The 72089-nt window shown below is 32.6% G+C and overlaps 5 protein-coding genes, 1 long non-coding RNA gene and 1 pseudogene across 6 annotated transcripts in view; 5 read left to right on the forward strand and 2 right to left on the reverse strand.

Annotated features, from left to right (window-relative positions):
• The first annotated feature begins 750 nt into the window (after positions 1 to 750).
• LOC18991774 lies at positions 751 to 1577 on the forward strand. The gene has a single exon (XM_006415097.2). It carries the CDS (start codon positions 800 to 802, stop codon positions 1409 to 1411), a length of 612 nt encoding a protein of 203 aa, XP_006415160.1. The 5' UTR covers positions 751 to 799; the 3' UTR covers positions 1412 to 1577.
• An 8392-nt stretch (positions 1578 to 9969) lies between these two features.
• LOC18991775 lies at positions 9970 to 14142 on the forward strand (annotated as a pseudogene).
• Positions 14143 to 26381: 12239 nt separating this feature from the next.
• Positions 26382 to 27967, reverse strand: LOC18991777. Its single transcript, XR_002898076.1, has 3 exons — positions 27780 to 27967; positions 27435 to 27604; positions 26382 to 26923 (listed from the first exon to the last, which is right to left on the reverse strand). It is a non-coding gene; the product is annotated as an uncharacterized LOC18991777 (long non-coding RNA).
• Positions 27968 to 29769: 1802 nt separating this feature from the next.
• LOC112083923 (uncharacterized mitochondrial protein AtMg00120-like) lies at positions 29770 to 30192 on the forward strand. The gene has a single exon (XM_024152145.1). It carries the CDS (start codon positions 29770 to 29772, stop codon positions 30190 to 30192), a length of 423 nt encoding a protein of 140 aa, XP_024007913.1.
• Positions 30193 to 42921: 12729 nt separating this feature from the next.
• Positions 42922 to 44756, forward strand: LOC18991779 (galactinol synthase 7). The gene is made up of 4 exons (XM_006415102.2): positions 42922 to 43336; positions 43725 to 44045; positions 44133 to 44267; positions 44350 to 44756. The coding sequence occupies exons 1-4, from the start codon at positions 43016 to 43018 to the stop codon at positions 44569 to 44571; spliced, it is 999 nt and encodes a 332-aa protein (XP_006415165.1). The 5' UTR covers positions 42922 to 43015; the 3' UTR covers positions 44572 to 44756.
• An 8420-nt stretch (positions 44757 to 53176) lies between these two features.
• Positions 53177 to 54474, reverse strand: LOC112083924. Its single transcript, XM_024152146.1, has 3 exons — positions 54090 to 54474; positions 53772 to 54014; positions 53177 to 53235 (listed from the first exon to the last, which is right to left on the reverse strand). Exons 1-3 carry the CDS (start codon positions 54472 to 54474, stop codon positions 53177 to 53179), a joined length of 687 nt encoding a protein of 228 aa, XP_024007914.1.
• A 16826-nt stretch (positions 54475 to 71300) lies between these two features.
• The window catches only part of LOC18991780 (transcription factor MYC2), a 2281-nt gene continuing 1492 nt past the window's right edge, over positions 71301 to 72089 (forward strand). Inside the window, exon 1 of the mRNA XM_006415103.2 lies at positions 71301 to 72089. This exon is cut by the window's right edge and continues 1492 nt beyond it. Within this exon, the coding sequence (XP_006415166.1) occupies positions 71428 to 72089 (662 nt within the window). The 5' untranslated portion in view covers positions 71301 to 71427.

Genomic DNA, 72089 nt, shown 5'->3' on the forward strand with positions numbered 1-72089 from the left:
TGATTCGTGCACTTGTAGAATTCATTTTGATATTTTAAAAATAATTCAATCTACATCATTTCTTTTTTGAAATTTAAAATTTAAAGATGGCTATTCAATTCTCTATTAAATTCAACAGACCCAAAAAAAACCTGTATAGAATTTTTCGTTTTCATCGACTTGAAACACACTTTATTTTCGGCAGGAACAAATTTCATGTCGCTATGCTCTGCGATTAGCTCTATTATGAAAGAAATAACTATAAATATCAACACTAGAATTTATTCGAATCGTATGACTTAGAAGTCAAAAACAATTTCACATTGTTAAGTCTCATCTCTTTTGCAACATGATCTGTACGACTAATGGTACTTTCTGGCATATAAATCGAACCAAATTGAGTTTGAACCGGAATTTGAAATACGAATCTGAATTGAAATTTCGTTATAGTTTGAAATATAAACAAATTTCAATTCGTTTCATTTAATAATGCAAAGTTGTTTTTGAGTCCAAAGTCGTGCCACACGTGAATGAACTGAATGGTTCCAATGACGATGGCATAAACGTAAATAAACATCAAACGTCGGAGTTATCTCAGTAAGCTAATGAAACGCACCGTTTAGTCAATTAAAGTCATAATTATCCTACGCTTCGAAGTTAAACCATACGGTTAGTGTAATTATTTACCAAACGCTATAATAATTTAACCGTAGTTAAAACGCAGAATAAAGGCTTTATAAATCTCTCTCTCCTTGTGCTCTCTCACTTCTTCAAAAACTCCGAGAAAGTGAAGAGAAAACGCGAGAAAATTTCTGCTAAAATGGACGAAGATGGTTATTCGCAATGTCCCAAACACTTTTCGAAACGCGGTTTTGTTTGCGGCGGAGGCGTTTGCCCTTATTGTCTCCACGAACGACTCTCTTCCCTTTGCCCTGACTGTGCTCACGATCTTCCCTGCTCGTGTAGCTCACGCGCCGCCGTGTATTTTTCTCCGTCGTCTTCTTCGTCTTCCTCATCGTTCTCCCTGTTCTCCGGAGATATTAATTTCAACTTCTCCGGGATCGGATCGGTAGGGCGAGTCGCGAGTTTGATCGAATGCGAACCGGCGTTTCGGCGATCGAAATCGATGGCGGTTCCGATTAAACCGGATGCGGTTATTGATTCCGGGTCGGGTCTAGAGTCGGATCATGGTAGGGGCAGGAAAACGTCATCGTTTTGGAGGATGTTTATGAGAAACAGAGGAGGAGATACGAAGCCGGCGATCATGAGGAAGTCGAGATCCGTTGCGGTCGCCGGAGAATCGAGATTTTCGCCGGTTCCGGCGACGGTAAAAGGAAAAGGGTGGAATTTTCCGAGCCCGATTAAGGTTTTCCGGCAATCGAGAGTCTCGAAGATGATATTTCAACAAAGGTCTCCATTGTACAGAGGTTGAGATTTTCTGTTATTTTCTTTTGGCATAATTTTTTGTTTTGTTTGAAGTAATTGTTAAGAAGCTCTCTTTTTTTTTTATTACAGTTTATTAGTTTGATCATTTTCTTGTTTCTTAAGCTCTTGTATTTAGAAAGGCAGGGAAATATTAAATTCTTTTTAATTGTCAATGGCTATGATTTGTTGGTGTTAGATATACATAGTATGTGATTCGGAAAAGTTTTATCGAATGATATTTTTCTGTATAGCCGTTCTGTGATTTAGCATAAAAAAGAAGAATTGATCCAAGTTTTTGAGCTAACCAAAAATGTTTGCTTAATAGTTCTGTAATTGCGTAATATGTAATAGTTCTGTAATTGCGTAATACATCATTTTGTTCATTTATTTTAATTTTTCATGTTAGTAATAATTATCGAAACCACTGTTTTTGTTTTTGTGGAGACCTGCTCAGAAAGAAATTAATACAACAATTTTCGTTTGCTTTGACCTTGAAAATATTATACTTTTCGTTTAAAAATACTTTCGGCAGATCTTCAGGAATTAAGGAGGATGTTTGGGATCTTTGTTTATTTTTTAAAAAGTATTTGAATTAAAATATTAATTGAAGGATTATGGAAATATACATGGTGATTGGAGGGAGATTTTGACAGATGATTGATGTATAAACCTTGGTAGCTGGCCAATTTTAGTTGTTAAAATTGGGTTAAAAGGAGATTTTCATTTGAGAAAAAAGTGATTTGGCCAGCTAAAATTCTAATGTCTGTATGATTGACTATAATTAATGAAGTTAATTTACTTAACTCAGAATCTATCCAAGTGTTTTGACCTTTTCTTGCTTCAAATCCTCCATGTAACATAGACTCGCTCAATATGTGCTATCATATCACTATTTAATTTGTAAATAAACGAATCTATAATATGTGAATTTTGAAAATTTTAAACATCTTATACAAATATCATACATATGTGACCAAAATGGGAAAAAGGTATTTAAACCCATCATTTACCGGGAACACTATTCACCAAAATTCTGTAATGTATTTAAGTCATTTTGAATTCATTAAAGACATATGATATATAATTTTAAAATTTCTAAATATGTGTATGAAATGTTCAAAATTCCGCCACTGTAGTTGTTATTTTCACAAATGTGAAGCAGTATATTGTAATTAAAATACTACTTATCCACGCATTGAGCGGAATTTTAATTATTAAACAGTTAATTTACTATATTTGTTTTATTATTGTTTTTGATTTTATTAGACTCATTTTTTATTTTCATATTATCATAGTTTGTTATATTTTTTGTCTTTTTTTCATCTTCAACATTTTTGTCCTAATATTTTCTGATATTCCTCTTCATCAGTTTTGTCTTCTTCTTTTTCTTCTTTATATTTCTTTTTCTTCATTGTTCTTTTCATCTTCTTCGACTTCTATTTCTTCTATTTTTTTTTCTTTCGGTTTTTCTTTATTTTTTTCTATTTTTGTTTCGTCTCTTATTTTTACTTATCTTGTGAATGTATTATTTTTTTTTATCTTCATCTATGTATTTTCCTTTATATTTTTTTTTCGTCTTTCTTCTTTTATTTTTCGTGTATGTATTCTTTTTCATCGTCTATTATTTTCATTTTCATCATCGTTTTTTTCTTTAACTAAGTATTTATTATTTTTTCCAACTTCTACTCTTCTTCTTCTTAATAAAAAAATAATTACAAACAATATGTGGATTAATTAAGTCATTAAATTTAGTATTAGTGTTTTTTTTATTATAAATGAAAATAATACTATTTTAAAATGTGTAAATTAATTAAATCATTAATTTTAGTTTTTTTCTATGCTGATGTGGACACCCTAGATGGAGAGAAAACTCTCCCATTATATAATAGATTGCCATCTACTAATGTTTGATCATGCAAATGATGATCAAAATAAGTGTTTTCACTTCAGAGTGTTATGGAGTAATGGAGAAAATGCTTTGCATACATTCTGATTTCCGAGCCTTCATAATAAGTTTTTCTACGTCGTCTTAAAAAAATATTTTTGTTTCCTACTTAGAGCCATGCATTGATATGACATTGATGCCAGTATAGTTGGAGTATATCTGTTTTCTTTCAAACTCTGTTCCGTAACCTTGTGAACTTATACTAGAACTTCTCTCTGTAATTGTAAGTTGTAACGGGGTATTTGCCTCGATTACCGTTCATAAATTGTTTTTTTATCACTATAAACTTTTTAAATATACCAAATGATTAATGGAAAATTGTAGTTCCGACGAGGCTCAGACAAACATATAGTTATCTAGTATATAACTAAAGACTTATTCATAAGTTAGTTATATAACAAAAAAAGCATATGATGATTGATGGAAGAAGATGATGTCCTAATTAGAGATATCAAGAATTCGTATGTTATCCTCGAAGCTACAGAACAAAACAAACATGGGACTTTTTGTTGTATGCATTCATTTTCCATTATGTTAGATAAAAAATAAAGACCGCGTCCTCATAAAAATTATGGTATGCTATACATTGCATGTACATCATACGACGAGAGGTGCGTCGGTTCACCAACCACCAATCGGATGGGTATTGGCCTATTCTCAAATTGTATAAAATACAATCTTTTGCTTCATTATTTCTTGGTAACACAAGGTATACTTGTATGACTTTGAATTTAACTATTTAATCATAACACACACTATTGGTCGAAACGCATCACGTAAGATGGTTAGTGTTTTTAAATTTAAATCGAACTCCGAAATTAAAAACAATTTGACAAATTATACGAGTTCGAACTGCTAAAAAAATAGAAAATGTAAACATCGTGTAGTAGAATGTAGATTAAGTTATGTTATGTCGTTATATAAATTACATAGTAATTTTATTGACTAGGTGAACTAACTCTGTTATTTTAAGTCTAATTGTGTTATACATATGAACATATAATCAATTACTTCGGAAATCTCTAGATAATACAAGTTCAAAATGAAGTCTTTTTGAAATCTGTCTCGAAATAGCTGTGGATCATTAATGTGGAAACAACAGTTGAAACTCAAACACCTAGCGAAGGACTTCTTCATGTCTTGTGAAACTAGAAATGGTAAGATTCAGTGCTCTTTTTGGTATAACTTATAGACTCCTTTCAGATAGTTAAACAATTTCTTAGAAGCAAAAGCGCATCGGTTACTTGACCTTCCCTTGATTCGAAAAATAGCTCAAACTAGAACAAATGATGGCTCATTTGTTTTTTTTTTGTTTGGGTTTATATCTGCGTTTTTGTGATGATACCTCTAATACAGTATGATTTTTTTTTTATGAATTATCTATGATAAATTGGACTATTGTTTGACAACAAACAATGCTATGTATATAAAAATGCCATTTCAGAAATGAACTTAATTGATTAACTAAATGCGCCGATTTTTTACTACTATAACCCTGTTGATTAACTGAATGCGCCGATTGATCTGTCAGATTCGTTGAACCTCATTATTCATAGGCTGTAATTAAATACTAACATATATAAACATATAGTATAAACTTTCCTTAATGAATCTACCCCGAGATTCTAAATATCTTGATCACAATACTTTAACTGGAAATACAAGAGTGAGGGATATATTTTAAAATTGAATGTGGGGGTTATTAATTATATAACGTAATTTATTCGAATTTCTTGGTAGCATCTTTAAAAAAAAAACATTTTCGTGATTGATATCTTATGTGAGCAGTATGAGAGATATTGGTTCACATGGAAAATAAAACGACAGCTGATTAAGCTCACATCCCATTAAAAAAAGAAGAAGAATATGTCACATAATTATCAACTATACATAACAATTGATATTAGAACATCTACTAGTAAGATTTTCTGTTTTTCTAATAAAACTATGGGATCCCATAAAACTATTCATAACAATTCTTTTCAGTTCGCGGAAAATTATTCTACTTTTTGAAAGGCTCTGCGTCCGGTCATAATAGCTTCTTCCGAACTTGGGATTATTGTATTAGGAAATAACCAATTTTTTTTTCCTGTGAGTTGGACAAATAGATTAAAAATAATATGTAAAAAACGTCTCACTAGTTTTTTTTTTGTTTTTATGTAGAAAAAGTTATGTATATCTTTTAGTACAACCATATCAATAGCCGCATCACATGTGCATGGAAGATCATCGCAACTCGCAAATGAAAACCCAAAACCCAAAATATTTTAGCAACAACGAATAAGTTTAATTATTAATAAGTAGACCGTTAGTTTTGATTGGTAATCCCTCACTATTTTATTTTGTTACAATAACGAATAGTTGTCTACCATTGGCTGATAACTTTGACTCGTAGACTCAAAAGACCCAACATGCACAAAACGCCAATCGAATGCTGAATCTGACAATCATATGCTCTTTCGTTTACGATTTGTGTTCCTTAAGTTATATTTAGTTGTGTCAATGTGGGCGAATTCCTTTGTTACGTTAATTGAAGTTGTTAAGCAGAATCGCAAAAAGTTCTTACCGCTTTATATCACCGATGAAAGTCAAAACATATATCACAATATCGAAATCATTTTCAAAGGGAGGTTATCTATAAATACACTATATCCCATAAGTTTTTTTTTGGATAAGTATTTGAAATTCATTTAAAATGAAAATGTTTGTAAATATTACAAATAGTTAGAACTAAAAGGCTATTTCTTGCCAAAAAAAGATGAAAAAAAAAGAATGAGCCTATACTATTTGGAAGAAGGTCAATATACTTTAATTACTCATAAGTAAGCCAGAATTGCATAAGATCAACAAAGTTCTTATGTTTTTTTTTTTTGCCAAGATTACATCTCGTATTAGTGGATCAATTGCCTTGAAGATAGTTTCTGGAGAGTTCGATATGTGGTTGTGAAATCTAGTGTTTCTTTCAAACCAGAGCTTGTAAATTTTTGCATATTACAAATGGGTTAGAACTAAGAGGCTATTTCTTGCTAAAAAAGGATAAAAAAACAAGAAGGAGCCTATACTATTTAAAAGAAGGTCAACATACTTTAATTAGTCATAAGAAAGCTATGTTTGCATAAGATCAACAAATTTCTTACGCTTCTTTTTTGACAAGATTGCATTTCGTATTAGTCCATCAATTGCCTTGAAAATAGTTTCCGGAGAGGTCGATATGTGGTTGTGAAATCTGGTGTTCCTTTCAAACCAGAGTTTGTAAATTGTTGCATATTACAAATGGTTTGAACTAAGAGGCTATTTCTTGCCAAAAAAAGATAAAAAACAAGGATACTATTTGGAAGAAGGTCAACATACGTTAATTACTCATAAGTAAGCCAGATTTGCATAAGATCAACAAAGTTTTTATGCTTCTTTTTTGCCAAGATTGCATCTCATATTAGTCGATCAATTGCCTTGAAGATAGTTTCCGGAGAAGTCGATATGTGGTTGTGAAATCTAGTGTTCTTTTCAAACCAAAGCGTAAATTGTAGCATGGGCAACAAGTCTGTATCTTTCACACTTAGCCAATCGCTGAAAGCCGTTCAAGTATGAAAAAGAAATGATCTATACTCGAGCCGACGGATCACTATTTCCCATTAATTGTTCATAAAAAAAAAAAGACAATCCCATTAACAATTTAACACCCAAAAGACTATACTCCTAAGTGAATCCTAGTCTGACACGTGCTACACCCCGGACGGTTTGAGAGTATAGCAAAGGATCACGGAAACGCATGCATTATCCCAATTGTACATACTCCTATTAAATAATTCAGAAATTATAATATGTAGATATTTTTCTTCGTAACATATGAATAATTATTAATTAGGTACTGACTACTGACAAAACCCCCAATAATTCTCGTTTAAAGCAATATAAAAATTAACAGATACAATGTGTAATTACAAACAATTAAATCTATATATTCGAAAATTATTTTGTAAGGAAACGGACTAATTATTTCGAGCAAAAAGAAAATGTTAGATTCGTGGTGATTGGAACAAACACATCTTTGTTCGAGTCAGGGACCATAGTTTTCGAACTAATAAACTCAATTTAAATATTAAAAAACAGCAAGAAAATTAAGGAGACATTCTAAATTTTTAATAAAATACTAAATATATAGAGAACGTGTGTTCTAAAAAGGAAAAAAAACTTTATTTCATGAATCGTCAAATCTTATAAAAAGATTTAAAACCAGCAAACTTATATTTTAAAATAGGAATTATGTTTAGTGTTTTCTACTAATTTCTTTTTGTTTTTTGTTAAAATTTTTTTAAAGTAATTTCTCTCGTTAAGATATATTAAAACTCAATAATTGAGAAAAAGAATCATAATATGATTTGCTTTTGATATAAGAATAAATAAGCCGACAGAAAAAGAAAAAACAAAATCGAAGGGGGAGGCAACAGCATGTGCATAGAAAGCCCTACAGAACAAGTGATCGCCCTCGTCTTCCTCTTTGGTCTTCACTTTATAAAGATCAACTTTATCTTATTTGTCTTTTTCCTAAAGTTGAATCTTGATAAATTTATTTTTTATCGATTTTCGTCTATAGCTTATGGTAAATATTTTTGACGTTAGGAGTACAACGTTGAAAGTTGGTTTACTTTGGTTTAAATCAAATGACCGACTTTTTAGTTTCATTTTTCTCGACTTTGTAGTTTTTTTGCAAGTTGAAAGTGTAGGCCTCTCTCCAATAGGTTCCAAGGGGACAGAATCCTTCATTGGCAAAAATAATTTAAGTTTTAAATTGGTTTTAAAAATAGTTCAAGTATTTTAAATCTGTATTCGTTAAATTGGTATATGGGTTTCCTATAACAGATTTTATTAATATAAAATGGAAATAGTAAATCAGCATCGGTAAAATGTGATGCAACCATCATATCGAAATGAAACCACTTGTGTATAAAATTCTCTAAGTTGCCAAGATGGGTGTTTCTCACTGCACTACTGCATCATAATATACGAATAAAAAACCCTATCTAAAACAAAATTATAAAAAGAAAAAAAAGAGAGGCGACAAAGAGTGGCACACGGATGGCCTTTACTTTTCCTTATCAACATTCTTGAAACTTCTGTTTCCTCCAAAAGGAACCCATCACGATAATTTTGTCATTTTTAAGTCGTATATCATTTATACAGGCTATTAAACAATACATAGTGGAAGCTCTTTTAGTTCACTGGTTGAGCAGTTTATTAATGGTTTTATATCAAATTTCACATCAAAAGAATGCGAAATTATGTAGATTATTAGAAACAAGCTTACTGGAGATTTCTAATGTGGTATAGGAAATGTTGGTCGTGATCTTGTATGTTCAAGGTATTGTTATACCTCTTAAGCATGGTGTAAGTATAATTGTCTATCATGAATTTTGTGATACAAGTAGAACTGTTCATTTTGTCCTTGAGAAAGATATTCATCGTGCCTAATGCAGAAGGAATTTAGATTCACTCATCTTGATTGATACCATCTTTTGTAATAAGATATTAAATATTACTATTTCAGACAACAAGAAAAAAACAAAATCATATAGTCAAGTTGTATGTACAGTGTCGTTCTATCAACATTTACATATAAACACACATATTGAATGTTCTTGACAATTTTGGTTTTTTTTGTTTGTTTATTTGTAGTATTATCTATTTACAGAGTATGTTATAGTTCATGTTCAAAATTGCGATAAGCACTAATCGGGCATTTGGGTTGGGTCTAATGTCTAAAAAAAATCAGAGATTAATTAAAGATTAGTTTTTAACAATTTTAAAAGATATTTATGTATATTTATATATATATATACATATATTATAATATACATATCAAATATATGATGATATATATTTGTGTTTGACTCAATTGTTTGTGTTTTTGTTATTTTTTTGGTCTTTTACTCCACAACATGTTACTTTGCTGGGTTAATTACTGGGTTTTGGCCATAAAACACTATAGCTGGGCTGGACTTCTAACATTTTTTTATCATCAATCCATATCACCAAAAATAAATGTTACATTTGATAAAAGTCCCACATCGGCTGGCCACAAGGAGGAAGATAAGTTAAATAACTATAAATACTCACACTTGCTTTGGACGACGTCAGTTAGAGGGCTTCCCAAAAGCGAAAATATTGGTTTAACAACATAATATTCGGTTAAGGCGGCTTGTAAATTGATAACCGATTTGTTCAACCGATTTGGTCCAACTTGCGGCGGAGTCTCATTGGGCACTAGGCGTCCGCGTTATCGGACACGGGGCTTCTACAGTGTTTATATCCGAATACGGGGTTTCTACAGTGTTCATATCATGTGTTCAACTTAATCTCTCGTCGTCGAAATCAATTTTATTTCCAACAAAATTAAAAACACTTTTAAAATCTCTCGTCGTCGAAATCAATTTTATTTCCAACAAAATTGAAAACACTCCTAAAACTGACAACAACTGATTTGCACAAAAATGGAGAAGAGGCTCCGGTCTTTTCTCAAGACATCCGCAGACAGAGGAATTTCTCTCAAGACATCCGCAGAGGAATTTCTCTCAAGACATCTGCAGAGAAATTTCTCTCATCTGCCGTGAATTTTACCTTAACCATCACTGAAAACCATTATTAACGCCATGAAATCCTTGTCAGACCTCTCATTTTCTCTCCCACTCGCTCTTCACAATTCCATACTTTACCATACAGAATCTTTTCAGAAACTTGCCAGAGATGATAATCTACATCTTCCCTCTCCCTCTAATTCTCCTCCATCAAAACGCCAATGTAGTAACAAATTCGGATCCGGATCCTTACCCGACTCGGATTTGGATCAGCGGAGACAGAAGATCAATGGTTCTCTCCAGGTCCTTTCTCATGTACTTCATCTATGTGTTTTATCTTCAAAAAAAGCGTTTTCTACTTCTGATTTACTCTCCGCTGCTCAAGTTTTTCATAATAATCTTATATTGTTTGAGTCGGATACGGTACTGTGCTTTGAGATTGTCGGAATTTGTGAGTCTTGGTGGAAAGAAGGTCTTACCGGAAGAGAAGCTTTGATCTCTCAGTCGCTACCGTTTTTGCTGTCGAGGTCACTGACATTGAAGAAGAAAGTAGACGTGCATCGAGTCTATATGTTGAGGGAAGCATTCACATTGTTTGATTTCGAGGATGAGAGCATTGAAAATCTGAGGATGCTTTTGATGCGGTGTGTGGTTTCACCGTTGTATGTGAAGACAGAAGACGGTCAGAGATTTGTCTCTTTTGATTTTGGGCTTAGCAGACAGTTGATGAAGTCTGGTCTTGCTGTTGTCAAAGCTCAGATTCCTTTTGGGAGGAAATCGGTGCTTGAAGGGTTTGGCGGGATTCTCTTTAGGGCTTGGAAAGAAGTAAATCAAGATTTGAAAGGTGAGATTAAAGATGGGTTTTTGCAAGGGATAATTGAGAGTGCTATTCACGCCGGTTCATGCGCTTTTGCTGCCTCTATTAGAAGGGTTTTGGGAGGGTTTATCACGCAGCGGACAACTCAAGGCGTTGAGAAGGTCCTCTTTGGCCTTGCCGAGCCCATGATATTTCGCTCTTTGCAGGTTTGTTTCTTAAGCTTTCCAGTTTTTTTCTCAAAGTAAAACCGTAGGGGTGATTAGCTAACTATAGCGTATGCAACTTAGCCATTACCTAGAACTTTACTAGGCATCTTCCGTGGATATTTTAGTCTGTCATTGTTTGAATATTCGGTAAGAAGTGATTTTTCGCTGCTCTAATAATCTTTCAGGTTGCTAATTCAAGTGTTCGTTTAAATGCTTTACATTTACTTCTGGATCTTTTCCCGATGGAGGATCCGGATGCAACAAAAGAAAAAAAAACACGCTGCTTGACAAACAGTTCTACTTGTTGGAAAAATTGATGAATGATGAATGCCCAAATGTGAGATCTGTTGCTGTGGAAGGTCTTTGTCGAGTTTTCTATCTTTTCTGGGAAGTGATCCCATCCCCAACAATTACCAAGACCATCACAAGACTTTTCGATGATATGTCACATGAATTGTGCAGTTAGGTTAGACTTTCAACAGTTAATGGTATAACTTATCTTCTTACAAATCCACAATCCCATGGTATTCTTAAAGTGGTTTTGCCAAGACTAGAGCATTTGATGCTAGATAATGTTACTTCAGTACGAGTTGCCATGGTAGATCTGCTCCTTCTCGTAAGAGATGTTCAGACTTTCCTGTTTAACACGGTAGGAAGAGGCCTTCCATTTATGCTTTCAGATTCCTTTTGTTAGTTTTGTTGAGTCACTGATATAATAGTTGCCTTATTATATTCAGGTGGTGAGCTTGGATGTGTTATTATCTGTGCTTGCTTCTGATCAAGCTCATATTGCTAAGGGAATCACGCGACTTCTAATGCCATCATATTTTCCATCAAGAAAGAGAGCTGAGGAGGCGTGCACGCGATGTAGGACACTCATAAACAGAAACCCAATGGCTGGTGCAAGGTTTTGCGAATTTTTAGTATCTGTTGGAGCAACCTTTCAATCTGTACTGCAGCTTGTTAAGTTCTTCTTGAATATAGTCTTGTCAGGTGACAAGATAGAGGAAAACCAGATTGAAGGCTTGCTTCTTGCTGAACATTATCTCTGTAAAGATCTCGTTGCTGATTTTGGGTGTCTGGCCTCCCTTAAAGAGATGTTACTTGGAGAGAAATTGAAAAGCTTGCTAGCTTTTGCACCCACTGCACAGGCTCAGTCAGCCGTCTTTGATATTTTTACTATGGTATCTCCTGATGTCATCTCCGACGTCCTAGAAGATTGCATGACTGTAGTTCTTAATTGTGGTGGTTCGCATGGGGATGTAGGACGACAGATCGAGATAAGGTCTGTACACAAGTTACTCCTCTCTTCTAATGGCTTACCTGACCTCGTTGGAACTTTTACCAGTATCCTGCAGAAGACTGCGTACCGTTGTCATATCAATTTCGGCAATGAAATAGAAAGAAAGAATGTGTATTCCATGTTGAGGAAGAAATCAAATTCCGCTGGAAAATCTTTGGCACGGTGGAAACATGTTAGTGGAAAAAACGCAATCAGTTTCGAGGAAGATTATTCAGTTTCTGTAGGAATAGCATGGCAAATAAATGATTTACTAATTATCGATGATGCTCGTAAAGCTATATTGGAGTCTGATATTGAGGAGTTATTATTTGCTTTAAAAATTATCTCCCAGACTAGTGTTTTGCAAGGCTCTTCTTGTGAATTCATGGACGTGTACCCTGTATTGGCATATACCTCTCTTGCTTTGCATATGACTCTTCAGAATAGTAATACGAATACTCAGAAGAATGATACAAGAATTGCTAAGGCAAGAAATTTTTGCTTTTGCTCTTGATTTTTTGCTTTTCATACCACGAGTTTACTAATTACCAGGATTCTCAATTTTCTAACAGGATATTCTGGACCAAACAATGGATCACATTCTAGGCTGCACAGATGAATTATTTCAGGCAGGTGATAGTAGAACGCAAGAGACTGTATCTCTAGAGGATAACCTTAGAAAGAAACCCAAAACAAGATTTTCAAATGCCCGTGATGATGGTAAGTGGAGAGTTTTGAGTTTTATTACACATGTTACCCAATATAATGAAATCTTCTTATGTATCAGTTCTCTTTGAAGATTTTTGACATTGTTTCATGTTTCATGCAGCTTCTGAGGGATCCAAGGAAGGAGGTGTATTAAACAAGGTCAAGATGCTAACTGCGATTCTCAAGTTTATTGTTGAGTCTACAGAGATGGGTCTAGCTTCCCACTTCCAAACAAGGATGTTGAAGTTCACATCCGCATGTCTAAAGTATGCCATCTCCCTTTTCAATCACCATTCAACCGGTAAGTTACAATTTGAAGATGCAGATTTAAAGGACATGATTCTGTGTACAAAGAGCTCTGCCAGTTATGCCGGAAAGTTCATCAACCTAGTGATGAGTCATTCAAGCGAAGCTTTATGCCCTTTGTTTAAAGCTTTTGACCTTGCAAATGACCTGCTTGATCTATTCACCATGGTTGAGATATCTTTAGGCTCAGCTTATGCATCAAGACTTGTGACAGCTTTAAACCCTTGGATACCAGATTTGGTTCTTGCAATAAGACCTTGTTTCATCAACAACAATAACATGGAAGAAGAAAGTTCATACACCAGCTCATTCAACCACATCAACCTCCGCTTTCCGCAATGGCTTCTCACTTTTGCGAAGATCGAACTACAAGAGATCGATGAGACCTCAGATTCCCATCTTCCATTCTCGGCATTCAAAAGACTGAGAGACACCATAATTTCATTAGTGAAAGGTAACTCCAAGGTGGTTGATGGAATCGGTTATGTTCTTTTGATATGTTCAGCAGTGTGTATAGAGAAGAAAGATTGCAGTACAACTCTAGGATTGTTGCATTTTCTATGTGTGAAGTTGGGAAGTAGAGAAGATAGAGAGTGGAAAGAGCTTGACACAATGTTGGTCTCACTTCCGAGAATCTACCTGATTATAGAGCGAGAGATTGGTGAAGAAAGAGATAAAGATGAAGTGAAGCAGCTTGAGGCTGCAAGAGAATTGCTTCAACCTGTGTGGATGCACCATGTGTATGAAACCGGAAGGTTCTGCATGATGGAGGAAGAAGAATAGATAGGAAATAAAAACGTTGTTGGTTTAGACTTTTGCTGCTTTATAACATATATATTCTAGACGAGGCTCAATTTGATTCTCGTCGTAAAGACAATATGATTAAAGCTTTTAGTTATAAATATGAGTTCAAATACGCGTATCAGGCTCATTTGTATAAATTGATGGCTTTAGAGTTATATATAAAAAAAGGTATGTAATTTGGTATATGAAAGATCCAAGATAGTAAGTAAAATTGGTAGTGAAGAACAAGGGAAACAAATAAAACAAGCAAAACAATTGTTGTTTCAGAAGAACAAGTTATGTAAAATAGAACAAAAATAGAGTGGTGACCGTAATAAATGCGGTGCGAGTGTAATATTTATCAAACTTTGAGAATTACTTTGCCTAAAGACAAGATTGTTTAAAAATATTTCACTAAATATTTATCATACAAATGTTTTAAGATGTTTCTAATTGTTTTTAAGGGTTTAATGCAAATAAACTCAAAACCTTTATTTTTTTCAAGATAACCCATGAGTTCGCAAAAATACAAATTAATCTCTCCACTCACGAAGTCACCCGGTAAACAGCCTCTCCATGAAGTCGTTGTTATATCGATGACAGTTTTGAAAACACAGCATTTTAATTATAAATGACGGAACAAATCGTGCTGTTTTCAATACAAGACGAAACATGTGTCGCAAAACAGAGAGGATAAGATTTTTGTTCCTTTTTGAATATAAGTTGTGTCTTATGTTGGGGAACAAATCAATTTAGGGGAAAAAATTAGGGTTTATCGCTTGAAAAAGAGATGAAGACGAATCAAAACATTTTGACCACAACTGCTTATGCGGTAAGAATTCCGATCAATATAATGGCTTTGAGATTTATATTTAGGGTTCAGTTGTCTATATTTTGGGTTATGAGTTTAAAATCGGGTGTGAGCTTTATTTGTCATTATTGGTTCGCGACTGAGTATACTAGGGAATTAGGTTAATGTATATAGTTACAGGGGTTTCTGGGTTGGGATTAGGTAAATGTATGTTTTTTCTTATGACTTAGTTTAAGTATTCATTGCAAGGATGATGTCAATCGGTCGCATCGCTGCATCGAGTTCGTATGTAGAGTCATTGCGATGTTGTGGACACCATGAAATTCCAGACAAGTGTTTCTGTGGTAGTTGTACCGAGACTGTGACTTCTCACACCATCACATCACTAATCCAGGAAGGCGTTTTTACACCTGCAAGAACAAATATGTGAGTGGTCATTTTAACTTTGAACACAAGTGAATTGATTATTTTTGTCTAAGTAGTTGAAATAACTTTCCGAATAGGATGGAAGATGCCATGTTTGGAAGTGGTGAGATAATGCAATAATAGAGGATTTTTGGGCATTGAAGGATAATTTTGTGAAGCTCCAGGAAGATATTGTTTATCTTCAGTGTTTGCTGAGAGAAGATGACCTGCTGGAGATATTGAAGGAGTTCTCTGCCTATAAGGAAAAGGCACGTAAGGACCTAAAGATTGTAGTGGCAGTGGGTATTGCAGCGATTTCATTTGGTTTGTTTGTTTGGTTAGTTAAGTAGTTGGTATGTACTCTATGTGTATGCCTAAGAACATATCAGCTAAACCCTTTAATCTTTGTGTAAGGATTAATTTTTCTTAAGTGATTTGTAATTTTATGTAAGACAATATTTTTTTTTGTGTTTAGTCAATCTATGACTTGTGTTAAGATTTACATATTGTGTTATGAAATTTTGTTCACTTATATGTGTTATGAGGAGTTTTTCACTTATAGGTGTGTATTGTGCCATAAATTTATGAAAACTCATAACTTACCATAAAAACATTAACATTAATTGTGAATCAACTAAAGGCCAACATAAGGCCAACAAAAGACAAACAAGAACATTATGAGTCAACAAAAGACAACAATAACATTAGTTTTTATACTAGGATAACCATAACATAAGATAATACTAGGATTTTTTGTATAACTGGGAACAAGTAGTATTAATGAGTTAAGTTGATATGCAGTGTTTATGTTTTTATTTCAGAACACTATGATAACAAACATACTCTTTGATTATGGAGGACATGATTCAAGTACCGAGGATAAATGAATTTCTAGAGAAGGTTCCATGTATTGCATAATATTTAAGACATCAATCTTAGAGGAGATAAACTATTCTGATTTAGTGGGCAGGATATGTAGGAAGGTTGAGATAGGGGAATTATCGACAAAGTTGAAACTGAGTAATATTATGGTAGTAGTGCAAACAAAGAAATAATTTTATATTTTTGATGACGATGATCTCGGTGTCTATTTGACGTCGTTCAATAAAGAGGGACGCAAAAGTGTCTTGCATATAGAGGTCATCAATGTAGTTGGAGTATCTGAGGTGGCCGAGCAAGTTTCACCTGTAGAGAGGGTAAGTCTAGTTGATGTGAATATCAGGGAGTTGAGCACAGCTAATGATTTAGCGAGTGATGGAGTAATTGCCAACCGCAATGCTAATTTAATGATGGTGTTCTTGTTATTTACACATGAAACAGTTCAGGAGAACAACATCATGAGTCAGTGATGGAGAATGACGATGGTGTGAAGTTATCTCGTGAGAATGAGGATAACGGTAGAGATGAAGATAACATAAGTCAAATATATCGAATGCTTTATATTGTTGAATCTCCAACATGTGTAGAAGAACAACGTTTTGAACGTGAATGAGAAGATGGTATGATACTGAGAGTAGAGGAAGAGTTTAGCTGTATGCAGGATCTAATAGATTTAGTTTACAGAGCTTCTCATAAGCATTGTTTTGGCATCATTGTACACAAGTCTGATAAGATTCCATACTATGTGAAATGCGGTCTAAGCTGAAACTGGATGTAACTGGTATATAAATGTCGCTAAGACAGTGAATTCAAATATTTTTACGGTTAGAGTATATAGGAAAATGCATTCTTGCTCTAGGGCTTCTACATGTACAAGTAGCACACGAAAGAAGCACACCAGGATTTGTTGCAGCAGTTTCTAGTAAAAAATACCTAGGTCAATTAAAACCACCAACTCCTAAAAGTCTCATGCTTTTGGTTCAAACAAAAGGTCGTGTGGATGTGTCATACTCTACGACATGGAGAAGCAGACATAAAGCTATAAGTTATGTTCGTGGTACTCCATAAGAGTGTTACGAGCATCTGCATTCGTATTTGTACATGCTAGAGCAGTTGAATCCGGGTACAAAATCAAGTGTAAAAGTAGATGAATTTGGAAGATTCAAGTACTTATTCGTCGCTCTGGGTACTACCATTGAAGAGTTTGTGGCAATGAGGAAAGTGATCATTGTTGATGCAATTTTTTTGAAGAATGAGTTTGGTGGATGCCTTGTAATTGCAACAACTCAGGATCCAAATCATCACCATTATCCTCTTTCTTTTGGGGTAGTTGATGGAGAAAAGAATGATAGTTGGAAGTGGTTCTTCAGTAACCTTAAAACCGTGATACCTTACAGTTCTGAATTGGTGTTTATTTCAGATAGGAATTGAGGCTTATGGGAAACTTAGAGAAAGGTATTTAGATGCAACTAAGTATTTGTATGATAGTTTGCATTAGAAAAAATGGGCTAGGTGCTATTTTCTGGGATAAAAGGTACAACATCGACACAATTAACTGTATGGAGTCTATGAACAGTGTATTTGATGATGCGAGGAAGTATGCTTTATTACCTATAATGGATGCCATCGTAACAAAGGTATCTGAGTAGTGTAACAAACATAGGAAGGAGTGTGGAACAACACCTGAAGCACATAAACTGGTTCCATTTGTCGAAAAGGTATTACATGGGACTGTTGAAGTTGCGGTGACCCTTAATGTGACTGAGCTGAACTCGTTTCTGCTTAAATACGCTGTTGTCGGTAGAGTTGGGAAGACTTATTTGGTAAACTTGAGAAGCAAATTTTGCTCATGCAAGCGTTTTTATATAGATAAGTATCCTTGCGTCCATGCAGCTGCCGCAGTGAGGATTTTTATGGCCAGAGAAGATAGAAGTGAGGACATACAGACGCATGATTTGTGCTCGAAGTGTTATACTACTGAATTGTGGACACTTTCATATTTATAACCTGTTCCTCATCGTTTACAATGGGTAATTCCAGATGATATTAAAAAGATGACTGCCCCAAAACCATCTGCGTACGAGAAAAAGAAGGGAAGAAGGCAATAGAGAAGATTTGCTTCGGTTGGAGAGCATGGCCCATGGACAAGTAATAAGCGTAAGAAAAGTCCGGGTAATACTCAGGGTGGAGGCTGGGCTCCCTATTTTATTGCCAGTAATCTTGAGGAGAATGCGCAGGGTAATATTCAAGAGAATGAACAGTCTTAATCTGTTATTGTATGAATAACTTGGTACAACTATGTTAAGATATGAGTTTAGAGTTTCCTTGTTCTTTTGCGGTAAAATAAAGAAATTGATATGTGTCCAATGTTTTGTAACAATTCTAGGAAACGAGGGAGAATTTTCTATTTCATTTTATCGGAAAAGGAGCTTCTTTAAAAAATAGATCTGGCTCAGTTACTTTTTACTTTTTCAGAATATATATGTTGGCCGACATAATAAGACAAAATAAGAGGAGATACATTTTTCAGACATAAGTCATTTAATATATATATTACATTTCTTTTGGTTATCTGTATCGGTATTTATCAGTTTGGTAAATCAATTTAAAATTACAAAAGGCATGAAAATGTTGAATTATACAATAGTTTCAGCAATCAATGAGATTCTCGTAGATTATATGCATAGTTATGTTATGATTAATATTTAAACTAGATAAAATATGCAAATTTTCAATATTTGAACTTCAAACAAACTTTTATCATAAAACACATCATATTTTTATGAAGACTTCACGATGAGTAACCATATAAGGCATCGAACAATATGTAAAAATTGAAACACGAAATCTGGTTACATGAAAATGTTGGAGTAGTAAATTAATTGCTATTAGTGAAAAGTACAACTACAAAATTACATATCTAATAAATGTATTACTAATTTTTTGCTTATAATCGCAAAGTACAACTACTTGAGAGTTTGTATAACTGACATACTAGGTACAAAAACGTATCAAACCTCCTAAGAAAAATTGACATGTGTCCACATGTTATTGGACATTAGCTTTTGACGGCGGCACGTAAGATGGACCCGTATTCTGCGTAATAGTTAAATAATATTATATATATTTCAGAAAATTTGGTTTTTGTATTTTCCCCCAATTCTTCAATTTCAGAAAAATTTGAACTTCCTCCCATTTTTTCTTTTTCAAAAGGTTATCCCCTTTCTATTCATATTTCTAGTATTTCTCTATCTCTTCCAAAATTTGTTCTTTCTTTTCTGAATCTTTATCACGACGACTATGGATTTGAGCTACAGTGACGAGAAGAGAAACAAAAAACTAATCGATGGACTTTACCACATAGCCGATGGTGACTTTGGGATTCCGCGGGAATGTCCATGTGGTGGACGAATCATCCATGACATCTCTGAAGATCCAGGAAAGTGATACTACACCTGCAAAGTGTTTAGGGTATTAATTGTTCTAATTTTCTGGGTTTATTTATAGAATTACAAAAATTATGGGTTGAAATTGTTTTAATACTCTTTGGACAATTCTAGGGTCCACCCCAAGGGGTGAACCTCTATATTCACCCCCTCATTTTTCATCTAATCAAATGAAGACATCTAGTAAATAGGGTCCACAAATTCAAAATTTGCAGTAATAAAAAAAAAAATTTCTTCATTCCTTTTCCCTTTTTTGTCCATCGATTGATTTTAGTTTTTTTTTTATCTTTTTCTAATATTTTTCATTTTATCTTCCTTGCTGTTTTTTTTTTTTTTATGATGAACCACCATAACTTTTCTCAAATTCCTATAAAATATAAAACTTTATATTATATAACTCAAATATAAATAGTAAAAATAATAACGATAAAAATATAAACTCAGATTTTCTTGACACCCAACTCTTCTACTCATCATTTCAACGGTTCCTTTTGCTGAAATTCCTGACATCTCGGCATCATCAGCATGTTGCTTTTGAGCAAAAGAAACTGTCTGATTGCCTTTCAACAATGCTTCATTGGTGTCTTCACTAAATCATGGTTATGATTCTGATCAAAAGACACAATTTTATATCTTCCGGTCCTCTGAAGGTATGAAGTCATATGAGCTTTACAACCACAGTGTGTGATTGGTTGTGAATACGATTTTTTGACCGTAGGTTCCTTTCTATATCCCTCTTTTGAGCAAACATAAAGAAGCCTTACAACCGTAGCATTTTTTGTCTTCCTCCGTTGTTTCCTAACGTCGAAACTATGTTTGCCTCCATATTTTTGATAAGAAAAATATGCAGTCTCATCAAAACTAAATTCCATTCCAATACACAGTTCATCTTCAGTTTGAACATAAACCCCTTTCTCGTCTATGTCTTCTTCTTCTTCGAATTCACTGATTGAAGCTTCGTCTTCACTTATTGAGTCATATTTTTTCTCTTTTAACAAAGCAATCGAATTTTGATTTAACAAACCAGATTCATGTGAGACTTGCAAACTGGATCCATACTGATCATCAACAACAATTTCATGACCACTTAAATGATTGTTCTTCATTGCAATCTACAAGTCAAAGTATAAGAAAAAAACAATAACAATAATATAAATGTTGTTAATAAGTTATCAAGAGAAAAAGTAAAATAGTGCATATTATAAAATCGTGCAGATTTAAGCATCAATAACGATGACTATTCTTTTTAATAAATATGATCTGAGAAGACAAAGTCTACTATGTGATCATAATCGTGGAGACATAGCCTTCCATAACGATTAACTCGGGAAAAGTATAACTTATCATCCCAGAATAAAAAAACTTTAGACTTATACTAAATCTCACTTTTTCGATTTAGGAAAAAATCCCTAGACCATCGTACTGATAATGTGTTATGTTTATATAGTATTATAAAAACTTAGTTATGCCCATATTTTACCAGTGTGGGACTCTTAACTCTAAAAGGTTAGGGTTTTTAGTGACTAAATTATTTTTTTTTTAAAAAATTTATAATTAAAAATCTAGTCTGCATCTTCACGTAAAAGAGAAAAAAAATGGAAGGAAGAAAAAAAACTAATAAAATCTAGGCGGTATCGTGAAGGAGAAAAAAAGGAAGAAAATTTTGTTTTTTTTTTCTAATTACTGCAAATTTTGATTTGTGGGTCCCATTTGTTTTTTTATATTAATTTTTATTTTAATTAAATAAACTAGATGTCTTCATTTGATTGGATGAAAAATGAAGGGGTGAATATAGAGGTTCACCCCTAGGGGTGAATATAGAGGTTCCAAGAATTGTCCATATTTTTAGGTTCACTTTTAAGATTGCGAATTAGATGTCTAAATTCCTGAGCTCACTTTTAAGATTGTGAATTAGATGTCTAAATTTATGGGTTCAAGAGTTAGGGTTTAGAATTAGATGTCTAAATTTCTGGGTTCAGGGGTTAAGATTACGATTTACTTGTTTTGATTTTTTGAATTTATGTGTAGAATGATGGCTACAACATTCGGAAAAAATGGGATCACGCTGTCGATAAAGAGATTTTTAAGTTAAGAAATGAGATTCATGAGCATTGCGCGAGGATTGCAAAGATGTCACACCATGAATTTCATATCAAGCAAATGTGTATGGAGCTGAACAACAATGCTGAAGAGATTGCAAAGCTGAATGGAGTATTGGTGGGTTTAGGGTTTAAGGTTTAGAAATCTTTCACGTCTTTAGCTGGGATGAATTATCGTATTTCTCTAAGAACTTATCTTATGCAAAATATCTGGAAATTTCATTTAAACTGAGTTGTTACTAAGTAGACCAATTTTTACCAAGTTTGACCAATTATTATAGTTTATCATATTTTCGAGTAGTTGGGCTGAATTATACCAATTTGTAGCAATTATTGTAATTTGATAAATTTCCACATATTTGGGCCGAAATGTACTATTTATTGTAGTTTGACAAACTTGCACGTAGTTGGGCCGAATTATACCAATTTGTAGCATTTATTGTAGTTTGACAAATTTACATGTAGTGGGACCGTATACCTATTTATACCAATTATACCAATTCTACATTTTAGAGTTTCTTCACTTTTTAGGAATTCAAATTCGTAATAAATTTGGGTTTACACGACGTTTGCTATTAATTTTCATTTATAACAAATAAGTGATAATTACTAAAAAGTACATATAACAGAAAAAAGTTCAAAATACTAAAAATAAAAAAGATAAAATAAGACTCCTCTCTCAGACATAGGAGTGGATGATTTCTAAGATGGTGGAGGAAGTGGTAGACGAAGAAGATGAGCAATTTAGGAGTTTGGTAGATGGGTTTCTTCTCCCCACTCTTTCCTCAGGCTCCTAAACTGCTAATCCTATCGTCCACCACAAATAAGACTCTTGTTTCTATAGAGAGATTGAAAATTATAATTTCGGTCAAAAAGAGAAGGAAGGAGTGGTTTGAAGAAATAAAAAAGAGAGTGGGCTATTTAAGGATAAGCGAGACGGTGCTTGATGACATCTTTACGCGTGATCGTTTTAAACGGGGTAAGTAAATGCATCCACTCACGATTAAAATGAATCGATTCTCGATGTAAGACTGGTACAACTACCAAGTCTGGTAAAATATATCAATTGTTATTTTTATTTATAAAAAATAAATAAAATTTTTCATTTATTGAATACGACGTTGGCGATAAATTTTCATTTATTGAATACGACGTTTGCGATAAATTTTCATTTATACCAAAATAAATGAATATTACTAACTGAAAAAGGTTCCAAAAAGGTTCAAAATACTAAAAATAAAAAGATAAAATGAAAAAAACATGCAAAATAAGTTTTTTTTTTATTCATTATTACGACATGATATGCAATTGGGTCCAACTCCAAACATGTTCATTGAAGCAGATCCTTTCACAGTGAAACATATCCGCATCATCCTCCTCACAGATCCTTCTCTAGATCCGCGGATGAAGTGATGGGAGCTACATAGTTCAGGTGGTAATACTTCAGCGGAGCTAACCATGCATCCAGATTTCGGTTCTCAAATCTCAGTCTCTTTTTGCGAAGCTAATGGACCAAGTGGACTGTCCATATAGACTTTTATAAAGAAAAAAAAATTTCGACTAGGTAGGTTGTCATTATAATCATATTAATATTTTTTTCTCAAATCATTAGATCAATTTTTTACAATACCATAATGTTCATCTTCCTTGTATTCAATATTGAAATCCATAACCCACTAACCATTTGGGCGTTGTCATCATAAGATATTGGGCCTTAAATAACTGAATTTATATTTATTACCTTTTGAATGTATATAAGTTGTGACAATGTAGTTGGATCGATCATATGTATCTGATCTAGATATAAAGGATAAACTACTATTAGTGAACTTGTCCAAGAAATTTTCCTTTTTATTGTTTGAGAATCTAACAGTAGTTTAAAGTCATTTGTTTTTTCTTATTTTTTATTATTAAGTATATTTGTTTATTAGATTTCCTTCTATTTTAATGTTTGAAGACATGGTCGTAAAAACAGTATAGAAGAATATAGATAAAAACATATTAGTATCCAAATAATTTAGTTTAATTAGTTTAAAATCTTTTGATCATTGTTCTATATATTTAAGACATAGTTTTTTGAAGTACCATACAAACTCATTTGAAGAAGAAGAAAGAATTAAACAATTTAGAAAAGGTGTGAGAGAATTAGAAAGAAATCATGTACATATTTCTTCTAAAATATTTGAAGTCGAATACACTAATCTAGACATCACAAATACCATAATTCCATTAGACATTCTATTTATTGATTTTTATTTTTTTGTTAAATTTTTACTAAATTTTGTTTCTATAAAATTTGTGAAACAGTTTGATTTGACAGCGAAATAAAACATTAAACCACAATAATTTAGAACGGTTTGTTTTAAGTTATTTTTAACACATCATCAAATAAAAACCAATAAAAAAATAACACATAATCGGTAAATGATGTAAATTTTTTTTTTTGCAGCCGAAACTCATTCTGAAGCTGAGACGTAAACGAAACACTGTGAAAATTGCTGTGAGCGCGACATGTAAGCAAATCACTACACAAATAAGTATATAGATATCGATCAAACCGGCTCAAATTAAATTAATATACTTTCAAGTTATTTCAAACCATAACTAACGAGGAATATGCATTTTAAGCTACAAAGGTTTAATGAAAAAACTTGTCAAAAAAAGGTTTAATGAAAGAACCATGAAAGTAGGTAAATGAGCGATACTATAAATATGTAAACTTTTTTACTTTTTAGTTTTGCATGCACTCAAATTGTTCAACTTATATTTTTGTCATACATATACATTTTACACATTTATAATACAAAATACATATAAGAAAATGGATAATCTAAAAATATATATAAGAAAATGGATATTTAATTTTTTTTTTAATTTTAAACTTTTAGTTTTAAAATATGTAATTCATATACTTTATTTTATTTTTGTTAACAAATAATTATTTGAAAAAGATTGGAAATGAAATGAGACATTCGAAATGGATATAGGCAGATATGGAAAAATCATCCAAAAATGGACAGATCTGTCCCTTAATCAGAGGCAGCTAGTAAAGAGATAGGAGGGTCACATGACCCCAATAAATGTTTCCAATTTTTTTTATTAATATGGTAAAAACATTACTTTGACCCCACTAAAAATTATAATTAGATGTTCTATGACCCTGTTACATCATAAATTTTGCTTATTTTTTTTTTTTTCATTTTAAAACCTCAAATCAGAACTTCTTCATCTTAATTCTAAGCATTTGTATCCAAATTCTCTAAAACTTTTTTTTTATTTTTATTGTTAAGCGATTATATATTTTCACTTGTTTCAAAGTTTAGATTATTTTTGTAATATTAATATTATATTATTATAAATCCAATAATTTTTTTTCTAGTTCCGGCACTGCCCTAAATCCTAATAATCTCTTACCCAGAAGCATAGTCCGATTTCAATATATTGAGATGTTGACTTCTAGTACAGAAATCAAATTTTTGGATTTTGATGTTTGTATCATTCCAACATAGAACGTAATGGGCTTGGGCCTAATAAAATGAATAGATTTCTGTGTTTCATGAGGCGCAATAAGCATCTCTTTGTTGATAAGATTGGCAGGGAAAGAACATGCAAAGCCTTGTAACTTCAAGCTAATAGATAGGTTCTCAAGGTTTATCTTCTTCTGTCTTTCGTTTGGCTGAGCCAATAAAGTTTCAATATTCTTTAAAAAATTCTTATTTTTTGTTTTAAAAATTAATAAACAAATCAACAGAACAATCAACAAGATGTTCTTTAAAAATGATTTTCAGCGAAGTCATGAATTTTGTAATTTGCTGTTCCCTACCAGAGTTAAAATAATTTCAGTAACTTATTAGTCTACAGTCTACATAAATACTCACATACACATTTTGTCTTAAATATTTTTGTTTAATAGATATAAAGATATATTATTGTTCAGAAAGTGAACATTTTTAAACTCAACATAAGAAATCAAATATACATGTACAACCCAAAAACACTATATAAACACAAATCTTTGGTGTTATATAAGTTGTTTTGCACAGAATATATAAAGATCACACGTAAATATGACCAATCTCGTTGGCACAACCATATGTGGACGACAATTTTGTCACGTGCACTAATAATTTTCCCAAATATTGTTTAAAAATATCAATTAAATCCACGAAGTTAATAGCACTGTTAGGACATTATCATAATAATGCTAGCGAAATGGTGGGTATAAGACCATGTCCATTAATGAATCTCTCTTAATTTATAATATTAATTTTTTTTTAATTTGAAGTTTAGGAAAGAATCTGTACCATTTTTCGAGTTTCATTAGTGAACCCTATTTTGGAATTCATCCCGAATAATTTTTTTTTTATAATTAGAAATTTTAATTTTGATGATAAATTTAAACACACATTTATTATAAAACAAAATTACAGTTCATTACAAAAAATTTAAAAACATACAATATATAGAATTTAGAAATTAGAAAACATTTAGTTCTATTATTGAAAAGTACCAATTTTTTTTAAAAAAAATTCAAAAATTTAGTTTTACTAATAAATTTAAACACACATTTATTATAAAACAAGATTACAATTCATTACATGAAATTAAAAAAAAATACAATATATAGAATTTAGAAATTATAAATGCAAGTTAATTTAAAGATAGAAGTTTTTTTAGTCATTACCTTAAAAATACTTAGTTTTCAGAAAGCAATCTTATTAAAAATAGCATACAAATAGTAGAAGTGCATTATTCTCAAATACAAGCCATCGAAGTAAGCTATACATTTGGATATATAAATATATATATGTTATAAAAACCAGCGTAACCAACAAAGAATAAAAAGAATCTGAAGTCCTGTGGCTTAATAATTCCCTTCTTTACAAGTACTGCAGCTTCATCCAATGTGTTTCGAGCACCAAAGTTAAGGCCAGGCATGACTTCTTCAGACCCGGGTATCTTGGTTTTATATATCGCGGGTCTTAAGCAGGAACATGCTTGCTTCAAGAGGTCCACCATAGTACAAGGGACATTCTGAAAACGTGGTAGCGAGCTTGGTTTTAGTTGGTTTCATGTGCTTCTTGGTTCAGATTCATGATGTGTTGTGGCTGGTTTGAGACCTTCAGCTTCTGCCTTTTCTTCCTGTGACATCGTTGTAAAACCTATTGACTTATATATATATATAGGTTTTGTCTGGACCATAGAAGTGAGGAAAGCTATTCACATCATCCACAGCTTCATAGGTCAATCCATCTCCAAGCTGCAATTACACATGACCAAACCATGTCAATCTCTTTTGTTTCAGGCGATTCCATGGTCTTAAAGAGTCTATATATACTATTAACTCATTGTCTTCTCAGCCATTAGATCTGCTTAAGCACATACAAAGCTTGTACATATGAATGACGGCAAAACATCATCAAAGCATAAATTTGCTTCCAACAAAAATTATAAGAAATTTACAACAGTGTTCCTTAAGATCATGGTTCTTTTACTTGGATTGTGTTAGTCCCTAATGCAGCTTGTAAAGAAATAGGTTTCAAACTCATTTTTGTGTGTATAGCTTTCAAAGTCCACCCACAAAATAGCACACATAACCAACTCTGGAATCAATCAACATCATAGAGTACACTCACAGGATGACTAGGCAGCCTTAAGAAGTTTCTTGCTTTGATTTCATATTCCATTTTGTTAACTTCTCAAATCCTTGAAAAGGTGGAGTTATATTATAACCACATCAGATACTAACGTTTTCTAGATCAAGCACTCACCAAACTAGACCGATCCTTATTAATACCAAATGATCATATTGAATCCACATTAATGTTCCCATATCGAAGGATAGAGTCAATATCAGTGAACAACCCTTCTTAGGGTCGATTTGAAGAAGATAAAGATCCTCCTTAGCATTCAAGAAAAAGTTTTGCAATATCATTGGTACCTGAAATTCGAAGAAGCAAATATCATCAAAAGGCAGCAAACATCTACATAAAAAAGTATTGATTTTTTGTCACAAGATAACAATCAAATTGGTCAAAATTTCGGGACTTAGTGAAAACCCAGATGGAAAAGTCAGAGATTTTTACTAAGGAAATCGTAGAAAGATGAAGAGAGACCTGATCGAGTTTGCTGAGATGATAACAATCGACGGATGCAACAGTTGATCTGCCTGGTCTTTTTTAGGGGTTTCGAGGAGATCATTTCGACGGATGCAGCAGGTGATCAACAATCGTCGGAGAAGACGAAGAAGAGAGAAAGAAGGAGTCGGGGAAAGAGAAAATAATTTTTTTCCCCTCAAAATTTTTTTTCCCCACAAAATTATTTTTCTTTCTCGTTCAATCCGCTTTTGCCACGTGGTTCGGATACGAGGTCTTCAGAGTCGACCGGATGAACCAATCCTTCAATATTGGACTTTTTTTTTTTTTTTTTTTAACCCAAAAATCCTCAAAATCTGTGCTTAAAACTTTGGATGAACCCCCAATGAACCTGCTCTAACAGCATGATTATCGATAAAACTGAAATGAGTCTCTTAAACAATTAATTATTATTATTTTGGGTTAAGAGAGTTTGATAAGAAACCTTAAATTTTAATCTGTCCAAACTCATATTTCTAGAACAATACTATACACAAATAAAAATTGTTCAAGCTCGTCCGGGAATTATTCGATGTTTCTAGAACTGAATCAACCAAAGAAAATTGAAATTCACAAGATCAATGTCTTGTTGACTCATCACTTCTGATCAGATTTCAAACTCAAAACTTTTTCAGATGATGAGACAATTCCAATTCAAACTTCCTTGTGATAAAAATGCAAATCAACCTACAAAATTTCACTTATTGATGCGTACTTCTCCTTCGTATACAACCAAATTGACGCCTTTTAGTATCTCCTGCCTCAATTCAACAATCACAGCTCTCAAATCCTTAACCTCAAGCAAATGGATCCTGCCCACGTCATCCCAATCTCCCACCAACGAATCAACAGATGGAAGAAGTAGCAACAGTAGCTGAACGGCGAGTTGTTCGCAGGGTTGCAGTGGTGGCGGAAGTAGCTCGGAGATTACAGAAGATAGCACGAGAGGGTGAAATCCCGAGCCGAGCTCGCTGAGGAGGAGGAGAAGGAGAAGAAATGGTTGGAACAAATTGAGCAACCGAGTGTGCATGACACCGGCCATGGAGACACAAAATTGCAGCGGAAGACGACGGAGGTTACCCGGTGAGAAATGGAGTAAACAAAGATGATCCCAAGCTCTGATGCAAAGAACCCAGAAGCAATCGGACAAACCAAAGATGATTGGGGAACAAAAAATTTATCAGGCAAAAAAAGAGAGAAATATCATTTTCTTTCCAAAAGTTTTTGGCCACTTATAAAACTACACGTGGCACAAAAACCTTTTTTATTGGTGCCAAATAAGAAACGTTTCTAATGTATATGAGCTGAATTAGATTATATTTAATATTAAATATTGATAAGAAACGGGATAAAGAATCTAAGATTGCGTGGTTACCATTTAAACGAGTCTCTTATCTTTACCAAAAATTGGAACCAACATTTGCATCATAGTTCTGTAAATTGGTAGGTAGCTTAAAACCTTTTTTTATGTCGGCATGTGTATCAGAGAGAAACGATACATCTTACATAAAAGAAAACATAGTACCAAGTGTGAATATTCCATATAGAAAAGACAATAGGATCAATTAAACATATACTCCCGTAAAGGGTCCTATCTTTAAAGCTTTGTTTATTTTTTAAATGAAAAATGACAAATTTTTATTTAAACCGAATCTATAATTCATAAAGCTAAATTGATGTATCGATCAAGTTTAAAGAAAATGAACTTTTGACCCAAAAAAATATTATAGAGGTGAACTAAACCGTAATTACATTGGAAAGCAATTGTGAAAACCAAAGCGAAAATCCTAAACCTCTACTTGATGTATCCTTTGGTTCATGGATGTGGAAAAAAATCCTAAAGCTCAGGGAAGAGGCACGACGATTCCATAAGGTGGAAGTTAAAGATGGTTCTAATACTTATTTCTGGTTTGACGATTGGTCTCCATTGGGTCGGATTTTGGACCTAACAGGGCTCAGAAGAACAATCGATATGGGGATTAGACTTCAGGCTACTGTCGCTGAGGTTATGGACAACCGCCGGAGAAGACGTCACCGATCCTCAATCCTCAACAACATCGAGTATCTTATACTTTCTTGCTCTCAGGGAGCTGCACGAACTGGAACTGATATCTCATTATGGAGGAATGCAGGGGATAATTGCAAGAAGACTTTCGTCTCAAAGAGCACGTGGAACCTGATTCGACAACGATACCCGAAAACAGACTGGTATAAGAGTGTTTGGTTTAAGTACTCAACGCCGAAGTATGCTTTTCTCACCTGGCTTGCAATTCAAAACCGGTTGTCTACGGGGGATAGAATGAAGCAGTGGAATGCAGGACAACCACAGACTTGCATTTTGTGTCAAAGTGGTGACGAAGAATCGTGCAAGCACCTGTTTTTTGAATGCAGGTAATCATCGGAGGTATGGAGAGTACTGGTTTCTCGACTTCTAGGATCGGAATATACGGCGAACTGGGATGAGCTTATTTCTCTTCTTCACACATCTCAGCTAAACCACCTGGGCAGTTCCTCTTCCGGTATGCTTTTCAGACGGCGATCTTTCACATTTGGCGGGAACGTAATGCTTGTAGACATGGTGAGAATCCACTTATGCCATCTCGACTTCTTAAGTTTAATGGACAAAGTGATTCGAAATCGCATCAGCACCATTTGGAGAACGGAGGACCGAACTTTTGATGATGGACTGATAGTATGGTTGATCACCACTAGACCACTATAGTCTTACTGGGGAAATTTTAATCAAAGCTTCTATGAAACATTTCTAATTTAAAACTTCAGTTATTGTAAAAATGATTTTTTTTTGGGTTTGAATCTAATTTTATATTCGATTCAAAAAAAAAAAAACCAAAGCGAAGAAATATAGAATGATTTAATTGATTTACTTATTTATTTCAAATACTAAAAAAGAGAAAAAAAAATAAAAATTACGACCTCCATTTAGTTGACAATCGTTCATATAAGAACTAATCACAGTGATAGTTTTTTTGAAAAAAAAAATATTATGAAGTGAACGTAACATTGTAGACTATAAAGTAATACTATATTTTTTCTTACAATGACTAATCGGTCTACTTGCTAGCGAGTTTACTGGCATAAATTTACGATTCAAAATAAACATTACACTTATTCGAAATTATCCTGAGATAATAATGTATATACGTAAAAAGTATTGGTACATGCAGTACCCAACCCAAATTTTACAGGTAATGAATTGTTTCGATTTTGGTTCCAAATTACTCCAGTTATTAAAAAAATAATGTTGGTAATTGTAAATGAAAAATGATGAAGCAAAGGCCAACATCTCAATATGTTAAAGTAGAGAATATATTTGGCCAAATGTAGAAAGCGATCAAATCTTGACTTATGAATAAACCAGGAAATGGACAGGTCTATGGGGAGAAGATATTAGGTCACATGTTTTTTAGTTTCTTCTTTATCTGTATCTGTATGGACCATCAAGTATAATATTTCAGTTTGCACTTTTTTGCATGTTTATGTATTCGCACATAATCATTTTTTTTGTTAGATTTTTTTCTGTTAATTAAGTTGCAGCCAACTCTTTCTTTAACATTACATCAATTTGATAATAAAACAATGCATAAAAGCTGAAATGTTGTTATATATTCTTTTAGAGTCACTACAAGAAAATATCACATATTCTTACCACATATTTTATCAGAAAATCGTAAGAAACTAGCTTTTCCAACCAATTTTCTACTAAATATTTTTGTAGGTTCTATGCCGTCGGAAATTTTAAATGGTAGAAAAATCGTAGGAAATTTCTGACAAAAATTTTGGTAAGAAAATTTTGGCGGTAGGATATTCGTAGGAAAATACCTATCAAATTACTTCCATTCTCTTTCAGTTTAATTCTTTCCAATTTCTTACGAAACATTACCTATATATTTTCTACGAAATATTCCTAGGGAATTCGGGCAATGACCAAGATAGCCTAAAGAATATTGAATCATTGGTTTCAAAAAGTCTCCTCCCAATCTTAGAGAGATGAAGTTTGGGAAGGCCGAAGGGATTCAGATCAAATCACATTAGCAGCGTGAAGATGATAACTTGGTGAGCGAAGTAATTTTATTATTGCTTCACATATTGTTGGGAATGGACGTTTTGACATGTCCGAGAGCTTGCAAATGTGCATCCTTGTGCCATCAAATTTAACTGTTCGCTAGTGTTGTTTTTTTGATTCTATGTGGGATGCTTGCATATGTTAATATTGGTGCGCATGAATTTACTTTGTGTCTTCTCAGAAATTCAAACATTTAGCACAGCCTCACTAAAGATAGTTTGTTGACGAAACCTTCTTCATTTATCAGCCTTACTAAATATAGTTTTGTTGACGACAACACATCTGCTAACAAACCATTTTTTCCTTTTATTTAAAGAAATTATATGGCGAAAATATCACTAAAGAAAAGAATATCATTGTTCTTGATTTCGTGAATTAACTTATCTCAGGTTCTTAAAATAAGGAATTTTGTTTTATTTAATTTTTACTAGTATTGAAATCTTCATATATGAGGAAGTATTTATCACCAAAATAAGTTTGCTAGATTTTGTAAACGAGAAATAACTTAACTATATAGTTTTGTAAACGAGAAAGTATTTATCACCAAAATAAGTTTGCTAGATTTTGAAAATTTATTTATTAAATCACCGGTTATGATATTTTTTATAAGAAATATTTTTTCTCCATTTGTATTTTAACATCAAATATATTCAAATGAAATAGATTATTTCCTATTTTAAACTTATAAAAAAAAATTGGATGGGAAAAAGTGAAGCTGACGGGTCATGAAGCTTGTGCTTCTCTATATCCAAATCCAACCCCCGAAGTTCACATCGATGGATTCAAAATTAACCTACAACTCATTTCAAAACATCTTAGCCTACCGATACACTCGTCATATGATAATCTGGTTATTAACTTTTTTATATATTTTCTAATTTTTATTAAATTTGTTATATACTCTCTCTGAAGGCTAGAGTTAGTTGTAATTATAATGAATCTGTTATAGCTAGTAGTTAACTGCGTGCAAAAGATTAGAACAGAAAATGTTAAATACTATAACACATCAAAGGTTATAGCAAGTTAGCAACGAAAGACATATTTTGGTATTATGTTTTAAAATATCAGTTTTAGTTTTGGTTTTCAAACATTTGCTGTGTATGAAACTTCATTTGAAAATACGGTGTTCAAATGATAAATTTCTAGAAGAAGGATATTTACAAATTCAGATTCCATTGTTTCACAGTTTCGAAACAGAAAGAAGACAAAACCATAGTTGAAAACAAGATACAATGATACATTGTCGTTTATGTAGATTGGTCCAATATAAGTAGTACTAGTCCGAATAAAAAAATTGTGGTCTTTTTATATTTAATACTCAATTTCTTAAAATAATATACTTGAATTTTAGAGAACAACTTTTTAGTAAGAAAATAAGTTTTTTTTCCTAAAAATTTAGCTATTATCATAAAATAATATTTTAGTCATCTTGAAAAACCATTAAAGTTTGATCAATAGATACAAAATTAACAAAAATTAACGAATCCACATCAGTAGGAGGCGACTCAGAAGGCGATCACAAATTCTAGGGCTTTTCTAAAGATTTCTGCCCAAGGTAGGGCATGACGGAGCCGGAAAAGGTGGTTCCACCGTCGAAGAAAGCCGGGAAGACGATGAAGGCGATTTCTGAGAAGGTGGTGGAGAGTGTGGAGGCGATCGGATCAACGGAGAAAGAGATTAAGGCTATAGACTTAGGACTTGCAGAGGAGGCCGGTGTTATTTGTTCGCAAGCGTCGAAACCGAGTGAGAAGAGTGCGGTGCCGCATCAGGTGCGTGATGTTGAGGCTGTTAAGGGGAAGTCCTGGTCTTCAGTGGTTGTGGAGAAGGCTATGTTTCGAAAGTATGAGGTTGTTGTGGAGAAGAAGGATGGAGTGGATACGTTACGTATTCCATAACGATGTATTTGAAAACGCTCCTCCTCTCTGGGAGGATTGTGTTGTTGGAAAATTTGCCTTGAATGCGCCTCATGTGGGCTACATTCACATGACAGTGAATAAGATTTTGACTTTGGCAGATAAGTCTAAGAAAGGGGATGTGTTTGTCGTGGATGAAACTACAGTTAAATTAAAGATACCCGATGCGTCTATCAGATGTCGGGTACTGCAAAGAGGGATGTGGAGCATCGAAAACATACCAATGATGGTATCTAAATAGAGTCCGATGGTGGAGGAATCTCAGCCAGCGTTAAAAGTGTTTCCAATGTGGGTTGTAGTACGAAATGTGCCTCATTCGATGTTTTCATGGAAGGGGATAAGTTTTCTTGCGAGTTCTTTGGGGGAACCAAAGAAACTTCACCCAGATACGCTTTGGACAAAGAATTTCGAGGAAGCAAGAGTTTTTGTGGAAGTAAATTTGGAACAGAAGCTCCCAGAAAGTTTCAGTTTCAAATCAGAAACCGGTGTCAATTCAATTGTCCACTACAAATTCCAATGGCTTCCTCCAAGGTGTGTGTCTTGCGCGAAGTGATGTCATACCATTACGGAGTGCAAAGCTTAACCTGGAGATAAGCAGATTTTGCAGAGGAAATCTCCAGCAAAGGCGGTAAATTCTAAGGCGGTAAACTCTAGTGCAGACAAGGAGGGCAAGGGGTCGAAGGCTTCTAAAGTGGGGGAACAGAACGGCTCTGTCTCACTGATGAAGCAGAGAAAGAAACAAGGTGATGGAAGTGGGATAGTGACAGAGATGTGGAAGGAGCCAATAGAGCAAGTGAGAAGTAAGAATGAAGTGGTGTGCACTGCAAATGTTATCACCGAGAAGCAGAGTGGAGAACTTGGAAAGGAGTTAGTCGAAGTGGTACCTGAGTCCACAGCCACTTTAGATGAAAGTCTGAAATCTTGTGAGGAAGCTAGTTGGCAGGAAGTAAAGTCACCAGCATCTAGGCGTAGCTCGCCGAAGGTAGCAGAGACAAACATTGTCTCATCTTCTCGGTTTGCATCGCATGATCAAGCGCCAGTGGATGCAGAGGAAAGTGAAGAGGAAGTTTGCTCGGAAACAAAGCCAGAGAATGTATCATCTGCGATTAAGGTAATCAAGGATGGAGAAGAGATTGGTCGTGTTTCGCTCCCCAGGGGATCAAAATCGGCGCACAGAGTTGTTAAGCCTGCTTCAAACCCGTCTCCTCCAAAGAATTCAGGTAAGAAGACCAGGAAGAGGGCGCAGAGGAAACCAAATCATTAATGTCATGTGTTTTCTAGAATATACGAGGTTTTAACAAAAAGAAGAAGCATAGCGTTGTGAATAGTTGGTGCAGAGAACAGGATTTTCAGTTTGGAGGGTTGATAGAAACAAGAGTGAAGGAAGAAAAAGCTAAGGATGTAGTCGCAAAGGTGTTCTCGGGGTGGTGGTGGTCGTTTATCAGTAATTACGATCATCATCGGCTCGGCAGAATCTGGGTTGTCCGGAAGGATTCGGTTCGGATGACGCCAGTATTCAAAAGTAGTCAAGTTATTACTCTTTCTGTTAAGAATTCAGAGTCAAGAAGATGAGTTCTTGTGCAGTTTTGTGTATGGATCAAATTTTGTGGAGGAAAGAAAGGAGCTGTGGAGTGATTTACGATCTCACTTTACATTACCAATCTATCGTAGAATGTGTTGGGTGATAATGAGAGATTTTAATGAAATTCTTTCAATATCTGAACATTCATGTGACATGCGGGCTGTCTCGACTACTGGAATATGGGATTTTCAGGATTTGGTACGAGACAGAGATCTAAGTGACATGGGACATCACAGTCCTCTCTTTACTTGGGGTAATAAGAGGAATGAAGGTCTGGTGTGCAAGAAATTGGACAGAGTACTGATTAATGATCATTGGCTTAATGGGAGTTTAAGGTCATACTCAGAGTTTGAATTGGGGGGCTGCTCTGATCATATGCGTTGCAGGATATATATTGATGGTGACAGTGTTTGACCAAAAAAACATTCAAATTTTCGAATGTGATAGCAAAGCAGCCGGAGTTTCAATTGGCTCTAAGAGATTACTGGGGAGATACAGTGCCATTTTTCCATTCTACCTCTGCACTTTATCGATTTTCAAAAAAGCTAAAGAACCTAAAGCCAACTGTTCGACGAATTTCTAGAGAGTCTTTACAAGATATCTCCAAGAAAGTTTAGTCAAACTATGAAGTCCTTTGCCAAAAACAGGAGCAGACTTTGTCCAATCCTTCGGTGATGGTGCAACAAGAGGAAAGTGAGGCTTCTCTCAAATGGGAAAAGTCGGTTCATTTGGAAGAAAAGTATCTCTCGCAAAAAGCAAAACTGAATTGGTTGCAAAATGGGGACAAAAACACAAAAGTTTTTCACAGAGCTGTGAAGGTGCGAGCAGCTAGAAATGGAATTTGTGAGCTGCAAGAGGGGCTATAATTTAGAATTTTAAAGATATTAAGACTGAGGCAGTTAATCATTTTGACAGGTTCATGAACCATCGACATGATGGTCTTCGACAAACCTCTGTCGCTGAGATCAGGGATCTAATAGATTTTCAATGCTCGTTGGAGGATAAGAGGATGCTTGTTGAGGAAGTTACAACTGATGAAATAAAAAGGGTTCTCTTCGTAATGCCTTCGAATAAATCTCCAGGGCAAGATGGTTACACTGTAGAATTTTTCAAGGATCGCTGGTCGATAGTTGGACAGGATCTGGTGGTGGCAATACAATCCTTTTTACTTAAGGGATTTCTTCCAAAAAGAGTGAATTCCACGATACTGGCATTAATCCCCAAGAAAGATCAAGCTTTGTTTATGAAAGATTACCGACCTATAGCTTGTTGTAATGTGAGCTATAAGATCATCTCAAAAGTGTTGGCAAATCGGTTAAAAATGCTACTCCTAAAGTTCATCTTACCCAACAATTCTGTCTTTGACAAAGACCGTCTGCTTTTGGAAAATTTGTTGCTTGCGTATGAGCTTGTTGCTGGTCATAAAAAAAAAGACAATATCATCTCGTTGCGCTTTGAAAATCGATATCTCAAAGGCATTTGATACCATCGAATGGAGCTTCTTCTTGACTGTTCTCGAAGCCATGGGTCTTCCCCCAGGGTTTATTCACTGGATTAGTCTGTGCGTCTCGACTGCCTCATTTTCTGTTCAGGTTAATGGGGAATTATCTGGGTATTTCAATAGTTCGAGAGGTCTCAGACAGGGCTGCTCGCTATCACCGTATCTATTTGTGATTTGTAAGAATATCCTATCACATATGTTAGACAAGGCGGCTTTGGAGAGGAAATTTGGGTTTCATCCCAAATGTTCAAATCTTAAACTTACGCATCTCTGTTTTGCGGATGACTTAATGATTTTTTTTCAGATGGGAAGCTGTCGTCATTGGAGGGAATCATTTGGGGTATTTGATAACTTTTCGAGGATGTCAAGATTGTAGATAAGTATAGAGAAGTCTACTGCTTACATTGCGGGTGTCTCTGCAGTCAATCGTGAAGCCATCAACCAGAGATATGCATTTGAACATGGAGAGCTACCAGTCAGATACTTGGGGTTGCCACTCCTCATGAAGAAAATGATATCTCTAGATTACGCGCCATTAATCGACAAGATCCGAACTCGGTTCAACTCATGGTCAGCGAGAAAACTGTTTTTTTTTTCTGGCCGTCTGCAACTGATCTCGTCTGTAATAGCCAGTCTTGTAAACTTCTGGATGCAAGCTTTCCGGTTACCAAAAGGCTGTATTGAGAAAATTGATAGTTTGAGCTCTGCATTCTTATGGTCGGGGCCTGATTTAAAACCTAAGAAAGCCAAAATAGCTTGGTCTGAAGTCTGCAAATCAAAGCAGGATGGAGGTCTGGGTTTGAAGAACTTATCGATTGCTAATGATGTATGTGTGATAAAGTTGTTTTGGAGGATTCTCACTTCAAAAAATCGTTGTGGGTTCGATGGACAGAAATGAACTTAATGCGTGAGGGATCGTTGTGGCTTACACCATCTCCAAGTAGTCAGTCATCGGGTTCTTGGATGTGGAAACAAATCTTGCAAATAAGGCACCTTGCGGAGTCTTTCCTCAAGGTGCGAGTTCGAAATGGTAGAGATGTTCTGTTCTGGTACGACAATTGGTCGCCACATGGAAATCTGTTATCATTGTTTGGAGCTAGAGGCTGTGTCGATTTGGGTATTCCCCATACAGCTACAGTTGAGGATGCCATCCGAATGCATAGACGATGAAGACATCGGGTTCAGAAGCTGAATGAGGTTGAGGATGCTCTTGAGGTATTAAAGCAGAGATATCGATAGTCAGAGGATGATATATTCTTATGGAAGTTTAAGGCTGATACGTACAAGGAGGATTTTAGTGCAAAAGCTACACGGGACCGGCTTACAACTCCAGCCAGAGTTCCGTGGGCTGAAGGGATATGGTTCAAGCATCACAGCCCAAAGTTCGGGTTAATAGCTTGGCTTGCCTTACACAACTGACTTTCGACGGGAGATCATATGCAGCATTGGAATCCACATATTCCAGTGTCGTGTTCCTTCTGCCAAGCACAATTGGAGACGAGAGAATACCTGTTTTTCTCATGCTCTTTCTTGACAAGGATATGGACGAATGTAGCTCAGGGTATTCTGCTACAAGATTTCACCACGGATTGGAGGACAATAGTTACTCTTATATCGTGACGTCAGCAGCATCGGGTAAAAGGTTTCATTGCTCGATACTTGTTCCAACAGGCTATTCACGCAATACGGAGAGAAAGGAATGCCCGAAGACATGGTACTCCTTCTTCGGACTGGCAAAGATTAGTAAAGATAATTGACAAGGGGATGAGAAACATCTTTAGCACCATTCATATTCAGGGACACCAAGTATGAAGATCGTACTCAGATGTGGTTTGCCTCACGGCTGCAGACATGAGTTGGAGAAAGCACAACATGAAAAAGACACTCATAACTCGTTTTTGTTTTAATAGTTTGTTTGTTTTAGATTAAACGCTTGCATCTTTGATGTAAAAAACGCTTTTTTTTTGTTTGAATAAATTTAATATTCATCCGAAAAAAAAGAAAAACCATTAAAAATTACTGGCCTTAAACGTCTCTTAATATGTATGTCTTTTAAGTCAGATTTGCGTTTACGAGCTCACTCAATTTTGACTAGAAATCAAGATTAATATTAACATGGATTTTGTTTGTGATGTCTACTAGGACATAGGTTTTTTGGAGAAAGAATAAAGGAATATGAAGAAGAACTGAATGATAAAGCTATAACTGAAACAAAACAACTTTGCTTCTTCAACCGAATACATCAGTTTAATAAACTAGCTAGGTTTACTTCAGCTTCCACAACATTCGAACTCTCTTCTTCACCAAAGAGTTTCGTAACCCTTTTCTTCTCTCGTATATAGTAGTCTCTTCTAGATACTTGACATTTGATACTTGTTATCTCTTTACTCTTCCAATTAAGTCGAGTATCTACACGCCTCATAAGGTGGATCTACAAGTTAAATGTTTGAGCTAGAAAAGGGGTTTGCTTGGTGTTGACTGTAGAGACTGTTTAACCCATTTCACAGTTTTAAAACTTTTTTTTTTTTGTCAAATAGACTTTTTTAATTTTTTTTTAAATTTTAAAGTCCTAAAAGTTAGGCTTTTTTATTTTGGTCATGTATCTTAAAAGTTGATTATACACAAAAAACTAATAAAAATAGATATGTTTAATTTTTTTTCTATTTATTTTTCTTTAAAATCATTTAAAAGACTTTGTACATTTATACAGAAGTAATTATGAACTAAATTTAATTGATTAAATCTTATTTTTTTGTCAGCTTTCTTTTGAGATCTATTTCTCTAAAAAAAATTAATTTAAAAATTATTTATAATTTAAAACATAACAGTAAAGTTTTACCAGAAATTATTTATAATTTAAAACATAACAATTAATTTTAAAGCTAAAAATCTATAGTAAAAACTAAAAGTAAAAGTGGTTTTTACAATAGATCCAATAAATCTATGGTAGTAGTTTTTACAATAACAAAAAATGTTGACGGAAAAATAAAGAATGATAAAAGTTTGAAATCAAGTCATGTTTGTAAAAAGTTTAAAAAGCAAAAAAAAGGGGTAGTACTATATAAACAGTTCTCTTTTCAGTGAGCAGTTATTTATAGTTCTTTATACCAAGATCTCTGCATTCTCAAGTTTCTAGTTAAAAAATTGTATAACTTTGAGCAATAATATGTATAGAAAAAAATGAATTATATTTATAAAACTATAATATATATGATGTCATTAATTTATCATTCAAAATTAAGTACCTTGTAGATATAGCTAGCACTTACCATCGACAGTAATTAGTTAATTACTTAGATTCAAATGATATATTGACATTTAGTTACATCCATAGATATTTTGACGTATTGGTATATTCCTATTGCTGCTATAAGTCTATAACTGAAGGAATCAATTTGTAGAAGGAAACAAAGAAGATTGAAAAGCAAAGAGGACCACGAAGCACAGTGTTACACGTTGTCCATGTCATGTGTATACTAAACTTGTGAACTGTCCCACCGACCGTCCAATATGATTATATTAATTAACTTTCATTTAATTCTATTCTAATTCAATATCATTATCATCACTCTTATCTCAAATTCTCGATTATAGTTTATGCAAATTGACGTGTTTTTGACTATATGCTCAAAAACCAAATCTAATGAAGCTTTTATACAAAACAAAATTGCCCGGTAATATTATAAACTCGTGTAGGCCGGAATCAGATGCTTCCCCTGCTTCTATCCAGCGCACCAGCAATCATGTATTGCATTCAAAAGGGCTTGAAACTCACTCTCTAAGGCACACGATGGTTGTCTTGTTTCCGCATGATCAGAACCTAGGTAGATTACTTTTCCATCACGGTAACTAAGCCATCCTGTCTTTGCACTTTCTTGTGGCTTGAATGAAGGATTCATCAGAATTACATTTTATATAACCTGAAACAGGTCGTCTTCAAAGACTCTTGAGACACTTATCTTCGCAAATGGTTCACCTTCTTCTTTAATTATACAATTTAACTATGTTCCTAGAGATTCAGCCGGTGATGATAGCTACGTAGGTCTGGAGGAAGTCACTTTGGACAAAGATGTTGACCTCACCGGGAAAGCTTCTGCAGGGATTATTATTGACCGCCACAGAAACCGTATTCTCGTCGCTGTCGGCGATTTGCTTCGAAATCGGTGGTACTGTGCTTTAGCGGCCTATGATTCTATAATTGGAATCATAGAGAAAAACTCAGACTATTAATATGAGGAGAAATTTAGGGAATGATTCTATAGAGTAGTTAGGGAATGATTTTATATGGTTTAGTGTGAGCAAATTTAGGGAATGATTCTATAGAGTAGTTAGGGAATGATTTTATATGGTGTAGTGTGAGCAAATTTAGGGAATGATTCTATAATTGCTCTTCTAAATATCAGGAGAAGCTATACATTTGGTGGGGTAAAAAAGTAACTAAATAAAATAGGTCAATCACATTTTCTCCTCTTCCTTACTGAATCAGTTATCGATTTGCCAGGAACATCTTGTTATGTTCTAGAAATACAGCGATATTATTTTGGGATGTCTGATTTCATATCAATATTTATCTTGATTTTGTTGATTTTAAACAGTTTTACACTTTTACCAAATCTGTAGCTTCTCTCAAAAACAAAATTGTGGGGAAAAAAAAATAATATTACAAGAAAGATATGAAGTATACATAGAAAAGGATGATTGAAAAAACATTTTTTCTTCGTCTAAGTAGTATATAGAATATTTGTCTAAGAGTTCCTTTTTTCATGTTATATTTTCAGTTTTGTTTTGCTGGTTTTGTTTTATTTTTGTTAAATGTTCTATATTATATTAATTGAAATTTTTGATTTCTTAAATGAAATTTAGTTAAATTCATTTCAGTTTTAGAACCGGAAAAATAAATTTCACATTTTTATTTCTATTTTATGTTCACCAATAGCAACTTTAGAAATAACATTGTACATATATATTACTTTTCAATTTTTAAAAATTTTGTAATATATATATATATATATATTGTGTCGGGTGAAAATACTAGTATCATAATAATACACAAATTGAGGATCAATAGGTAATATTTATCTTTTGTTCATTTTGTTAGGATTCGTTTTTGTTTTTGTTTTTTTGCTTTCCATTCTAACAATATGTATTATGGGATTTGAAGTAGAGTGATACATCAACACACTATGTTACTGTCCCAACTCCCACTATGTTACTGTCCCAACACATCAACACACTATGTATTATGGGATTTTGTTTTTCGGCTTTTTTTTGTTTATTTTTTTTTTACTTTGGATAATCGTTTTACCGATGATCATTGACTAGGTTATAAACAATTCTCACCATATTACTATATTACCATTAATTACCAATCCCTCGATGGTGTCTTATTCGTTTACATTATTAACTAAAACTTTGACTCTACGAAAAAAATTTCCATGATATTTTTAATATTTAATTCCACAATTTATCGAACGCGTGTACAACCTGAGATAGTCGTAGCCCCATACAAAATAAAAAATGGACAATCTAATTCATAGTTCAGAAAAATATATCTGAAAAAAACTATATATACAAAATGAACGAACGCAATCTAACATAAAAGTCACGTTTCTATTGTTCGTTGGAAGGAAAAACGGAATTATTATAATAATACACAAATTGAGGATCAATAGTTTCTATTGTTCGTTGTGTCGGGTGAAAATACCCTTTTAAAAATCTTATATTGCATATAATTCACTTATATCTACGGACTACGGGTTACTATAGATTATAGAACTTTCTCACGAAACTTTTTCTTTTGTCTCAATAAATTAATATATAAGATTGTGACTTTTTTAAGTGAGAACCCTTTATAAAGTGGGGACATTCAAACGTTTTAAATGTGCTCAGACTCGGCTTTGCCTTTGCCCATGTAGTACAGTGTTAGTATAATTGAAAGACCATTTCACGGAGATAAAAAAATGAATTACACTTCACACGCCTATATAATCAAATTTTTTTGGTAGCTTTCAAAGAAACTACTCAGAAGCCAAAGGCCAAAGTAACTAAGTTGGCACACACAAACTTCTCAGAAACAGCATCGCATTTTAAATTATCTTCTCCAACCCACCCTTATATAAGTTTTTTCCTTTGATCAAAATGACCCTTGAAATTCCCATGGTCTCTGTCGTCCATGCATCGGATAAGGCGCATAGTAAACGAGCCTATGTGACTTTTTTGGCAGGTAACGGTGACTACGTGAAGGGAGTAGTAGGATTAGCAAAGGGATTGCGTAAGGTTAAGAGTGCTTATCCTCTTGTTGTTGCTATGTTGCCTGATGTTCCTAAGGAACATAGAGAGATCTTAGAGTCTCAAGGATGTGTCCTCCGTGAGATCGAGCCCGTCTATCCTCCGGATAGCCTTGATGCATACGCAAGGGCTTATTACATTATCAATTACTCAAAACTGCGAATTTGGAACGTAAGTATATATGTAGACTTGATAAAAAAAATTCCATTGTTTGTTTGCGTTTACTTTGAACGTTTACATTTGTTAAAGTACAAAATTCAATTACTTGTTTTCAAATGAAATTCAATAATGTGTTAAAGGGTTTTATATAAGGAAAAAATAATCTTTATTTAGAAAATGTAAACTGATTTGACATTCCAGCTCAAACATAAACATTTGTGTTTGAAACAATTAAGACCATAATAAACCTAGTATATATATGTAATATATTGTTTTTGGTCTGGTAACTTTTTTTTTGGTTTAAATAAAATTTCAAAGGTCTGGTAACTTCATACATAATGTATGATCTTTTAGAGTTAACAGTTATTGAGTTTTTTTTTTCTAACTCTAAAACTTGCAGTTTGAAGAGTACAGCAAGATGGTTTACTTGGACGCAGATATTCAAGTCTATGACAATATCGATGACCTCTTCGAAACGCAAGACGGTTATTTGCATGGCGTGTTGAGCTGTTTCTGTGAGGAAATTTGGAGCTACACGCCACTCTACTCAATCGGTTATTGTCAGTATTGTCCAGAGAAAGTCACGTGGTCGGCTGAGATGGAATCTCCTCCTCCTCCATACTTCAACGGAGGTATGTTTGTGTTTGAGCCAAACCCTTTGACTTATGAGAGTCTCCTTCAGACTCTCCAGGTCACACCACCTACACCATTCGCGGAGCAAGTGAGTCATATATAACTTATAAATTTGGGGTTTCAATATTATGTTCCAAATGGTTTTTGATATACGATTTTGGTTTGACTTTGACAGGATTTTCTTAATATGTTCTTTGAGAAAGTTTTCAAACCGGTCCCTCCGGTTTACAACTTGATCTTGTCTGTGCTTTGGCGCCATCCGGGAAATGTTAACTTGGAGACTGTCAAAGTTGTTCACTACTGTCCACCTGTAAGTACTTTAATTATTTCCAAACTTTATAAGTCCTTTTGATCTTTACTATTGTTATTGATGAAATTAAAAATGATCATAGGGGTCCAAGCCGTGGAGATACACAGGAGAAGAGCCTTACATGGACAGAGAAGACGTCAAAATGTTGATTAAGAAATGGTGGGAAATTTATAACGACGAATCCCTTGATTTTAAACCGAAAACCCCTAATCATTTGAAAGAAACCCTTTCCAAGTCAATTATTATACCTTCAGTGCCCGAACCACCAGTTAACCACTCTCCTGCTGCATCTTCGGCCGCTTGAAAGTCTTGAACACAAGTACACAAGACTGTATTTGAAGCATGTTGGTGTGTTTATTTATCATCTTTGTATTTATTCAGAGAGATAACGCTTATTTAAAACTACGAATCCCTAGATTTTTCAAAACCTTTCAAAATAAATTGTCTTGCCAAATTAAAATTTCAAGTTGGGTTGTTTGATTACTTTGCTCTGTGTATTTTTGTTTATTTTATTGTGTTAAGAATAAGTTTGTCAAGTTTTTTTTTTTATAGAAAATCCATTTTAATATGTTTTTATCGAAAAAATAGCTAATTAGTACTTGAACATTGGAAACTAGTACCGATTAATACATAACAAATTTTGGTATGCAAATTAGTATCTCAATTCCCTAAAATTTTAATATCTAAACCTGAACAATTTGTTTTGGCCAAATCATGTTTTGACATATTTTCCGTCAGTCATATATGTGGCCAAATCATGCTACGCCATCGTTTTGGGCTAAGAAGAACAAAAAAAAACAAACTTCAAACATATATCGTTTTGTTTAAAGCAAAAACTTTAAACAAAATCGGGTCAGACCTTCTTCTTCATTTCTTGAAGAGTATGATTGTGTGAAAGAGATCGAGGCAATGAAACCGAGCTACGTTTTTTTTAAGAGTATATTGTGTTTGGAACTGTTATGATTGGTAGTTACTTTCAATGAAGAAGAAGGTCTGACCCGATTTTTTAAAAAGTTTTTTTCTTAAGCAAAACAACTTCGTTTTTCTTAACCAAAATGACGTCGTATTGTCTAACTTTTCAAAACGATGTTGTTTTATAATTATGTCTGACGGGATAGTGCTGTGGATGTTGTTGTGGCATCCGAGTCATCTACGTTTAGAAATTCATGGAGTTGACTGATGGAAAATAGGTCAAGATTTGGCCAAAAACAAAATTGTTAAGGTTCAGATATTCAAATTTTAGGGAGTTGTGATATTAATTTGCACATCAACAAATTTTCAGGTATTAATCAATCAGTTTCCGCTATTTAGGTACTAATTAGCCGTTTTTCCTGTATTTATCGGATTAATAGTTTCTACAAATCCTAACATAAATGGACAACAAAAAGGGGTTCATAAAAATTTCTGCAGATTGATCAAGAAGAACTGATGCTATATAGATCGATATATTGTTAACCAACATCTTTGAAAAGCTGACGAGATCAACCGGATCAACCGGAGAAAACGAATTCTCCGAACAGAAAATTAAATAAAAGCAAATTTATGTAAGCTGATAGTAGAGCTTTAATTTCTTTCATATTAAAATATTTATAGTTTTTAAAACAAATCTATAATGCGAAAAAAAAACTAATTGGCGATGAGCTAAACGGTCTATATTAGTTGTAGTCTTGTAGACTTGAAAAGTGATGATTATTACGTATTATGTTACATTCATCTCCGATGAGATTCCCATATTTGGATGATTGTTTCCATTTCTGTTGACTTCGCCTCAACAACCATGTGATTGTTTATATGTTTACAGCCATGGCTGGATCTGGAATTTTGGGGCTTGAAAAAAAAAAAATAAGGGCCACTAATTCATTTTATAAACAAAAAGTTTCAAAAAAGTGTTAAAATGCTAATAAAACACAAGTTTTCTAACAAAAAAAAAAGTAAAATTAATTAATAAAAATTTATTGATTTTTTTTTAAATTAGTCTGTTGTATATAAATCTGTTAAAAATGGAGGCCAAAGCAAATGTTTCACTTTGGCTCTACTTACCGCTGAAAACCAAATTAAATGGATTATTAATTAGTAGACTAGTCGATTAGATATAGCAGGTCATTTTACTTATGTACACTAGATTATCACTTTTAATCTGAAACTCTTAGACCATGTCGATTGCAAAAAACCCCATGTGGTTTCTTAATAAATATTTTAATACTAAACTTAAGTTAATAAATCCATTAAGAAACTTGGGTTTTTTTCAGGTCTATTGGGGGTTTTAAAAAACAAAACAAAAGATAGAAAAAGAAGAAGGAAAAAAGATAGAAAGAGAAGAAGTGTTTTTGGTCGAAAAAATTTTTGCTCCAATAGCTGCTAATTTAGTTTTCCATTTACATACGTTGTGTTTTCTATTAGAAATGATGGGCTACCATCTTCTTTTATCTCTTAGCAAAACCGACGTTCAGACACGGTAAAGTCATTATAAAAAACAAATTTATGGCTTGAATGAAATGTAACTAGAAGTCGGAATATGGTAAAGACCTTCAATACACTGAAATTTCTACCAAATTTGTGTGGAATACCATACTTAAAGAATTGAGACTTAGAAACTAAATTAAATTTTTAATTCAATGAAGTGTATTAATTAAAAGGTATTGAATTAAATTCTATACAAAATATTTAAATTTAGTGAATTTTCCAAATTATTAAATCCAAACAAGTGTGATATGTCTGCTGTTTTCTGATTCTATTCCCTCGGCAACTATCCAGGCAATAAAAACCATTCCGATAATTTTGTAAAACTCAGAAAACGAACAAACGTTTTCTTCAAAAGGTTTTACTACAATTTAGTTAGTCACTTACATTCATGGAGAAAACAATGGACTATTCGTGTTTTTATTTATAAGAGATGGACAGAGTTTGACAACAATGGTAGACCGCGTTTGGAGTTCATCTTCGAAGACGAAGAGGTTTTATTAATAACATCTGTGCATATTTTTTTGATTTTTATTTTATCATATTATTTATATTTTATTTTTTATAAAAAAATATCACAGAGTTTCAAAATACATGCAACGGCGAATAATTTGGTACAAGCGTTCTTCCGTCGAGAATTGAATGAAGGAAATTGAAAAGAAAGTAGTGGGTTTATGGTTACAAACTCCGACTGGAATAAATGGAAAACGAGACCAACAAATCACTTCTACTAATTGGAATGGTCGATCCTACTTCTCCTATAGGTATTTGACCCGTGAGACTACCATTGCAACTCTTGTCAATAATCTCCCAACTTGCATGTTTTTGAATTTGATTGATTTCAAATCAATCAAAGATGGAATGGTCGATCCTACTTCTCCTATAGGTAATATGTTTATCGTTTGTATTAGCTATAATATTTTTCACATAATATCTTATTGGTTTAAAATACTTATCTTTTATAAAATGGAAGTGTTGCTAATTACCTTTTATTGATCATTTTTACACAGACTTAATTGGGGTGATTGACGACGTTGGAACTATTAAAACCGGTGTTCAAGGATCATCGAGTTCAACCTTCCAGTTCAATACATGTATTGAATTCCATATTAGAGATTTGAAATAAGTTTATATTTTTATTTATATACAGACCGGATTATCCTCTTTATTTGTTTTTGATATCATTATTTAAAAATTTCAGTGATGTTGTTCTTAAGTGTTTCGCTTATAACAATTACGCTACGGTCTTCCATGATATGTGACAAACTAGAACAACTAATTTGGTGTTCTGTCTACTCAGTGAATGGAGGCTCAGTGAAAATAAAGGTAAAAAGTAATAAATTTAGAAAAGAATAAAAAAGATTTTGTTTTTCATTCATTTAATATTAAATTTCATTGAAATTGTGTTGTATTTCTAATTTTAGAACACAATAAGTTTATTCGAAATGGCGAAGGTAGATCTCGATTCAGATTCAATCCAGAGTTTAAGAAAGTTCAAGATTTTTGAGACAAGTAAATTGGGTTGTAAATCTGATATTATTTTATTTAACATTTCATGGTAATAAACTATGTGTAACATTTGTCTGTATTTGTTTAGGTTTCAACTTGCAGAAAAATCTTCCAATATCAATTCTTAGAAGAATACTGAGGTTGATACATATATCTTCCTGTTTTATGTTTCACATTTTTAATAACTTTCAATTTATTTTATTTGTATAGGAGTGATGTCTTCCTTACTTATGTTATGTAATAAACATTTAGAATTTCTTTTCATTTTACATATTATGCTATTACCATAATGACTTTTAAAGTACAAGATAATTTTATTTCTATCATAGTATAAAGTACCATATTTTACACTTACAATTTTATTTGAATTTGCATATTATGATATTAACAGCAGTAGTTCATAAATCTAAGATGTGACATTATATCCCAAAATCGTTTTATAATTAATTACAACTTCAATGATAGAATACAAATATGTTGAATATTTTACTTTTGGTCAGTTACATGGACAATAATCTATTAAGTCAAATGATTATATATAGTAAACAACAACTATTCGCGATTAAAAAATTATTCGTGTCTGTTCTTTTTCCCATTTCTGCATTTATTCCATTTAAGTAACATCCTAAGTTTCCGTTTTTTTTTACATAGCAAGGAAATGATGTATTTACATAGTAATACATTTCCCATTACTTTCTTTGGTAATGAAATAAAATATTTTTTATAGCGTATCTAATTAAACGTTATTATAATTACTTGAGTAAAGTTCGTTAATTGATTTATTTAAAACATGAATGTATTTTTCCCGGTATGATTTCTATTTTCAAAAAAAATTATTTAGAGAATTTTGATTAAACAATTAATTTTGTGTTTTATTAAAGGAAATATTATTTATACAGAAATTTATCTTAACAAATAAGTCAAAGAATATATTTTTTCGAAAATATTAATTTACTTTTCCTGTACACTTTCCTCACATTTTCCAAAGAAGTATATCATAAAAAGTAATTCATCTTTAATTCTATTAACATATTTCCCTGAACTCACAATTTCACTATTCATCACAGAAAATTGATTTTTCAAGTGTTGCTCGAGATGAATTAGAAGATTTGCGTGCAATGGGTCAATGTTGGGCGATCAATGTCAAAATTTTGAGTATATGGAGGAAACCATCTTCATACGGCGATATTATTGAGATGATACTCATGGATAATAAGGTAAAAATTCAAAACTTCATATTCGCACTTAAACTGCCTTATGTGATAATATATAAAAACCTTTACATATATATTATGTTGTTTAGATTCTTTTAGTCTACTCTATAGTTTTAACAAATTAAATTTTGATTATATTTTGCATTTAATTGTAAATACTAAAAGGGTTTGAAGATATCGGCTAAAATAAAACCAAGTGATGTCCATCATCATGGAGATAAACTTCAATAAGGAGACTGGAAATTTTTTTGGGGCTTCAAAATATTTGTAAATAAAGATGTTCCTAGAAATACATGCAGTATATACTATATTCTACTGAAGAACTCCACCATTATCGAAAAAATTCAGCCCAAGACAGATACTTTTTTTGGATTCTACAAAATTCGTAGATATTTTGAGAAGAAAAGCAGAGCCTTCTGTTTTGACAGGTAAAATTTTTTTTATTTTAAACTATTTATTATTTATTTTTCTTAATCAAACGTTCAATTAACATATTTCTTTTGCATGTATATCCATACATAGAATTAGTTGGAACTGTCTCTGTCGTAGACGAACTCTTAAATAAACTAGGAAAGTATATATTAAATTTTGATCTGGAGGACGCAGAGTAAGTTTTACTTCATCTTCATATTATCTAGGGAATCCTATTATTTAGTTTATTTATTCGACTTTGTACTCTAGCTTATCAAATACTTATTGACAATATTGAAGTGCATGTATTATGGGGTGTGTTGCATTTGGTGATATTGCGAAAGATTTCAAGTATGAGTGGATGTATAGTGGATCTTATCGTTCTGTATGTGTTCTCCGTTTTTGAGAAATTAAAGAAGAAAGAGGTTAGTAAAAATGTTATCAAGTATTAAAGCTCATATATTCCATATTATTTGTATACAACATGTACGTAAGTTAGATTGCTAACAAACAGTTTTTTCATGTAGATCACGATGGATGTGTGTTCATTCTGTTAGGGGTTGTTCACAGTTTTTAATAGACCTACAAATACAAGAAGCCATTGAATTCAAAAAGAAATAGGTAATTATTGATATATATATATATATTTGATCATATATTATGTTCTGTTATAATACTAATTAAGGTGTATTCACATTTATATATTAGGTATCGATCGGATATGGGTTTTTGAGCAATGTTTGCTTAGTAATAACATTTTTTGTAAAATGGTACTTTTCTGAACGATATTTAGTGTTTTATAATAACGTTTATGCTCTTTTTAGTTATGCATTGATTTAATAACAAAAGTAATAATCTGTTTTGAAGTATAATTTATGCCTTTGAATACATATAATAATTAGTTTGGAATCTGAGGATACTTTTTGGCTTTTCACGTAAGGTGTAATAGCACTAACTAAAAAAGGTTTTAAAGATTTGCATGTCAAACCTGATATTTGTGGTGGCAATATTCAAACATCAAAATTTAAACATTATAGTGTAGTTTGGAAATGAAAACCACACAAATTAGAACGGGCTGGGTCTGTCAGATACATAAGTAAAATCAATTTATATGTACTCTATATTATATACTCAAAACCATCAAATGCAAAGACAATACCAATCATCCTAAACTGGACCAACCCAATATGGTTAAGATCCCTTGGTGAAAAAAAAACAATTCTCTATCTTATATAAATTTAACATCATAAGTCATTTTATGGTTTTGATTTTTTTAATCCTGAAGTTTTTGAATATTTTCTGTACTAAGTCTTATTTAAGGAAATATATACCTTTCTTACTTATTTTGTTCAAATATGTAATATTGTATAAGAACATTTGTATGAACACAAATTTAGACTCTTGGACCGTTGCACATCAATCCATCCATATTAGGCCGACCATTTGATATACCTCCCTAAAAAAATTTCAAAACAATAAATGACAAATTCAGTGCCTTTTAGTTCAGTTATTATATATATTTATACTTTTACAACTATATGGTTATTTTTAGTAACAAAGCTTCTTATATCTATTTTTTGCAGGTTCAACGAGGAGATGGATTTAGGTTCAGTTTGTGATAATTAAAAAGATATTAGAGAATGACAGTGTTTTCATATATGTACAAGTGTTTCTTTATTTGTCATAACTCTTCTTACACTCTGAACTTTTTTTCATATTGACTTATTCGAATCAGTTATATAAGTGTTATCAGTATGAATAATATATAGGCTAATCCAACTACTCAATAATGGAAAAAGGACATACCTTGTCAACATTTAATTTGTAGTTTTCTTAACAATTCGATTTTTTGGGCCATTGCAATGTTTTACACTCTATAATTGCTAAGGTGATGGGCTTTGATGTTTTAATATTTTTAAAATTGTGAACGAATTTGACACACTTTCTATATACATTTGCATTTTATATTTTATTAATTAATCTGTTTATTGGTCATACCATTAGTTTGCTTTATATAAGTGGTAAATTGATGGGCTTTCATTATAATATAACAAAAAGTTGGTAAAAAATGTGATGAGTTTTGATTGTTTAACATTTGTAAAACTGTCAACAATTATGCTTTCTATTTGATATATATAATTTACTAAATTTGCATTTTAATTTGCCCCATTGATTGTTAATATATACTTAAAATATAAGTCTATATCATAAATATCATATGTATCGATGTATATACTTTACATATCGTTACGTCCATAACATACAACTCTGAACTAAACATTATTACCATATAACTTAATATTTTTGATTATATTTTTAGCCTACAAAAATTACGTTCACCCATCTATGGGCGAATTAGAATCTAGTATATTATTATACTAACATCTCATAAATCTTACACCCAAATTTTTATTCAAGATTTATTTGTATAACAAATTTAATTTGTTTAAATTAAACATTTCTATTTTTAAAAATATTCTGATTTGGCACGTATTACAAAATCTAGTCTGACTTAATACTAAAGGCAAAATATAATATCCATGTTTCAGGGAATCTTTACCGGGTAGGATGGTTGGTTAAAAAACAGCATAAAAGGCGTAAAGAAGAAATGAGAAAAATTAACTAAACGAAAGTTGTAAAAGGTTGAGGGAATCCAAATGTGTGAAGAAAACTAAGTATTTCAGGAATCCAATTTGAACCTTAACGAAATGAATAGATATTTGTTTTTCATGAGGCCCAATAAGCATCTCTTTGTTGATATAATTGGTAGAGAAAGAAGATGATATAACTGGTAGAGAAAGAAGATGCTAAGCTCTGTAATCTCCTTTTTTTTCATTTGGTTGGGCCACTAAAGTTTCAATTCCATATTTTTAAAAAATTCTTATTCTTCGTTCAAAACTTAATAAACAAATCAATAAACAACCAACAAGATGTTCTTTAAAAACGTGTTTCTGTAAAGTCATGAATTGTATAATTCGGGGTTCCCTACCAGAGTTCATTATCTAGTGTACAATCTACACATTTTGTCTATATATAGATAGCATACAAACCATTAAAATTATTATTCTACAATCTACATATATTCACACATTTTGGGTCCAACTGGTGACAATATCAGGAATAAGAGGAATGATAAGGAAAAAAAAATAAAAGAAATCATATGGAAAAATTTAAAAGGAATCAATACAGAGAAGGAATGGAATAAACTGTCACAATAAATGGTAACCAAAAACAGGAATGAATATTTTAAAATAATAAATCTTCAACAATTAATAGCTTAAAAGAAAAAATGTTTTTCTTAATAGAGTCGATTGTCTACGGCTTTAGCGTCTCCTTTCTTTCCACAATGCATTCAATAACTACAACATAAGAATCTGCATTATTGATCCATAAAATAGTATCCAACTAATAACTTAGCATTAAGTTTTTTTTATAGAGAATTGACAATATATCAAATAACGTGTACGTTAAAGTAATAGTAGACAAACCTATAACCGACGACGAGAAGCAGGTCTTTTGTTGGACCACAATTCTTGGGCAATATGATCTCGAACAATTTTCATATAAACCTCTGTTGATGTTTCTTCATTTGTTCGTCCATCATCTTCATCATCTGAAAGATTGTTCTCATTTTGATGCATACCATCGCCCATTTCTGCTTCTTCAAAATCAAGATCTTTAATCTTGTTCCACCGAATAAAATTATGAAGTCCCATTGTTGCAAATATAACATTTCTTTGCGTTGAAATATTATACCTTGGAAATTCTCTAATAACCCTCCACTTTTTCTTCCATACACCAAAAGTCCGTTCAATAACTGAACGCAATGATGCATGCCATCTATTGAACATTTCCTTACTATTTTTTGGAGGCTCCTTATTTATAAACTCTTGAAGATGATATCGAGTACCATCTTTTTTGTCTTTCCGATATGGAGCTAAATATCCAAGTCTATTTGCATAGCCAGAATCTACAAGATAATATTTTCCGTCAGGAGGTTTAGGAAACATTGGATCATCTCGTATAGCGGTTTCCAGCACTCGTGAGTCATGTGTTGATCCAGCCATTCCAACAAAACAATACGTAAATAGCATATCGTGATCACAAATTCCTAGGACGTTAAGACTTGCTGTTCCTTTTCGGTTCACAAACCGTAATGTATCTCGACCTGGAGTCACCATAACCGGTATATGTGTCCCATCAAGAGCCCCGATACATCCACTAAAATAAGGCCAATACCGTCTATCTCCTTCTAAACTATTGGATATTGCTTCTAACTCATAAGCTGTTCTTGGCCGTAAATAGTCAACAGCCAATCGTACCATTGCCCCAAGAACACAATGAAATTTTCTATATATAGTTTCTTGGGCATGGCCAAATCTTAAACTGATGTCATACTGAGTGTCATTTTGGCCACAAAGAATCAAGAATATTGCAACACTCTCATCGACTTTCATATTATGTGACTCTTGTAATCCATACTTTTGCTGAAGAACTTCACATAAACGGATGAATGCTTCTGAGCTCATGCGAATAAGAGTACGACAAGAATTTTCGTTGTTGTAGATTTGCCCCCTAATGATTTTCCAACCATTTCCCCACTCTACGTTCATTGGCTTCTTAAAAAAATTCTTTTGGTAGTACTCTAATATAGGATGTATGTACCTTTGAAAAATTTGATCTTCCTCCAATAACATTAACTCTGATAGCTCATCCTCATCTAGATTTTCAACTCCACGTAACCTTAATTCAATAATACGAAGTTCCTGCAAAATTTTAGAATGCATAGTATTATTAATTTAAGTAGAAAATAACTTCAAGCTTGTATTAATTTAAGTAGAAGTAAAAAACACCAAAATTCTAAAGCACGTAAATATTATTAAAAAAATCTAGGAAACACTAGAGCAAACACCAAAGCTCCAAAGTACTTAAATTAAAGACCTAACAAATAAAAAAATCCCATAACACTCAAGCTAGCTTGTCACCATCCATTCCATCATCAAGTATATTGACGATATTTGGTACTTGTTTTGTTGATTCTTCTAATCCAGAGGATTGTATCCCAAGAAACTTTGTGAATTCAGTTCTACCAATTTCAGTCCCCATAGAACTACTTCCAATCATTCCAATATTTTGAAAGAGATTTGGACTTGTCAGATTGACAAAATTGCATGGATGCCCGTATCTATCAGTGCCAAGTAAACTCTCCAGATATCTGATCTTAATTTCTTCACTCTCTAATTTCATGAAGGCTTCACGAACATCCTCATCGCTCTTCAATAACTTATTTGCTGCCCACCAAAATATTCCAAGTTGTTCAATTGGAAGTTTTTCTAGAACAGCTGTTGCATCACCGTAGGTTAGCTTTTGAACTTTTCGCGAGCGTAATTCTTCCAAAAACTCTTGACGAGTATCTATTACACGTTGAAACTCACTCTGGACCTGCTTTTCAAAGTTAGCTCTTCTTCTTGGAGGACGACGGGCTGGCGTGTTTCGAATTGACGGTTGGGCTCCGTGATCATTAGCCACAGCCATAGTTGGTTCAGCAATTTGAACTTCTTGCTGGTCCATTATTATGCCATCACTGCTAGGTAAAGTAGGTTGAATCTGCAGGAGATTTTGGCTAAGCATATGGGGAGAATACCGTTCATCTTGATCAACGTCATGTTCACCAAAAATTTGGTCCAACAAGTCTTTGAACGGCAAAGGCTTTTTTTGCAATACACGAACAAATTTTCCTTTATTACCATATTCCTGCGAATAGTAATAAAAAATTAGTCACAAGAAAAATATGTTAGCAAGAACCTATATAATCAAATAGACATGGATAGAGAATTACCGCAATCCGATCAGTCCACCACATTTGCGTCATATCTATTTGTCCAGTAGATGGATTAACCGCAACACCAGTGCGGTTTATCAACTGACCATTAATAACCCATAGCTTACGCAAGTAACCAATTTTGTTATTTATCTCTGGATCCCATGAAATCTTGTCTCCCATCAACTCATAATATTTGTTTTCAATTCTTCTTCTAGCAGCAACATCTGGCATTCTACTACGATAATCATCTGCTTTTAACTCCTCAATGACAAGTTCAAGCATAACTTGACAATTTTTATCCTTCCAAGCATACTAACGTATATATTTTGTAACAGTTAATTGATATGTTTCATATTAGTAAATCAATAAATTTGCAGAATACAAGATATCTAAAAACAAGTACCTGGCCTTCACGAATTGTTCTTGCCTCATCATTTGGTTGACGTCCGCCGCGACGTGTCCCACTATTGTTTCTTGAACTTGACATGATACCTATAACAAATTCATATGATACATGTGTTATTTTCAAGCATCATTAAACACATGCTCTTTGCTATAAACTTATTTTCAAATTATGTACCTTTTCTTCTTTCTTTGTCGATGTATTAGGTTAGAGAAAGAAAAAAATTTCTCTCACATATATAGAAGTAGAAGAAGACGAGGTGTGGAAGATTCACGTCAAATGTCAATTTTCTATAAATTTACTTTAAAATATTTACAAAACAATATATTTTTACCAATTTTTATTATTTTCTTTCTATTCCCTATCAAATTTGATGAGGAATAGATTTGTTCTATAATTCCTCATATAAGAAGGAATGAAAAGGAATTATGTGTAACAGATATTCCATCTAACTGGTAAAAAAAATTAGGAATAAAGAGGAATACCATATTCCCAATCATTCTTTTCCTCAATTGTGATCACCAGTTGGACCCTTTGTCTTAATTTTTTATATATAGAATAGAAAATATTATTGTTCAAAAATGTGCTTTTATATTTTAACTAAACATATCTAATATAGTTGAAATTATATTTAATTCAACATAAGAAAGTAAATATACATGTCCAACCTAAAGATACTATATAAAATAAACTCAAATCTTTTATAAGATTTGTATTGCAAAGAATACGTACTATGAAACCAGAACCAATTCTTAAAAGATTTGTTATATTCTTCTTCTTTCTACCACTTATATTCTTATCATTTGTCTCCACGATACATTTTCTCTATATAGAATCGTCAACGTACGGGAGTGGGTACCTACCAATAAAGATCACATGTAAATATGGCCAATCTTTTGACACAACCATATGTGGATGACAATTTTGTCACGTGCCCTAATAATTTTCCGAATTTATTATTTAAAAATATCAATTAAATCTACGAAGTAAATAGCACTGTTAGGGCACCATCATAATAATGCTGGCGAAATGGTGGGGTATAACATTGTGTGGAAACAATTTAAACGAGTCTCTCATCTGTACGAAAACTTGGAAACAATATTTGCATCATAGATTATGTGAATTGGTAGGTAGCTTAAAGTATTCATGTAACTGTTAATCAGATGAAGAAAAAAAAAAACTGTTAATCAGATGAACACATGGATATCGAAATTGCTATTGGTGTTTTCTATTTTTAAAATCAGCTGAGGTGCAAGCACAAAATTATATAATCACTTCCATTCGATCAATCGAAATAGTGGTTTGCTTTAAACCCATTTGAAAACTCGGTGGATGTACTAATCGACGATTAAATTCACTTTTAAAAAACTTTAACAAGAAAAACTCGGTGGATGTACTAATCAAAGTTTTTGGTCAATCCCAAACTGACCCAGTTTTGGATAAACTGATCCAACTAATCAATACACCGGTCTATCCAGTAATTAAGAGATGGGTTCAACGATTTAGCAATAAAGAATACTATTCAGCGATTAATTAGTCTCTATAATTAGCAATTCTGGTTAATCGTTTGTTAAACAACAAACCATTTCTTAAAAAAAATTTGGTCGGCAATACCTGTATTAACGAGAAATGATACATCGTTTTTTTTATTACATCATACATAGAAGAAAACGTAGTACATAGTGTGAACATTCCATAAAGAAAAGACAAAAGGAATAGGATCAAATTTAACATACACTCCCGTAAAGGGAAGAATCTTCAAAGCTTTGTTATTGTTTTTAAATTGACATGAATTTGTATTTTAACCGAATCCATAATTCTTCAAGATAAATTGGTGCATCGAACGAGGTTAAACAAGATGAACGTTTGACCCAAGAAACAATAACGAGGTGAAACCGTGATTGTATTGAAAAATCAATGTAAAAACCGAATCGAAGAAAATATAAAACGATTTGTTAATTTATTAATATATTTCATATACTAGAAAAATTGTAACCAAAAAAAAAAAACCTCCATTTATTTGACAATCGTTCATATAAGAACTAATCACAGATTTTTTTTTAGAATTATTATGGAAAGTGAAGGTAGCATTGCATCTTTTTTTGTTTTAACAATTGCACGTAACATTGTTTTTTGTATATTAATTTTCAATTAGCAAATCATTAGTTGACAATATATATATATATATATATTACCATTATTAAAACAAAAAAGTATATTTTTCTTACAATGACATTCAGTCTAAATTCTAATTGATAGCGAGCTGGCATAAAATTACGATTTAAATAAACACTAGATTCTATTATGTGCATTCGCACATAAACTATTTTTAGTTTATTGCTATGTGTTTGTGTAATATAGTTTATTGATAGCTCACAGATTAGAATTACATATAATTTGTGTTTTTATTGTTGTTTATATATAATTTATTAATATGTGATAATTTTTTTGTTTATATATTATTTGCTTCTATTGATTTTTTTTTAGTATATATGATCGTGATTAGAAAAATATTATTCTAATCCGTCTGTTCATATTAATCCAAAAAGTACATCGATTATAAAAACGTCATTATAACATGTCTATTTATATTAATTCGAAAAGGACCGCAATTATTAAAACATAATTCTAATCCGTTCATTCATATTATTTGTATATTTTATATATTTTTAAGTTTGAATATTTAAAAATTTAGACTTATTTAATAAAAATATACAATAATATACCATTTTTATCTTTCTCATTGAAAATATTATCTAAATTTTAATATTTAAATTAAATCTAAATTAATATCTGATTTATTATTTTTGCACAAATATAATAATAATTTATTTTATAATTTTTGATAAATAATATAATCTATATTTAAAGAAATCTATAACAAATTTAAATTTAAATTTTCGAATTTATTTTAAAATATAAATTAAAAAATATATATAATTTTATTAATATTATTTATTTGGTAACATAAATAGAAGTGATCCAAAAACAGAATAGTAGAAAATTACGTAATACTTGTTTGGACACAAAACATAATTCTGTTTTAATAGAATAGATTACACATATTCAAATTATCCTGAGATAGTAATATATTATATACACTACGTACAAAGTATTGGTACAGTACCCAACCCAAGTTTTACAGGTAATGAAGAGTTTAGATTTTGGCTCCAAATTACTCCAGTTATTTAAAAATAATAATGTTGGGTAATTGTACAGGAAACATGATGAACCAAAGACAAATATCTCAATATTTTGAAGTAAAGAACATTTTTGGCCAAATATAGAAAACGATAAGATCTTGACTAATGAAGAAACCAGGAGGTTGAAGGTCTTGTGGTCAACTGATAAAGGGAAAAGTTTGGAACGCTAACATGTTTCAATTTTGATTCACCTGTTGTGCAAAACTCTAACACATTTTTTTGGACACCTATATGGATATAGGTCTTTACTTACGGTCCATTTGAATACTCAATAATAGGATTTATCCATAGACTGCATTTTTTCTTCGAATTAATCTGAACTCTTCCATAGATTTAGAATGTATCCTAAGTTATTAAAAAAACCCGAGAAATAGACAAATCTTATGGGAAAAATGTGTTAGGTCACATGTTATTATCTTCCATCGGTATATAATTTTTCAGTGTGCACTTTTTTGCATGTTTATATATTTGCATATGATCATTTTTGTTATATATATATATATATATATATATATATATATATGTTTTTATTTAAGTTGCAGCCAACTCTTTCTTTAACACTACGTCAAATTGATTATTAGATAATGCTCTGAAATGTTGTTGTGCATTCTTTGAGAGAGAATTTGGCCAAATGACCACCAATATAGCCCTAAAGAAACATTGAATCATTGGTTTTATAAAGTCCAATCCCCATCTATAGAGAAATGAAGTTTTTGAATTATTCGGATCAAAATGCATTCGGCGAATATAATATTTTGGTGAGCAAAGTAGTTTTGCTATATTGCTTTGCATCTTGTTGGGAATGGACGTTTTGACATGTCTAAGCTTGCAAATGCGCATCTTTGTGACATCACATTTTATCGTTCGCTAGTGATTAGTTCATTTTTTAAAGATATTTGCATATGTTTATATCGATGCGCATGAACCTACATTGTGTGTTCTAAGAAATTTAAATATTTATCAGTCTCACTAAATATAGTTTTGTTGACAAAACATCTACATGTGTTAGACCATCTAAGGGATTCTTACCATTATTATTAATATTATTTTTGTAACTTTTGTAAGCAAAAACTTCCCTAAGAATTTTTAATTTTTTGAGTCTCCAATGGTAGAACCCTAAGGGAAGTTCTTAAAAATATATAAATATTTTTAAAAAATAATTGTAATATTTGAAGTATAAACATTTTATGAATAAAAATTAGTGCATTTCATAAAATTTTTAACATACATTACATAAAAGCATAAAAGCATATAAAAAAAATGTGCAAATCATAAACCGGAAAAACGATTAGTTGTAATCTTGACTTGTGTCAAATTTGTTCCATATATGCTAATCTAAATCGCCTTTCAATTATTGATGCATTGTTCAATCACGAACTCGATTTCGAATGCCCATCATATTTCCGAGATTTGAAGGAATATTTGTAGAATACGTGAAATCCATGTAAAGTTCTGTTTGCTTCTGCTTGTGTGAATTCAGATACATCAAACTGAGTGCACCCATATCGTTCATCTTCTACTATTATATTGTGAAGTATTATTATACATGTTTGCATAATATTTTCTATTATTACCTTATAGGATTTTTGACAATGGCAAAGCAAGCTTGCAAGACTCCAAAAGTACGCTCGACATCTTTACGGAAATCTTCTTGATATGTACCAAATAAGGATGCTTTCTGACTTTGTGGAATTGGAATAGATTAGATAAATGTAGCTCATTTAGGATAAATTCTATCGGTGAGATAGTAAGCCAAATGATACTCTCGTCCGTTGACAAAGTAATTCACTTTTGGAGCTTTATGTTGTAAAATATCATCAAAAACTGGTGAGCGATCAAAAACATTGATATCATTTAAGGTACTTAAAGGTCCAAAAAACGTGTGTCATATCCAAAGATCTTGTGAAGCTATAGCCTCTAAAACGAGTGTCGGTTTTCCAGATCCACGTGTATATTACCTTTTCCAAGCGGTGGGGCAATTCTTCCACTTACAATGCATACAATCGATGCTTCCTATCATCCCGAGAAATCCGCGTATTTCTCCAATATCAAGTAATCATTGAAGATCTTCTGGTGTGGGTCTTCTTAGGTACTCTTCTCTGAATAAGTATATGATTCCTTCAACAAAATGTTCCAAGCAAGAAATTGCAGTGCTTTCACCAAGCCGGAGGTATTCATCAACCGCATCAGCCGCACAACCATATGCCATCATATGAATGGCTGCTGTAGACTTTTGTAGTGCAGAAAGACCAAGTCTTTGGTAGCATCTCTTCTTTGTTGAAAGAATGGAACTTCATTAGAGAGTCAATCAACACTACGCATGAACAAGGGTTTGTTCATTCTAAAACGACGTCGAGATATATAATGAGGGTATGTTGCATTATCCCGGAAATAGTCGTTCCATAAGCGGATGTGTCTTTGTTCCCAATCTCTATCAATGTAGGCTCTTTTTTTCTTGGTTGCTTCTTGACGATCACCATAATTAACGACAAGATTTTCGATTGCTTGATCAAAAACTTGGTTAAATCTTTCATCCATAATTTCTTTGAAATTCTTATGGGAAGAAGATGCCATTTTGTATGATATTTTTTTGTAAGAAAGAAAAGTTTTTTTAAGGAAAATATTGTGTTTATGAGAAAAAATATCGTTTTTGAGAATAAAAAGAGTGATTTTATTAGGAGGAGAGAAGTGTTGAGTTTTTTGTGGGCACAAATGTGCTGTCTATATAGAGAAGAATGAGTATACACCCTAATATTTATGTGGTCTATAATATAATTAATCGAAACTATTACAAATAATGAAAAGCCAAAATAATGTGTGGTGTCGACATATAAATATAAAACAATATGTGTGGTGTCGGCCCAAACAAACAAAGGCAAGAAAACAAAGGCAAAGAAAACAAAGGCAAAAATACAAAGGCCAAAAAACGTCGGCCAAAGAAAGTGGGCCAAAAAAAAAACGTCGGACAAAAACTTTAAAAAACATAGGCCTAAATAAAATTCTCGGTCAAAAACCAAAATGTCGGGTCGAAATCAAATCCTCGGCCAAAAAATCAAGAAATTCGGCCAAAACTAAAAAAAACTTTGACCAAGAAATGAAATCCTCGACCAAAACTCAAAAACATCGGCAAAAATTGTTTCCTTGACCAAAACTCAAAAACGTCGACCAAAACTCCCTCGACCAAAAACCCCAAAACTCAAAAAAACATCAACCAAAACTCAAAGAAACATCGACCTAACCTAAAAAAATATAGATCACAAAACTCAAAACTTTTAGTGCACGTTTGTGCCCTCCATCCTTGGTGTCCTGCATCCTTGATTCCATTGTGTCCTGCATCAAATCCAGATAGCATCAGAAGAAAAACCATATCCAGATAAGTCAAAAACAAATCCTACAAATACAAAATCCACAAACTATTCAAAACCAATAACAACTATCGAATAAGAACCATTGCTAAACTTTTTCTTATGATAAAAAGGAAAGATTCTGACAACAATACATGGGTTTAGGAAAAACAAACATTCTTACAACCATATGCGACAAGTTCAAACACAACTAAAACATCTAAAACATAAACTCAATCATACAAAGGCAACACAAACGATTTAGGCATTGGACAACATGTCAGGTATTAGCTTGTTCTTTAGAACAATTTCTATTTCACTAAGTGGCTCTATTTTTGCAAGTAGACTCCCCAACATCTTTTGCTTACTTAGCTTCTCCTTCAAATCAAAGTGTTTCTGCCTTATCTCCCACATATTCTGAAACTCCAACAGCAACTTCCCAGCTCCTTCTGCAGTGGCTGCATTGCTCACACTCCTTTTAGCTTTAGCCTTCGATACCTTAACACCATGAGGACGCGGCATTGCTTCATCCACTCTCTGGCTAAGTTGGTGTGAGCTTACAGAATACGTAAATCTCTCGTCTGTCCTTCTTTTTTTTTGAAATTCCATTTCCTTCTTTAAGACACCATTTCTGATCATGTCGAAGCTCTCTCCAAGCATGTTCCAGAGTGAACTTTGACTTGTGATCATTGAGGTATATATCATTCGCCAGCTTCATGACATCATTGTCATTTTTTCCGCTCGATTTCTGAGATGATGCTGCCTCATAGCATCTCATAAACTTGCAGAATACATTGTTTATCTTCCCCCACCTTTGCTTGCAGTGACTTGGCTTTCTCTTTTCTTGACCGACGAGCTTTTTACTTGATGCAAAGTAATGAGCAATCACTTTTCAGAATGCATTAGCTTTTTGGTCATTCCCAATTATAGGATCCTTGCTGGTGTTAAGACGCGCACTGATGAGTACAACATCTTCTATTGGAGTCCATTTCCTTCTTGGTCTATGGTTTTTGGCTATGCATTCATCCTGGCTTGGATCATCACACCATTGTGTACCAAACACACGAGCTTCTGATTCACCAAGTTCAATACTTGGTGAAACACTCTGGTAAGGATTGGGTTCAAGACTCTAGGTACTTTGTTGACTGTTTAAGAGGTCCATGAACCCTGAGGAGTCAGTATATGGATTCGTAGAATCCATATCTGTCTAAGATGAGTGTTAAAGGAGAAGGAAAGAGAAAAATAAATGGTTTTGGGTTGTGATTAGCAATCGATAGGTGTTTAAAGGAGAAAGAAAGAGAAAACAAAAGGGGTTTTGGTTGTGTTAAGCATTCGGTGGGTTTTTAAGTTATTGTTGTTAGCAGTCAATGTCAAATTTGGACCAGCTTGTGTTTGACAAGCTTGTGTTTGTGTTGTTAGCAGTCAATGTCAAAGTAAAGAGTTCACCTAACCTAAAACTACTAAGGATTGATCACAAACCATTGATTAACATTAACCATTGATTCACTTTCTAACTCAAACTTAACAGTACAAAGCATTAGAGTACTATCTATTTCAAACCATCAATACCATCAATCACACCCCACAAAGCAAAAAAACAAAAAGGTAAAGGTAAGCTATAATGGCGGATAAACCGTAAATTCCAAAACAAAAGAAAAGGATTCAGAGAAGAATATATTTACCATGTGAGGGTATTTGTCCTGATCAACAACCCTAGTGTCGAGCTTGATTTTGATCAACTGAATGAAATGTCCCCGTTCTAGCTGAATTAACAACATCACACAAAGAAGAAACAATTAAGTGATTCATCTAACAACATCACACAGAGAATATATATATCTATTCCATCATGGGCCCTAACTCATCAGCGTAAATAAATTCAAAGAGCTTCCACAAACTAATTGATTCAACGCGGAATTAACTGATTCATCTACAAAATTTTAAGAGATTCCAAAAACTTACCGTGAGAGAGATTTTGGAGGGATCCGAATCAGACCTAAATGGGAATGATTTTGATGGATTGAGCTGATCTTCCACAAACTTTGAAGAGCCTAAATACCATGTCTCCATTCGAATCCACATGTAGGGAAAAAAAAGGCACATCGAAATCATCTGTGAATTCGATTTCTCCGTAGAATGAAAGAGAAAAAATGGTGTCAGGTAATGTGGTTTGAGAGAAAAAAATTGGAAGATATATCTATTTTTGAGAAAAAAAAATATTAATTACCCAACCAACCAGATACTAACACGTATGGAATTCTAAGGGGTTCTAAAGGTTTTTACACAAGAACCGGTTCTTGAGATAAATGACATTAAATCTTTAATTTTTTTATTAAAAATGGGTTAAGAACCCCTCCTAAACCTGTTGTTGGAGATGCTTTTATATGATTGTTTGGTGAAGATTTTGACTGTGGACTTGCTTGGTAAGTTGACTTTCACAACTGTGAAAATTTTAAAATAAATAAAATCTATTTAGCCAAACAAATTTTTTGGATTTTAAAAGTTTAAAAATCCTAAAATTTCTCCTAAAAACTTTCACAAGCCATATTTTTCTCTGTTTTATTCATGGTTCGACAGTTTTTAAAAGAACTTACAAAATCTGACTTTTATTTTTTTAAATTACAGTTATTTTTTTAAAGTAAAAGGTTTTAAAGTTAAATACAAATTAAAAGTTTACAGTCAAAAGTACTTTTCAAATATTCTGTGTATTGTTTTACTGTAGGTTTTGACTGTAAAGATTTGTGTTGTTAAAATATGACTGATATTTACCTGCAAATTTTTTTATTTATTAAGATATAATATTCATTCAATTTCGAAATATTTAGTGAAGTTTTGAAAACAAAAATAAAGAAATGGATTTCAAAACAACTGAAAAAGTAAGATTATAATTAATCAATTAATTTGTTAGTGATAAATTATATATAAATCTATAGAGAATTTTAAATAAGAAAAATAAAGAGGAAAACAAATTATTTAAAAACAAAATTTATAAGAACAAAACAAAAAAAAAGTTTGACTTTAAAGACTTAAAACTTCATAAAATAATCTATCCTTTTTTGATAACTAAAACTAAACTGTGAGAACTCTTAAATGCTTTTAATGCCCTCAAAATCGAAATGCTTTTATTGGTTGTTTCTCAGAATTCAAAAAATCATCTCAAGTTGATTATATATTTATATCGTAAAATTAAAAATTAAGTATACTTGAGACAATATACTAAATAAATAAATTGGTCGACATCAAAAGAATTTTTTTTTGAAAAGAGATTGGATATGCTGAGTAGATAGAACTGCATCAAACAGTTTTCACAACGTGCTATAAAATACTATGGGTGTTATACAAAATAATAATGAAACAAATTGACAGCCGTTTTCTTCATGGGCCGCCTTGACAAGACCCTTAGTAGACGACAGCATATCTGTTAACAAACCAAATGTTTTCCTTTTTCTTTAGGAAATTATATGCCGAAAATATCATTATTCTTCTTTTCGGGAATTATCGAAACTGTGAAAGTGATAGAAGAAAATATCTCAAATTCTTACAATAATTAATTTATTTTTATAATATATTTTACTAGTGTTAAAATTGTCATAGTTTTTTTTTTTAAATAATATGTTAAATTATATTAAAAAAAAGACTTTTTACATGGATTTTTAATGATAAAAATTCAACTGTTTAAATGACATAAGATTTCTAATTTATCTAAGGAGCTCTTGTGGCAAACCACACTCTTACACCATTTTCAAACTGATGTTTTCCTTGCAATCTGATTGTGCTGAGCCTGTTTCTCATAATGATATCCATTGTTTTCAGAAGTTGTTCATTCGTACAGTAGTCCTCTCCATGTCTTCGCCGATTTCTCTCCCTCCAGATCGAATGTATTGCCATCTGAAATGCATATTTCACAATGAAGGATCGTGAGTCTTTCGTCCCCATCGTCATCAGAATGGCGAGAATACTCTGCCAATTGCTTGTATAGTTGGTGCCTTGAATTCCCTTTACCAGCTTCTCCCATATCAGATTCGTAAAAGGGCAGCTAAAAAATAGGTGCTCGCGAGTTTCTCGTGGTTCCGTGCAGAAAGAGCATCCTAGGTTTACATTGATGTTCCGAAATACTTTTGCTTTATTTGAAATTTATTTATTAGATACATTGGTTACAATAATTTTATAAGAAACATTTTTTCTCCATTTGTATATAAGTATATTAACATCAAATATATTCAAATAAGATATATTATTTATAGTGAAAAAAATTGGATGGGAAAAAGTGAATCAGACGTGTCTAGGAGTCTAGAACCGGTATTGTAATATACAGCATGGATCCCTTTAACCAAATTAACCTAAAACTCATTTTGAGACATATTAGCGTAGTGACACACTCGTCTACATATGATAATCTGCTTATTAACTTTGTTATATATTTTCTATTTTATTAAATTTGTTATATACTCTCTCACACGTTTAGAGTTAGTTGTAATTATAATAGATCTGTTATAGCTAGTAGTTATTTAACTGTGTGCAAAAGATAGAAAAGAAAATGTTAAATACTAGAAGACATCACATGTAGCAATGAAAAATATATTTTTTGGTATTATATTTTAAAATATCAATATTAATTTTGGTTTTCAATTCTTACTGTGTATCAAACTTAATTTGAATTGAACTTTACAAAATGGGGGTTTTAGAAAGATCTTATATTTCTATCCATCTATGTAACTTAAGTATCTAAATTCTCATCTAAAAAAAGGATCTTATATTTCTAAATACGGTGTTGACATTGATGAACTTTAGTCAAATGATAAATGTCTGGAAGGATTTAAATCACAATTTCAGTTTCCATCATTTCACAGATTCGAAACATAAAGAAAAGTAAAACAAAAATTGAAAACAAGATACATGGTCGTTTATTTAGGATTGGTCCAATATAAATGGTGGTCTGATTTTTTATAGGATTCAATACTCAAAATTTGAAATAATATTAATATATATGTTAAATTGTACTGAAAATTTTCCAAACAACAATTTTTTAGTAAGAAATAATTTTGGTGGTCCTAAAAATGTAACTATGAAAATAATATAATATTTTGTGATGATCTTCAATTTTTTTTTAAAAAAAAACAATGATCCTTAACCGTCGCTTAATATATATGTCCTTTAGATCAGATCTACGTGTGTTTGAGAGTTCACTCAATTTTGATTAGAGATCAAGATTACTATCAACATGGATTTTGTTTGCGATTTCTACTAAAAAATAGGTTTTTGGGAGAACGTACGAAGGAATATGAAGAAGAACTGAATGATAGAGCTATAACTTAAACAAAAAAACTTTGCATCTTCAACCAAATACATCGGTTTCATAAACTAAGTTTACTTCAGCTTCCACAACATTCGAACTGATCTCTTCTTCACCAAAGAGTTATTTTCTTCTCTCATATATAGTAGTCTTCTAGATACTTGACACTTGACGCTTGGTACTTGTTCTCTCTTTACTCTTCCAAGTCGAGTATCAACACGCAAGTCGCCACATAAGGTGGATTTACGATTTAAATAATTGCGCTAGAAACGAGATTTTTATTTTACATTTTCACGCCTTTCCATACTTACGATCCTGAAGGCAAGTAACTACTTGTAAATGCCCTCAAATTATAACATAACAGATTACATTATACAATAGCAGTTTTTACAATAACGGCAAAAGCTGACGTCAAAATAAAGAATGATAAAAGTTATAAATCAAGTCACATAGTTGACGAAAAGTTAAAAGTTCTCTTTTGAGTGAGCTGAATTATTTTTATAGTTCTTTCTTCCAATAGTTCTCTGTCGTCTCAAATTTATAGTAAAAAAAATTGTATAAATTTGAACAGTAATATGTATAGAGAATAATGAATTGCATTAAAAAATTGTTACATATATGATGATTTCTTTAATACATTATTCGAATCTAACTAGTTAACATCGACGGTAACTAGTAAATACTTAGGTTCGAACATTGACATTTATTTACATATCTAGATCGTCTTTACAACAAATTTTGACGGATTAGTAGATTTTGTTGCTATAACTGAAGGAATCAAATCTTAGAAGGGAACAAAAAAGATCGAAAAGCATAGAAGACAACGAAGCACAGTGTTACACGTTGTCCATGTGAATTGCTGTACTAAATTTGTGAACTATCCCACCTACCGTCCAATATGATTAAATTAACTTTCATTTATTTTAATTTAATCCAATATCATTACCATCGCTCTTATCTCGATTATAGTTTACGCAAATTGACGTGTTTTTTTAATATATGCTCAAAAACAAAATTTTCTCTCCTCCCAAATCATTGATTAACTCAGGAAAGTATTTAAAATGATGGATTCAGTAAAAGTTAGACAACCGATCCAGTGTTATTTAGATATTAGTTATCATTTACAATTTAAATATTCCCACGAGAAAGATTTTACAATTATAATATCATCTGATTCTGATGTAAACCTAAACTTTATGCGTAATAATACGATCGCCAGCTAATTGAAGATGAACCACTGATGATTTTTTTTTTTCTTTTTTTTTTTGAGAAAGGGTTGACGAATACGTTTTGGACGAGACAAATAGGAGTCCTCCAATTCTAAACTAACATAACTTTTAGGATATAATTATTCTTGTTTTGAGAAAGAAAGTAATTTATTGTTTCCAGGCCTGATTGTTTCTATGAAAAACAAAACATCGTCTTATCTTATATATAAAATTTGGCCAACTCTCTCCAGTTGAATGACACATCAGCGCTAGAGAGAGTGCCACCTGTGATTTTTAAACATTAATAAAACAAATAATTAATTATATTTAAAGCAAACAAATTAAAACACATTAAAACATTTTAAATTATATTAAAACACATTAAAGCACATTAATAAATATTAATATATATATTTATATTAGAATGAAATTCAAATTTAATTTAAACATATAAAAACTTATAAATATTATATAGTACAAGATTTTGTAAATGCACAACTCTATTTTTTAAAAATATTTTAAAATTTATTTATAAACTAAAAAATTAATTAGTTTTTAATGCAAGTGAAAAAAAATTATGAGACTAAATAAGTTAAAAAGTTTCAAATAATATTATATAAAAATTCAACTAATAAAATTATAAAACACAAATCATATTTAATAAATGATTAAATAGATAAAAGTTATTAAAAATAATAGTAAAAAGAAAAGTATCCACATAAAAATGTCATCTATAGTTTTTTTTTTAATAATAAAAAAAGATGGAATCAATAAAATATATATAACAAAAAAAAATCAAATGATAAATTAAGAAATTAACAAGTATTATATTAGTAAGATTTATTAGAATGAAAAGTATATAAAGATCGAAGAAAAAATGAGACTATTTAATACAATTGGTGTAAAAAAGATTACATATAATGTATCTTCAAAAAGAAATCGAAGAAAATATAAATATTTTAGACAAAAATATATTAATAGCAAATATAAAATTCAATAGAAAATATTTAAAATATATAAATTAAAATAATATCCGCGCATACGCGCAGGTTCTCTCCTAGTTTGTTTTAATAATATATTAAAATAAAAGATATACAGTAAATAATGACTATGAAAAACAATACATCGTCCTAATTTATAACATAAACAATAATTTATTGTTTCGTTTTTTTAGAAAAAACTTTTTATTTAGTTAATATTGTGTTAAGTAGAAAAATTAATTAACCGTAGAATAAGCTATATATACACTATTTGAGCATAATCCCTTTTATTAATTAGGTTTTGTTTTCTGGTTAAGTGTTATAACGTAGGAGTTATGAGTAATGGGACCATGGTCCATTGTTGTGATAAATATATGCATGGTGCAAAAGATGCCAAATGATTATGTCATTCACTCATTTATTCCTTGAATTATTGTTCTATAGTTTATAAAATAACCATTTTAATATTTGAAACAAAATCATACAGCAAAAACTTAGTTAGCATGTGTTCATCGTGTAATGTGAATGTAACTAAAATATTATAAAGGATATATTTCTTCCTTTCTTAAAGCATGGGTTAAGAGAGGATCGTTGGTCAAATCAACTAGTTAATTTTTTCTTTCGCCAACAAAATAATTAGCTAAGCAGACAAGGATCATTTTTGTTGATTACATATTAAGACAAAAAAACAAATTTTTATATTTTTCCCAATCTCAATTATTAATTAGCCACGTTATCTAGATATGAAAATCGACAAAATCCCAACTAGTAATGGAGTTTCTTTCTTAAATAATGACCTGCAACCCCTGCATTTCGTGCAATAAATTTTCATATAGTATAAAATACCAATTTGTTTTAGAAAAATATTTAAAAGGAATAATTGAAAAATGGATGATTAAAACAAAAAAAAAACTTATTATTACACAATTAACGCGCTTCGACTGAGCTCACAGTTCACTCTTGGTTACAAATAATTTAATCTCGACCGTTCAATAAAAGCACGTGTCAACTATACGCTGATAAAGACCGCACGATCTCACTCACTGTGGTCTTACCGAGTAGATCCAACAGTCAAATGGGGTTAAATCGGCATGAGACTTCACCGAAGCTTCTTCTTTCGATCTTGACTATTCACGTGTCACCATCGTAACACGCCACGTAAGATCTTTACTATTCTAATTACTTATTCACCCTCAAGATCAGTCCCACATATAATAATCGCAGACGCACTCCAATTTTTCCTCACCACGACGACTTTCTTCTCTCTCTCTCTCTAGAAGCTTTAACTTTAACCGGTGACCGGTTTATGGAATGACAGATTACCGGCTACAGCCAACGATGAATCTCTGGACCGCCGACGATAACGCCTCAATGATGGAAGCTTTCATGAGCTCCTCCGATATCTCAGCCTTGTGGCCACCGGCAACAGCGACGGCGTCTGCAACAGCTCCGGCGACGGAGATGGAGATTCCGGCACCGGCGGGATTTAGCCAGGAGACTCTCCAGCAGCGGCTACAAGCTCTAATTGAAGGGACACACGAAGGCTGGACCTACGCTATATTCTGGCAACCGTCGTACGATTTCTCCGGCGCCTCCGTGCTCGGATGGGGAGATGGTTATTACAAAGGCGAAGAAGACAAAGGAAAGCCGAGGCAGAAATCGAGCTCGCCGCCGTTTTCGACTCCGGCGGATCAGGAATACCGGAAAAAGGTGTTGCGTGAGCTCAATTCGCTGATTTCCGGCGGAGCTGGCCCGGCGGATGACGCCGTCGACGAGGAAGTGACGGATACGGAGTGGTTTTTCTTGGTTTCGATGACGCAGAGCTTCGCTTGCGGTTCTGGATTGGCGGGTAAAGCGTTCTCGACGGCTAACGCGGTTTGGGTTTCCGGGTCGGATCAGTTATCCGGGTCGGGTTGTGAGCGGGCGAAGCAAGGAGGGATTTTTGGGATGCAGACCATCGCTTGTATACCTTC

Source organism: Eutrema salsugineum, unplaced genomic scaffold (genome assembly GCF_000478725.1).
Source record: "Eutrema salsugineum unplaced genomic scaffold, Eutsalg1_0 scaffold_5, whole genome shotgun sequence".
NCBI lineage: Eukaryota > Viridiplantae > Streptophyta > Magnoliopsida > Brassicales > Brassicaceae > Eutrema > Eutrema salsugineum.

Coding starts and splice junctions, on each gene's coding strand:
- LOC18991774 (XM_006415097.2), top strand. CDS start 800: ATGGACGAAGATGGTTATTCGCAATGTCCCAAACACTTTTCGAAACGC.
- LOC112083924 (XM_024152146.1), bottom strand. CDS start 54,474: ATGAACGTAGAGTGGGGAAATGGTTGGAAAATCATTAGGGGGCAAATC. Junction 54,015..54,089: donor AGATAGACGGTATTGGCCTT/ATTTTAGTGGAT, acceptor GAGATACATTAC/GGTTTGTGAACCGAAAAGGA. Junction 53,236..53,771: donor TCGGAAAGACAAAAAAGATG/GTACTCGATATC, acceptor TCAATAATGCAG/ATTCTTATGTTGTAGTTATT.
- LOC112083923 (XM_024152145.1), top strand. CDS start 29,770: ATGGGGATTAGACTTCAGGCTACTGTCGCTGAGGTTATGGACAACCGC.
- LOC18991779 (XM_006415102.2), top strand. CDS start 43,016: ATGACCCTTGAAATTCCCATGGTCTCTGTCGTCCATGCATCGGATAAG. Junction 43,337..43,724: donor CAAAACTGCGAATTTGGAAC/GTAAGTATATAT, acceptor TAAAACTTGCAG/TTTGAAGAGTACAGCAAGAT. Junction 44,268..44,349: donor TTGTTCACTACTGTCCACCT/GTAAGTACTTTA, acceptor AAATGATCATAG/GGGTCCAAGCCGTGGAGATA.